Here is a 72089-nt window from a genome sequence, read left to right on the forward strand (position 1 = left end):
GTGCATACACAGCTGCCTGTGTGCACAGACCACAGTGACAGCCTCGTACAGCAGCCGTGCTGAGTCCTGAGCAACTTTTCAAAATAGTGGTAGAGCAGTGTCTTGAGAAAAGAGACCTGGACACATTTACTTAGCCTCTGTGCAAAAGTTGACATTTGCCTCTGAGAGGCAAATCCTGGCTCTGTGAAGCCAGTAAGCACTTCGGTAATAATGGAAATTAGGTCAGGATTTTAATTCAGATTTTACTTCCAAATTTATTTCAAGAAAGATTTGATCTGTGAAAGGTTGAGTTGATAAAAGTGGGCAGGTTTGCAGTTTTCTGTATCCCTGGAACCTGCAGGAAAGCTTTCGTTAAAATCAGTCTGCTTTTATTTTTTTGGTAGCTTGGGTGCTATGTTGTTTTGAAACCACATGAAGCTGAAGATGACACCCATTGTCTTCGGGAGAGTCTCATCATAAGCAAACTTCATAGAGTCTTCTAAAGGTATTTCTACAACTTCAATCAGCTCTCCTTCTTCAGGCTGGCCACCTCCTTCACCAGTTCTCATCTCATCTGTTACTTCTGCATAAAATAATGTCTGCCTAGAACCTGTCACACCAACTCCAGACCTGGAAAAAAAACAGAGAAGGAGTTTTGTTTTAGGTAAGAAGAAGGTAGCCAGGAACTAGCAAAAGAACCCTGGATCCTTAACTTGTGTCACTAAGCAGTATGTCCTGACTCTCTGCTAAAGCAACTTAGAATCTACAAATGCAATTTTGTAAATACAGAAATTGATTGCAGCTTTCATGCAGAAATACAACTGAATACAGTTGCACATGAAATGCGTCTTCAAATATATTCCACAGCTTTGGAAAAGTGTTAGTTTGGAAGGAAATAAAAAACTAGGTTTTGAACTGATGAAGTGTTGTTGGACATCTAGTGAAGCCAACAGAAGTTTTGTCGGCTGGCCTGAACGAGACCTGGACTGTGTGACGACTCTCAAGAGATTTACAGCCCACAGAACGAAGCTTCTCAGAGTATCTCTGTGTTACCATCCTACCTGTGCTTGTTTTTACACAAATAGATTTTTTACAGTTAAGAACATTATGTCCAGTTACACTGGAGTCCTCTACTTGTGGACTTGATTGGTACAGGAAGAGAGAGGCAGCCTGAGAGTCTTTCTCTATCCTTGCTGAACTTTAGCCTTGACCCAAATGGACCATGGTAAGCATGCATGTATCTGAAGTAATCCAGTCTCTCCACTAAATTTGCTGCAATGGATTTAGTTGAGGATATTTTAGATTATGTAGTCTTTCTTCAGCTAGACCACTCACTGTGTATTATACTTCTTATTTCTTAATCCTCTGTTTCCTTAGGACTGCTTCATTTAGGTATTATTAAATAAGGGATAAGTACATAATCCACTCATTTAGTCCTTCCAAGAAAATATTCACATTGTAATCACAACTTCTTCATTTCACATGATTACAAGTAGCTTTTCACATTGAATCTGGATCCAAAGTTCACTGAAACTGTGAATGAGGCATTAGGGCAAGCTGAAAAATTAGCTTCCATGTAATTGCACATACAGGGGATTCTAAGATTCGTAGCAGTGCTGTCATCTCACAGTGAATACCCATACTTACCCAACTATTAGTCAACTAAATCTTTCTCTTAATCCAGCACACATCACGCCCCTCAGCAGGAATAAATAATTTGTCTCTCACTTCTCCAAAAACACTGGCAATTATTTTGATTGGAGAATTAATAGTGATTACTGTAGTTGGTTTCTTACATCAATACATACTCTTTGTGTGTGTGTTAAACATAGAATAGGGAGCCTATCAGTGAATTATTTTCCTAAAATTACTTGTGATACATTCTGTGACTTTGGGCAACTTGTTTCACTTCTCCAGGAGGTGAAACTGAAAATAGAAACTTTACCATCTTGGGCACCTCCAGGACCTCTGAGGGCTCCTATGGGATTTCTTTCATTCTGGGCTCATCACTTCATTTCAGTGTCCACAGTGATTTTTTTGATACATGTTTTAAATGGAACATGGCCTAATAGGATGAAGCAAAAAACCAGTCTGTTTTCCCTCTCCCACTTTCATGGAAATAGGAGACCTCCTTCTTCTGATTCAGTATTTACTTTCCCTAAGGATCTCTTTTCTGAAGCCAGTCTCCTTGGTATTTGTATGCTATTCTGATGACCAACAGAGATGGTTTGCCAATAAAAGAGCCATCCAGGGCTGACAATCATCCACAGACTGTATGTGCCACTGGCACCAGACCAAATGTCTCCTTGGGACTCCCTGTGTTATGCTCCCTTTTCCCTTTCCTAACTGGAAGCTGCTCGGAAGAGTAATACTGTTCACCAGCCGTGCTGCCACTCATAGCACCTCAACTGAAGATCCAGTCAGCAGATAGCACAACACAAATGTGATCTTTGAAAGCAGCAGGAGTTGCACACTGGGCCCACCAGGCCACTTTAATCATTCTGATTTCATTATAAAAGTACTCTAGATTCATCTTTCATCAAGTTGCTATCAGCAACCAGCTCACAGAAGCTGGAATGCCATTTTGTATGCTCACGTGCTGGCTGTTTCTGCTGTGAGGATGATGGCACACTTTACTCGACTGCCTTTGTGCTATACAGTATCTTTTCTTGGTATTATCAGGCAACAGTATATAATGTGAAAATGCATCAATGGAAACGAAATGCTGATCAAGAGCAAACAGATCTATTTCACAATCCATGATGGCTAGCCATTTGAGCTCCAGTCTTTCCGTGAACAGTCTCCCTCAGCTTAGCTACCTTGATACCTGTCACTGACTACTGACCCATGTGCTACCCACTCCTCACTGCAGCTGTGTCCACTGGAAGGAGCCTCACTGAGAGAATCTATTTGTGATGTAATAGTAGATTGCTTGTTTGTGTTTTCATCCCTCTTTTCCTCCAGAAAGGTGTTTTTTTTCTGAAATCAACTGGAGGTCTAGATCTGCTTTTCTGTCCATATAATGATTGCTTGTTCTTCAATTGTTTCTGTGAGAATTGCATTCTGATATCTCTGATGCATGCCAAGTCTGAGCTTCATCTGGGGTGCCCCACCTGGAGAATAAAAATGATCCTAAATTGAGTGTACCCACGCCCACTTGCTATTATGTAAAGGTTATGTACAGAAACACAGAGACTTTATTCAAGAAGCCATCCTGTAAGAGCATTCTGGTTTGATTATTTACAGCACAATCTCCTTTATCACCTGTGACCATTTACTCATGAAATAGCTGCAGCTGTGGAAATCACGGGAGTTAACTTTCTGCACATCTTTCTTTTCTTTAAAGGCAAACTGCTCCTCCAGGTGCTACACTGGGTGATTCGGTTTCTTCCCACTGTAGCTCAAATTGCATGGAGTGATTTTAACGTGCTGTTATTTCATTGCATTTACTCATATGATACTTCTACTACATCAGTGATTCTCTTCTCATGAATACATCAATAGTGGTTCCTACACTGAATACACTTTAAAAGAGGAAAGCATGGGACATCAATGTATTTCGTTTGTTATGTTTCCCAAAGTTATGGCACTTCTGTGCATACAATCTGCCACAGAAACCAACAAAAAATTGTAACAATACATATTCAGAGAAGAACATATCCACATGTTCCTTCTTCCTTATTTGATTACCTAACTTATCTTTGTCTGAAACTTTGCCAGGAGCTAATAAAAACTTCCATATGAGCTATAAATAAAATCAAAGAGTGCTAGTATTAATACTCATCTTATTCTATTCTACTTTCTCTCCCACAAACCACCAAATTTATCATTTATAAGACTACTTCGAATCCCCTCACTATGTATATGGGTGACTTTGGAGACTAGTACATGACACTGTTTTTAAAGATATTAATTGCTTTTGTTTATTTTCTAACTATATGTCCATTTCAATGGTTTTAGAAAGAAACTGAAAGACATATACAGGAATATATTCCAACTCATAAAAAGGGCATATTTCTTATCTTTTTTTAATTGGATATTTCTCCCTCTAAATGCTCTGGCTTATCCTGCCAGTTGATCACTTTTACATGGATCCCCATGGAATGCCCTTTAGTAAATTAAATATTCTCCACATTGCTTACTGATGCCTTTCCCATTTCCAGACTCTTAGATATTAATGTATCCTGCCTGTCCTTATACAACTGTCCAAAAATCAATGCTACTGACATTTTATTTCTCTTAGTACCTTTGATTTTTATAGAAGATAAAAGTTAGCAGCTTTGAAGCTGTTCTGAGCCTCCATCTGGTTGACATAATAAAGTACTTCAACACATACTCTTGGAAAAGATCTATACATTTCAGTGATTTTGGGTACTGGGGCTAGAGGAAGAAAAGAGCAGAAAGGGAGGTGTGTCTGGATGGTAAATAGGCATGTTTTCAGGATGCTTCCAGGTTTATCTGCAGCTTCCTAAGCTTTTGTGCACTTACTTGCACTCTCTGAGTATTATGTTTGAGGAATTTTGATATGCCTTTAATCATGGTAATATTTCTCTTTCTGCTACCTTCGTCCTCTATCCCAAGTCTGTGACATATGCTTTTCCTTGCCCTGGCATTACAAATAAAATGCTTTTGCCATGGTCTGAAATGAGTCACCTATTAACAGATTACAGCTATATTCATTAGCTTTGCATCTGTGGAAATCACAGGGGTCAGCACACCCGGACTGCAAGTGATGAGTTTCACCCTGGGAAAACCACCTTCCCGATAAAGGTATCTCCCCTTGCCACTACCAGAGAGGCTTGGTTTAGGGGAGAGCAAGCAAGGTCTGAACTCACAGCACCAGCCCATGGTGAGGCTTCAGTCTCATTCCAGGGGTTTAGCACCATGTTGCCCAGACCAGGCATGTCATGGCTCATACTGACCCAGACCTACTAAGCCTGGCTTGACCTAGCTGATTGTTCCAGATGTATTTTGATGTGTCTGTATGGTGTGTGACTCATTTACCACTGTGGGACAAATGCAAATGATCTATAAAAAACACAGCTCTGTTTTCCTTGTCTCTTTATCATGAGGATTAGTATCCACTGAGAAGTTTATCGTTGTTTCAATTAACAGCTACACGACTGGCAAATACTCTCTGTGAAATCATTAGGGCTTAAGCTCACAAATCCTGTAACCTTAACAGACAGATTTTTAAAACCAAAACTCTATTAGCACTAAACTTTTAGCACTGCTTCAGAGACACAGAGCAACCTGCATTACCTTTGACAACAGCAAGTCTAAGAATGTAAGCATGTCAAAGCAAGGATACAAAAGGGGTATGGTTTTCTTCACAATCGTAACTTCACTGTAACTTTAACACATCAAAACAAGATTGTATGCCACTACCATATTTCATTTTGAATAAAACACTCAAACACTGTGATTAAATCATGCTATGACTTTCAAAGCTGTGGGCAACACGCTTGTAAGAAAGAGTATGGGAATAGTAGCTATCACAAAGCTTTTGTTTAGTTCTCCCCTTTTAGTAAATGCATGAGCAAATACATAGCACATGAAATAGAGCTCACAAAATGGGCCTTTTCACTTGTCATATCTATGTTCACAAGCATAAAGATACATTACAGACCTATTTTTATCACAAATGGGTAACAGTACCTTACTGCTTTTTTTTTTTTTAAAGTTTAATAGTGTCTAAAAGGCACAAGTGAGACCAAATCCACCTTACATGTTTGCTGATGCTGAGTAATGGTTTCTTCTTCCAAGCAAGACTGTGTGCACACATGTGCAAGTCAGCATGTGTGCACCTTGGTAAACAGGGTTGACATTCAAAGCATCTGTTCAAGGTCAGCTTTGCCTTCTTCTCATGACTGGGCCCATTCACAATTATTGCATTCAGAAATGCTACATATTTAATTTGAAGGAACAAACACGTATGAGAAAGTAAACAATATCTTATCCTCTACTCCTCTGATGTAATGTGGGGAACAAATTGGCTTACTGTGAAGACTTACTAGTTTAACTCAGATTTCTGAGAGATAACAATTAAAAGCTAATAACTTAATTTCTTAATCTTTAACAAGTATAAAACCTATAAACAATCAACATTTACCTGTTCCTACCAAGAGAAAAATAATTTTTTTTTTGTTCTAATCAGACGTAATTAATGTGAAAATTCCTAAACACAATATATCCTTTTATAAGATGTAAGCAGAATGGATGCAGAATTTGGGTACATACTGAATGCATAATTTATGTTTACAAATAAATGTGATAGAAATCTCTGCTACTTATGCTGAAATCAAGATCTATTTAGGCATGCAACATGTAGAATGATGAACAGTGACATGCAGCTCCTTTGTCACTTCTTAGGACCTTTGTACAGTTCTGACATTATAAGCAGCAGGTGCAGGAAAAAAGCAGAGAAGTAATTAACATAAAATTATATCACATTATGCCATCACCCAACAGGTGTACTAGCAGGTGATCTTTCTAATTATAATGCACTCCAACATTTTCAAGGCTGTTATTCTTTCTACATAATAACCTGTGAATACAAACCATTTTTACCCCACTGCACAGAGCCTAATAGCCATAGCACAGTAATTGCAACATCCAATACTAGTTCTGTGAATGCTCTTCTTTGTTATATACTTTTGGAAAGAAAATCAAATGTAGGAAGATTAAAGTAAGTACCTATGTTAATATAGCTAGGCCCTTAAACTAATCCATCTGATTTGTTTTGCAGCAGGGCTGAGAACCTGCAGCTCTTTTTGTATCCAATTCATAGCCAAGAGTTTATTACGGCCTCTGGGAGAAAATAATGATGAAATGAAGGAAAAAGGAAGTTGAACCAGAGCTTCTGGCTCAACTTTATCCTGGTGTGCTCTGAGGTGTTATTTAAGTCCAAACAATTTCATAAACATTCTTTGAGAAGACCAAAAGTTTAATGAACTGAAAGAAAAAATATTTTAAGTTACAATGGCAATAGCAACATCTTTAACAACAATATTGACACTAAAAAGGCATTTCCCTGTCTTGTAAGGAAACAAGCCTCAAGGAAAATATCTGCAAGGACCTCAACTGAAAAACTAACCACAGCTGAATTCCACATGGGAATCAATCTGAAAATTTCTGGGATCTATCATGACAGATAGAAAATTTGTTATATCTGATACAAAAGTCCAAAGTCATTCACTTAGAAAATTTTGCTTTTAGGAAAAAACTTGCAAAATCTGGAAGGATGCTCACAGATTTCTTTTAGAGCTTTCCAAAATGAACAATGAGGCAATGAAGCCTCAGTTTGCAATTATACTACTTTAGTATTAACTTCATTTTATTACTGAACTAAACAGTTCCTTTACACTCGCTGCCTCTACCATCTATGCCATTTTTGACTGAGGCCAGACATACAACTGACAAGAACTCAACACACCGGAAGACATCTAAACATTCAGGAAGCCTCCAAAAGTGGACTAGCTGATGCTAGGATGGAGAGCAAACTTTTGGTAACACCAAATTGAGGTTACTTATTGTACACCAAGCATAAAAGTAAGAATTTGTGCAGCCACAATGAAAAGAAGAAACTCACCACACAGGTGGCAAACAATATAGATGTTTTTCACAACAATTTCTGCCTCTATCTACACAGCACAATGAAGCATTTGCATATAGATTCACCTTCTGAGAGGCATTTTAGTATAATAGGAACAGATATTTCTGCATCTTCAAAGTGTGATTCCTCTGACCTCCTCCATCTCCCCTCTTAATATGTTTTTCTTGTTATCTGCCCCTAGTCCAGTCTCCTTTATCCACCCATGCCATATTGTTCTCCTGCTGCTGGGTTAACTTGTTCTGAAGACTTTCACTCAACTAGTGTGAGTTTCCCAACTCCTGGCTTCTTTCCTGATTTCTCATTGACTTCACAGATATTCTGTGGATCCATCATGGCAATTAAGTCTGAGATCTGCTTAATTCAGTGCCTGACTTCTATCTGATGAGCATCATGTCACAGGAGCTTTGACAGAGCTTAAGAATGGGGTCCAATGGCTTATTTCTATGTGCTTTTGAAATACCTGTAGCAGTATTATAGCTAACCTTTTCTGGTTAGCTGAGAAACACAGAAAAAAAAATCTCCCCAAACCACTGCTGCAGGTCCTGATAATAAATTTTAAAAAAACCACCCCAAACTACTATCTACAGATTGCCTCCAGTCTTTACTGCTCCTACTGTTTGAGGACAGAGCCAAGTTCTTCTTGAACAGTCTAAGTACTTTCCTCACCTCGTTAAAGAGAATCTCCACCACAATGAATGTGCTTTTCCCAAGTCCATTTAGTGCTCAGCCCATGCTTTTTCCCAGCACTGTTCCTTAACCTCTTCTTCCTCTTTTTCTATTTGAGGATTTTCTATTCCATTTTCTGTTCCAAGTTCTCCCTATGCATTGTCCATACCCTCCCCTTCTTAATCCATCGGCCCCAGAACCGTATTGACCTCCTTAGTCAAAACTGTTTCTGCTTTTACATTTGATGCATCTTCTGCTTTCCACATCCTTCTGTCAGGCCTAGCTCAAATCCTGCTTTTATTCCAGTCAGGCAACTTCCTTCTCTTAACCATGACTCCAGAATGAGGTGTTATTGGGAATACAAGACAAACCCTTGCTGTCAGAACAAAGGGTGTGTTAACAGAGAAACCCTTGTTTGCACAAAAGCCTTTTCACTGCATGCCACTCTTGAGTTCTCATCTACACAACTCTAACAGAGTTAGCTCAGTGATTATTAATTATAGTTATCCAGATATTTTAATGTGGCTTTATTTGCAACAAGAAAGGAACAACAACTAATAGATTTGTCAGGAATATATCAAGTGCAGTTAAACAAATATCAGCTGTATTAGGATAACAGGTCTTGTGGACAGGGGCAGCAACACAAAACAACTTGAGTTTATCAAGGCTTTGAACGCTATTGAATGTGACAGTTTCATTAAGAATTAGGACATCATGATATACTTAGAAATTGATGAAACTGTGAAATAGGTGCAAAACTAGTATGAAAATGGCACTCATGGAATGGATATCACGGTCAAAATGGAAATACAAACTAAATAGGATTCCACTGGGGACCATCCTACATTCAGTGTAATTCAGTGTTTTTTTTACAACTTACATGTTGAAATACAGACTGCAGGCAGCAAAGCTGAGAGAGAGTATTTCTAGGAAACTAGAGTTAAATATTAGAATTCAAAACCATCCCAACAGCTTAGAGAAATGGCCTGAAAAAACAGGATGCAATTCAGTAAAGGCAAGTTCAAGTCACTGTGTTCAGGCAGCAATAACAGAACAAAAACAGGCAGGTGAATGACAGTGCAGTACTGCTGCAGAAAATAGTTCTGAGATAAGGGAGGCATTGTGGACCATAAGTCAACAACATAAAGCCCCTGCAAAAGAGGCAATAAACTGCAAATCATCTGTAAGACGAGGGAAATAAAGCTTCTACTCGCTCTCACACTGGTAAAGCCCCTGCTGAAATGCTGTGTTCCACTTCAGGCGTTATTTTTTTAAGAAACAGGAAGACCAGAACATAAGAAGGCAGAGGTCAGCAGAAGGAATGATCAGACAGCACGAAAAGCTTGCTCATAGTACACATGGACACTTCAGAGATCATGCAGAAACCCTCTAAGACATGCAATGAAATGATCAGATGTTAGAGAATGCACAGATAGCAGGATTGTCAGAAATTATTTAAATCTGGCTGAGCCCGATCTTTCAAAGAGGAGCAGTTGCAGATAAGATCCTCCCCAAATTCCTTCCAATCGTGTTCTCTAACCAAACAACTGAAAGAACTGTTAAGATACAAGAACATTTTTTGACCAAAAAACCATATATTTTTTTAGCTCGATGTAAATCATTAATGTTGAGTCAAGCTCAAGTTTGTAGCTACAAACTTTTACAGCTACAGGAATTCTATTCTACTTGTTCTATTTTGTGCTTTTATACAAACACATATGTACATATGCACAAGTATATATACGTGTATGCTCTAGCCTGTCAGTTTCACCTAACCTTATGAAATTCTACAGACAGCTTTTGCTTATAAATCTAGAAGGCACAATTTTTTTTTCAGTAGAACAAACCCTTAATCTAGCTTCAAGGAGTTGTAAAAGACAGCCCCTGTGATTCACTCCCTCCCCTCAACAGAAGCACTGCTCGTTAATCCAGCAGGAAATAACATTTGCCAGGATTGACAGCTGTGGATTTGTATTCAATTTCCAAATTAAAAACCAATGACAGGGCCTAGTTCAATGGAGATGTCAAGCAAAATAAAGTTAAAACCCTGCTGCCTTATCTGTAGAACACAAACATACATGCATTTTAGATAACAGTATTAAAAGCTGGGAAGGAGATATAATGGGATTAAAGATGTGCACAAAATTTTTTTTTCATCCTTTCAACAACTCACATTTTGTGTTGCTCCTCTTACATATTACATATTCTTCTTACTCCTAATATATGTTTCTTAATATCTTAAAATCTGTCTCAATAACTGTTTGAAATCATGCAAAATATATAATGTAAAAGTTTCATAGTCAAATCAGCAAAATCCTCATTATTAACATTATTGTCCATTTCAAAGAAGATTTAATTACAGACCTAATATTATGAAGAGATCCAATGGCACAGGTTCTTGTGCTTCTGCAAAATCATGTTTATGGTAAACCAAAGTACATGTTGGCTAGCTTGTATTGTTAGTTTAAATATTAATAACAAAATGCCTGACTCAGTAAAGATGGGCTATTTTCTAGTTCTGTGACATACTGCTCTGAGAGCCCAATGCTACTTTCCCCAGTTCTAATAGTTTTTGGAAGAAATTACAACAGTATCAGTCTTACTGGGAATTCAATCCCATAATTATGAGTCTATAATATATTTTTTAAGTCTCTGTAAATACTGCTCTCACTGAAAATTAAATCTTTCATATACTTTCACATGTCCATGTTCTCCCAATACACTGCTTAAATAGGGAACGCTAATTTAAATTCAGGTCACTTCAGCAATTTGTGGAGGAAAAAAACAGTGTTTTAAATTACTTACCTGTAAGAAGTGATTCTCCTTAGATCTGTAACGGGAACACGATAGCCACATTCTTCTAAGACTTCTGCACATGCAATTTCTTCTAAAGACAGGTCTGGTTTGTCTACAATGCCAGCACAGAGTTCATAGGTCACTCCCACCACAGCAGGTAAGGGATCCCCTAGATGAGAGAAGCTCTCCTTGCCCTGATTCTGAAAGACTTGAGGATGATGCCTTTCTACTTCACACATGTAAACAGCTAAAAAGACAGAAATGAAACACAGACAAGAAAATAAAAGAAATAATGGTGGTGGAGGAAGAAATGTTACTTTATTCATATTAAATAGAAAACAAGATGGTACACAAACTTTGCCTGAAAATGTATAACCATTGGAGTACTTGAGAGTAGTAAGAAATTCAGATGAGTTATCTGTTAAAATTGAAATTTTAGAGTTTACATCATTTGGAATGAAACCATGCACACCTTAAAATAAAAAAAAAAAAAATCAAATGAGTTCATCAAAGAAATGTAAGCCCCAGAAGCACCATGCAGTTCCATTTGTTGGGCAATGTGAATATCAGGATTTAATTTAAATTAGGCAGTTATCCTGCAGGAAAGGTGGGTTGCACATTATGTACCATGTGCACAATGATGAGTCTTTCAGCCTGTCTACTCAGCTGTTATTTGGAAAGTGTATGAAAAGCATGTATGTTTGTTAAAAAAAAAAAAATCCTCTTTTGAACATATAGTTGCTTGCAGATTCCTATGTGGAGTCTGAAAAAGACTTTTGAATTAATCTACAAACAGCTGCCACTGTAAAGAAGGGCAAATACCAGATTTTAGCCCTTATTTAAGGAAAACCTCTCAACTGATTTCAAAAGAAATTTTGCCTGAGTGAGAACTGCAGGGCTAGATTTTAGCACACAAAGAATCACTATTGACAATTCCACATCCTAGTCCTATCACTACCTGACATCCTAAAAAGTCCCTCCCCAGCTTTCTTGTAGACCCCCTTAAGATACTAGAAGGCCACAATAAGGTCACCTTGGAGCCTTCTCTTCTCCAGACTGAACAGCCCCAACTCGTTCAGTCTGTCCTCATAGGAGAGGTGCTCCAGCCCTCTGATCATCCTTGTGGCCCTTCTCTGGACACATTCCAGCACCTCCAGATCCTTTTTGTAATAGGGGCTCCAGAACTGGATGCAGTACTCCAGGTGGGGTCTCACCAGCACGGAATAGAGGGGGAGAATCACCTCCCTCAATCTGCTGGCTATGCTTCTCTTGATGCAGCCCAGGATCTGGTTGGCTTTCCAGGCTGCAAGCACACACTGGTGGCTCATGTTGAGCTTCTCATCCACCAGCACCCCCAAGTCCCTTTCTTCAGGGCTGGGATTCAGGGCTTCATGAGGGCCTTATAAAACACCCTAAATAAAACTAATATAAAATTTGAAATTATTTTTATTCCATAAAAATATTTTTTAAACTGTAACACAGTTTATGAATAAGTTTATCTTTTATTTCCCATTTTAAATACAAAGAGCTCAAGGGTAATGGACAACTTTTTATTCTTCAAGTTACTGGATTTAGCTTATTATTTCTTAAAACCCTGATACAGAACAAGGCCTCTACAAAAATGTCACATAAAAGTGAAGTGCCACAATGATTTCTCAAGCAATTGGTCTCTGAGGAAGAGTCTACACCCCAGAAAGGTGTGCCTGGGCTCCTTCTGCAATGCTTCTTGTGACACCTCAGAAGTGTAGTAGAGTAAGATCAGCACTTGAAAAGGAATCTTGAAAGGGAGTTAAAACTTTCAAAGCTGTTTGTAGTAGGCACAACTAAGCCTTTGAGATTCAAACAGTTAAGGAATGGAGCCTCCATTTCTTACTTGAAAGACATCACTATATCTCAGTTTTCTTTTTGAAATAGGGCACGAAGGCAGTAAAAAATTTTCTTCTATACAGACATTGAGGCATAGATCCTTGAAGGGCATTCTCAGTCATGATTCCCAAGACTTCTAAAGGCTATTACAATTATCATAAATGACAACTAAGCTCAAAGATCCTACATGAGCTAAATACTCTTAAACTTTTATTCCTTTTTTGTATTGACACACCCATATCAGTAAATACAAAAAGGAACAACACACACATTCCACTAAAGGATGTGGGCATCAAAATGGGATGCAGCTAAGAGTGTGAGGTACAGAAATACAAAACTGTGATTAAAGTAACTGTCATTACAGCAAGCACCTGCCATTCTCCTTCTCCCTCATCACAACTGGGATCCACAGAGATCAAAACCTATATTCCTAGAAGGATTTAATCTGTAGTCCTCTTCAGAGAGAAGTCCTGCAATATGCCAACACTTCAAGCCCAGTAACAGCTTTTCTCTGTAGATAAGGAATAAAAGAAGCTGTATCAGCCACTTCTGAAAGAGAGACCAAATATTAGAATGTTCACCAAGGAGTCAGAGTATAAATTCTGTATCACCAGGCTTGCAAAAGTTCAAACTCAATTTATCTCAGAGATAAGCAATGCCTAAAAAAACAAGCTGCCTGCTAGTATCAGGAAACACAGAGTACCCCATACCTCTCCTGAAGGTGTAAAATTGATTGTACAAGTGATGTACCAGGGGAGATAAAGTACTGGATGGAAAAGCAGCCTGTAGTGTATTGGCTTAGGCACACTCTCTGGAGGGAAACCTATGATTGTCCTCTTCCTTATCACAGGTGGTCAGCTTACTGCAAACATGCTAAGAGTTTAGAGAGCAGAAACTAGAACCAAGAGCTTAGCTCCCAGCACAATCACCCATCCACCAGTCCCAAGTCTGACTGCTCTCTTGTTTTCTGATGGATTATACTCCCTTAGTCAGAAACTGACACTGCATCATCACCAGCCAGTCTCCTCCATCATCAGATGGATATATGATGTGCAGCAGCACATCTATTGCTGTAAGAAATCCCAGAGTGAAAAGTAGAACTGATGTATCTGCCTGCCTTTCTGCAAAGCTGGGACAAGACAGATAGCTAAACCAAACTCATCAAGGGATACCACAGCTGTTAACCAAAGAAGCCTTGTCACATGATTCATACAGGGACACGCTTGATAGCCCTCAAGAGAAGAAAACAGCAGTATGGAATTAGGGGGTAGTGGAGTTTGGCTGACTAGGGAATGTACTAGTTTTCTTTAAACTTCTGATTTCTCTTTGCATCATTTTTGGTATCTTCTTAAACAGAACATGGCTTATGATTCAAATCTTTAATACTATTTATCAAGTCAATGCAAAACCAAACATCACAATGATGAAAGGTCATTATACTTACAGTGAAAAAAGCAGTACTAGTCCTAGCCCTTTCCAGGAATATACTGTCTTATTATATTTGAAAATGTGTGGTCAGTAGGCTACCAAAATCAGCACTGCCTGAGACCTTTCCCAAACAGTCATGGGTGAGGAACTAATATGGAAACTACTATGACATACACGTAATTTTTTTCTCTCTGCTCCTTCCAAATGTGTGACTTTATGATCACTCAAGATGATCTAAGTCCACACTACATTCAAAAATATGGTCCTGTCTGCCTCATCCCAGTTGTATGCTCCTGCCACCCTTCAAGACAGCATGAATTATTTCAAGCCAGTCACATAAACTGCCTAATCCATAATTTTTTTGTTTGCAGCCATGTTAGACCTCTGCTGTGGCTGCATAAGTGTGAGTGCTGCCAAAGGGAATGGGGTGGAACAGGGAGGGATGAATGTCTTTGCAAGCAGCACAGACTTCAGTGAGAAAACCTGATCAGGACACCACACCCTAAGGAAAGGCAAGCACATATGTCACCCAGCACACATGCAGGGGTCATGCCTGAGTGCATGAGTGAGGAGCAGCTGTCTCCTCACAAGTAATGAGCTACCACCTTCTTGGTGTACCTCTGATAGGAGCTAGCAAGGAGAACGTTTCAGCCTTTATTTTTGCTTTGTGGAACAGGCACTAAGGCAGACAACAGTCATGGAATGGAAATACGGTTGTAGCAATATGAGTGATGTCACAGCATGTTTGCAGTCCTGGAACTGCTATGGAGTGCCTGACTGCCCACTGTTCCTAAAGCTTCTAAGCAGCTCCAGCCTCTGGAAGAGTTTAATGCCAAAGCCAGCCCAGTCTTCTGAGGCTGATCTGACACCTTCATATGGATGATGTAACGAACCTGCTGCTGCTCACTACCCATACATGTATGCAAGCATACAAAGGTTTCTGCCTAAGATTGCCTCAAAGAGAGCAACAGCTATATGAGCTGTTTTATTCAGCTGGCAAACAAAAGACATTGAATTATTGATAAACAAATAAACAAATACTTTCTCTTTAAAATAGTGCATATTCATGAGATGCAGTGTCAGTGTAACAGTGCTGCACAACATTGAAGAGCCTGTTAATCACTGACAGTAAGAAACGACAGCGTGACACCACCCTAGAAAGTTTCCTAAAAAGTCTGCAATGAACAGTCTTGAAGTGGTCTCTTAGCAACAGTCAGTGAAATACCTTGTGATTTTCTTTTTAACTAACATGCAGAGAATATGCAATTCATTTTCAACTTCCAGAAAGTAACTATTGCTTTGAATTAAAATAACTGATATAAAAGCTCAGAATAAAAATTAGTATATGAGCCTAAATCCATAACTGGCAAAATGATGCTGTCCACATACTGATAAGAAAATATACAGTCCTGAATTTCCCTCATTTAAAATTCCCAAATATATGATGCACAGTAACACATTTTTTAAAAGAAGGAATAATTATGAAAGAAAAAGAAAGAAAAAAAAGGAAAGGAAAAAAAAAAAGAAATCTTGCTTCTGCACAGAAGCTGCCTACTAAATATTAGATAGATCAAGAAGGATCTTCAAATAAAGGCAATCTATTGTGTGATCATTCTAGAGCTGTTTGTAATTTCAGAGGACAACGACTAGCCCAAAAGCAGAATGTAAGGCTATCCTGATCATTCATTTCATCTGTAATGGAAATTTCCTTGGTTAGAAACACTCACCAACTGAAAAGGTTGGGCTATCGTACAAAGAAACAGAATACAGAACAAAGATTTTTATCACCACAGATACACCAACTTTTATCTGCTAAACTCTTAGAAGCTTGCTTCATTACAGAGCAAAAGTAAGTCTAGAAAAAGAGGATTACCTGGGCGGAACTGCTTCACCACAACAAAGCACTGCCGGGAAGTGTTAAAGATCAGGATTGACACACTGAGGAGTAAGACAGAAAACAAAAGATCAATGCTTTATGATGGACTAGTGCAGAACTAATAAACTTACATCTTGTGAATTTAACTACATAAATACATACAAGATTTATTTCTAAAGCCACAATGCAACAAGATTCTTGTCCAGAATCATCAAGAGGTATAGATACTGGGTTGTGTTTCCAAAGTCCAGAGGAATTTACCCAAACTAAGACACTTGTTTCTCCTGCCATGCAAAGTAAACTGCCAATCAATTCCTTCTTCTCAACGGGAAGAAAAAAAAAAAAAAGGTTCATCTCTAGGAACATCACTACTAGGCAGTAAAATCCTTAAAAATAAACAAACCCCTTATGTCAGTCCCAGACTAGGATAGTCTAAATTTTAGGCATAGTTTAGTCTCATTCAGAGCCAGAGACTTCTGCTATAAGCACAGAGAATCTATCTGTGGGTATTTGCTGAGCTTGGTCCTTTAAAAAGATACCACACAAGCCAAATTTTGTACAAATTTAAACTAGAAGCAGTTTTAATTGCCACCACATCAATGGTTTAAAAGTCACGTTTTAATCTTCCTCCTGTCCCCTTTGGTTGTTTGAAATACATGACACAGGGAAACCTGTCAGACTGAGTATTTGGAAATGCTCTGTTAAGTGTGGAGTACCGATGTTCTCTCCTCATCTAAATTACTCACAGATTTTACTAGTTTACAAAAAAAGAAAAAGCAGACAAAAGTCTCTGCAAAAGCATGTGTGTATTTTGCTCATTACCATGGCAGCATTCTCTCATTTGTTATGCCTCACTGTATGCAACTGGAAAGTTAATTCATTATTCTACGAATTCTACATAGATCAGACCAACAATGGCATATTTGCAGAGTTGAGTCAACCTTTCAACTTTCCTTGTGAAAGAGCTGTATATTTATTTTCAGTATTTGATTTAATAATGAAGTCTCAAGCTGCCAGATATTTGATGATTATTGAAAGTAATGCTGATGTTTATTATAACAATATATAAAAACCAAAACAGAAGGGAGAAGCCCAGATGTTAACATTTATATTCATGGTTGCTATTCTCAAAGACCTGTACTGTATACTGACGGCTTCCTGTCCCAGGAGACATCATTTGCAGGCAATTCTAAAGCAAGTTTTAGCCTTCAGTGAGGCTGGAGGAGAACACTCACTCTGTTTCCTGGCATGGGGGTTCTTTCTGACCTAACAGTAGAGTATCTGGGAGTTGCGGTGTAGATTACTAGAAAAAACGAAGCTAAACCACAGCTTACAACATTTTTAAGTTTATTGAAGTACTATTCGTTGATGTTTTTTCTTTCCCTTTGCATGACAGGCCCTCTCCCCAAAGTGGTACTCCCCAAAGTGTCTGAGGGTAGGGAAAAAAGAATTACTGCTACTGAACCCTTTGGGTTTTGTCCACATGAAGGATGCATGCTGCCTGAAACTGGAGACTGCAACAGTCAAAAGCTGAGGTTTAAGAAAAAAAGTCCCTGAAGCATACAGTTGCCCTTTTCTTTACATCCACTACTCCAGGCCCAGTCTTTCACTTGGCTTGCCTTCTTCAGCATGTCTCATTAAATAACTCATACCAACTAATTAAAAATGCTATTAGACATTATTTTTTTTGGTAAGAGTCAATCACTTGAGATTTTTATGGAACAGATGGGAAAATTAAAAACAATCTGTCAGAATTAGAGAACAAGATCAAATTAAGCTGGAAAGGAGTAGCAGCAAGTTACTACAATTGTCTGCTTCTCACACCATCTTGAGATAAGAGGGTACAGAAATGGCACAAATCTGTAGAACTTTCTATTTAATTACTTCTAATTTTCAGAGAGACTGACAAACAATTTTGAACATAAATTTGCATTTTTAACAAACCACAATACACAAGTTCTAATATTTCTTGTCAGAGTTGGAGAGCCATGGAGAAGATGTTTCAGAATTAGACCTTTTAAGGAGGAGTGTGATGGCATTACTTTTTACTATATTCAACAGTTGTACATCTTTGCTGGCTATTCCTCCAGCAGCTGGACACTCAGGGAATTGCTGATATAAAAGGAGAGATCATTAATGCAAATGCAATGCCACCGAGCCACAGACCTGCACCTGGGACTCAATGAGCACATAGCACAACTGTTGCACAGAGTTACCACATTTGACACTTGCCCATGCCAATGGGCTCCTACCAATGCCCCTACCAATGCCATCTCTGTAAGCAAGAGGTGGCTGAGAAGAAAATTCTTCAAAACATGCTCTGTATGTCATTCTGGAGATGTAATTTGCTTCCGTAAAACACATATCATCTCAGACTAATGCAGGAGACTGGGCTGCTCTGCACTGCATCTCTCAGTGGCTGCTTTAGAGACTACCTCCCACCAGGAAGACCACACAGTAAGACATGACTCACGTTTGTACTGTGTCTTCCAGGGCTGGTGAAGACCACAGCCTTCACCCCAGCATCTTCTTGGCTTCCTCCTGCAGCAGTTCCTGCACACTTTATACAACAAATCACTACTCTAATTACAGGAGCATGTAAACAGGTGCAGTAATGTAGGATATGGTTGTTCCTATAAAAATAGGTACAATTAGGGTAGCCTGAAAACATTTTAAGAAAGATATGTACCAAAAAACGCCAGCATGACGTACCTATGTAGACCAGCTAAACTATACTGAAGTTTTAAAGCATGTCTGTTCTTGGTATCTAACACAGTATTTTCCTAAAAGGATTCCAACTATTCAGTCTAGGACCTCACATGCCATTTAAACATTGAAACTTCAAAGAAAATCTTCACTGAAACAGGTAATGTGAATTTGGCTTTCCCAAAAGGCCTAAGCCAATGTGCAGAAATTACATACAACTAATCCATGGACATCTTCAACACATGAGTCCAGAATTTTAATTCCTCCTCCACCTTTAAGACTCTTACTGGAAGAGAATATATACACCTGAATACAGCCTTTAGAGTTGAAACATGTGTTAGAAGAATTTAGAAAATTACTTTGCTGTGTGCCAGTGGCCTAGAAAACTATTCTCTGATTTTTTTTTTCATTCCTCCAACATAGTACAGCTCTGTATTTATTAAACTCCTGGTAACTGATGCTTTATGACATTCCAATAGAGCAAACATTTATATAAAAATACTGCTACAACTTCACACACTCAAACCTGAGAAATGAAGGTGGCATTTCTAGGAGCAATGTGATAAATGCAGCATTTGACCACAGCAGTTACGAGGCAGAGGACAGATGAAAACTGACATCCTGTTAAAATGTTCAAACACATATGGAAGGACAGAAAGCTAATTCTTCTGAAATACAACCTAGCAATTAAGATCAGCAAATGAGCTTTGCCAAAGCTAGAAGAACATGTCCTCCCAGAGCTCCAATACTTGAAGGAAGGTGGTGGGGATGGGGGTTTGTTGTTCTGGGGATTTTTAGGGGAGGGAGGAAGTAGGGGTTTTAGAGGGGGTTTGTGTTTACCTTTTGTCTAAGGGCATTTTTGCTTTTTGCTGTGCTGAGAAATGTAACTTCACCTTGTAGTCATTACTTTGGTAGTATGTCATTGTAACTTGATTTGTCAGTTGTTGACCCGGGCTAGAGTTATGCCACAGGCAATGGTTAACGCTTATAAGTTACTATTCATAAGACAAATTTTCAAATCCTTTAATATATAAAGATTGACTCAGCCTTTCATTACTCATAGAATGACCTTAATGTGTACTTTACAAATGTGCATTTGCAAAACTAAAAAATGATATTTAAAAAAAAAAATCACAGTATAGTAATAACATAGAAAAGGACAAGATCCCCTTGAGTTTCAGTGAATGAAACAAGACTCTCAAGGCTGGAGATGAGGATTTTTAATTAAAATCTTGTATTAATACTACAGCATACTAAGTAACTGATGAGGTAATACTGCAAAAGAAACTGATTTTTTTCTTTACTTGTTCTAAGAATAATTCAAGATTTCCTTGTGCCCAGCATGGATATGTGTGTATCACACACAAACTGTGATCAAAATTGAGTAATGGCAGATAAAGCAACTAAAAAAACCCTGATGTTAACATTGAAAGCCAGGGCTTCCAAGTAATTAACCTCAGGCACTTCCACCTACTTTTAAAGGCTAAAAACTCAAAATTAATTGAAAGTCTGTAATATTGTGGCACTGCTTAGATACAATAACCTCAGATCCAGAGTGGAGACTTTAGGAAGTAATGATAATTGATTTTTTTAACAACAAATAATCCAAAAGTAAACACCAACCCTCCCACACACAATCAGAGCCTACAGTAATTCAGTTACCATTCTCAAAGAAAGGACAAAAACGAAACACGGAAATGGTACGCAGGAATAAAAGTAATTCACTTAATCAGCCCACTTGACTATCAACAGATATTTGTTATCAAAAATCCCTTCTATAGAATCAGAAGAAAATAATCAAATGTAGTGTGCAACCACAGAAGTATTTAGAGAAATATTAATCTCAGCTGGAGTGTATATGAATATAAAACATACATGCAGTATTTTTGCCTATGTGGCTCACAAAGGAGAAAATGTCTAGGAGCAAAGTTATTAAGAAAATAAATAAATGATTCAGAAATACTACAATTATTTTAGCTCTAAAGGATGAATTTGTTTTTCTTGTTGAAGTTACGTAAATTTGGCTTTCTTTACTCATACAATGTTGACAAATTCACCTTCTATATTGCTTTTTACATCAAGACTACAATTACTTCTAGTCTTTTAAAATTACTATGTTTGAGAAACACCCCAGATCAGGATATGAATGAGTCTCCTTTTCTCATCCAAATCAGAAATAACTGTGATTACAATTTCAAAGTGATAATCAATCTGCCTCCCCCATCCACCCCAAATTGTTTGAGACCTAACAATCAAAAGTAATTCTTTGGGAGGATTCATCCTTCAGGAGGGTCTACTTCATCTTAAATTGCTTCAGAATTATTTTTGGTGACAATGTGAAAGAATAGCCCATGTCACTTTTGTATTCAAATTAACCATCCATTTCACAGCTGGGCATGCCCCTGAAAACTTCTAACAACCTCTAAAGTGCTGTCTTCTTCCTTTTATCAGAGCAGCACCCAGTATCTTAAGCCAGAGAAGTCCCTTCTTTTTCAGAATGAGTATGTAATAAAGCTGTACCCTTTGATTACTCTCCAGTGCAATTGCTTCAGTTTCCCAGAGCTTTAACTATAATGCACATAGTCCTCAGATTAACTGTGTGCTTGCACAATCCTCACTGGTTCATTTAAGTCTTCCTTACTGGTTCATTTAAGTCTTCCTTCAAAGCACATTACATTTTTCAAAGACCTACACCAATCCAATTGGCTGCTTAAAATGAAGCCTATTACAAAAGCAGAGCTATAAGCTCCTGACAAAAACATTCAGCCTTTCATACTAATCACAGATAACATGGATTTGGTAAAAGATAATTAGAGACATCTACAAGACTTCTGTATACTGATGAAATTTGAATGCTTTCTCCAGTACACCTTAAACATTTAAGTAACACCAGAATGAAGTGATGAGACATGTATGCTTATGAAAATAAATGTTACTTTGGAAAAAATCAAAGAGAAGACTGGTTTCAGTAAACAGAACTGCAGCAGGAAGTTGTTCATGACACCATAAAGCGGTAAGCATATGCTTGGTTAATCATCAGACCGGTGGAAGACTGAATTAAGAAGTGCCAACAAATCCATACACATAGAGTTTTAAAGCATAACCTCTATCTACTTGCAAAGCAGCTATTTGTACCCAACCAGAGAATATGATGCAGGACAACTTCTCTGGAATAATCAGTCATCCCAGCACCCTGTTTTCATGTAACAAAGAATTAAATACAAAGTAAATTCAGCTGCAAAACAAATGAGACATCAAAGCACGTTGCTCTCAATAACATTCTTTAAGTGTCATATCTTGGCCTGTATCCCAGGATACCCTGGAAATGACATATTGCATCTCAATGGGATTCTTTCAACAAAATATTTTAATAAATAAATTCAGGTTTTATGCTAACTTATTTGACTAAATAAAGCTTTTTGGGCCTTTTGTGCAACAGATGTCAAAGCCTGATGGGCTTTTGTCCCAATTCCTAATTATTTGTGAAACTGCCATTTAAAAAAGCTATCACATAATAATACCAATCTATAATCCATCTAAGAGGCACAAGAATGATTCCACTCTGGACTGGCAAAATTCTAAGTTTTAAAACAATATCAGGTTTCAAAGCCAGCTCACTAAATAAAAAACTTGAGTGTTCTGCTCTAGCTAAAGCAAGGGACAAACCACCAAACTTTGTTTATTATCTACCAAAAAATAAATATGAAATGAATGACAGTGTTTTGCCAGGTAAAAATGTATAGTCTCACTACCATTATTGAGAAGGATAGCTGAGAAATTGGCAGTTGTGCATATTTTACCTGATTTCCCATTTCCATAATAATGGTTTCAAAAGTTTCCTCTTTTCCAAGAAGTATTTCCAGAGAAGTTTGCAAAAATACAGGTTCTGTGATTTTAGAACACTTCCTAGCTTTCATAAAATTATTTTTACCAATCCCAAATGCAAGCTGTGACCATGCTAATGTCTCTAGACCACATAAAAACTTTTGGCAATCTTCAGACAGAACAAGTTTGTTTCCAAACTTGGAAGCAAAGAGGTGACTTTTCATTACTTCAGTACATACTAGAGAATGAACACATCCACTTATTCTGCATATTATTGCAAATACTAAAAAATGAAATTCCTAAAGTTGTAAAAACAAGATGACTCTAATATGGATACCAGAAACTTGTATTTAGAAATTTGTGACTAATCAGCCAAAATTCTTCCGTACCTGCTTAGTTGTAAGAATTTTTATGACTTCTGTTTTTAAAATTAGACAAACATTTAACTTCCCAATGAAACAATGCCCCCAGTAAAGATTTTATTGTCATTTTATTCTACTTCAGTGATACAGCTGGCAAGAGTTTATATGCTATATGGTACTTCCACATCACATACTTAAAGAAGTGAAATGAGAATCGGAGAATCTGGCTCTTGATTCTGTTTTTTTCTCCAATAATTTTACAGCATAAAAGACTACTTTTGTTTTTTCCTCATTGCTATTGTCTTTTTAGATTGGGCCCCAAGGTAACAACATCTTAAAAGGCAGCAAATATACCTGCATAATTCCTGGCACATACGCAGATGATCTATCAAGTCGTCATTTAGAAAAACTACCAAAAATGAAAACCAAAAAAAACATAAGCATTAGGTGCATTTTATTTGCAAATGTCATATGCAAACAAATGGTGTAATACTTGGGTTGAAGAAAACTAATAGGGTACTACATTTTTTCCTTTCTAATAGAAGGAAAAATATCATTATCCTGAACCATCCCTGACAGACAGATATCAAGCCTAGACCTGAGTGATTACAAAACATGCCTTATCTCCTATTGGTAAAAACAGTTTCTTAGTATTTAATTTAAAAAATACTTTCCACATGAGGCACCACTTTCTGTTCTGTCATTGACTGCTGATGAAATTGCATTATTTCAGCCTGCTGTATAAAATTCCTTTACGTTTTTGTGATAAGTAGTAATTTTTCTCTTTAGTTTTGTTATCCTTCGCATGAACATGCCCAGCTGTCATTACCTTCTCTCAGCTATTATTTCCCTAAACTTTTCATCATTTTTGTTGTTTGTTGAACTACATCCAGTTTATTTTAAACAGTGCATTATCTTTGAAGATAATCAAGAAAATTCCACACTATTTGACACCCTGGAGGAGACAGTACAAAGACAGACTAGGTTTATAGCACAACAGCACATCAATGTACACAAAAGGCACTTGCCACCCAAGATTTATTTTTTTTTAGCCTATAAAGATGTTTAAAAGTTGTATTTTACCCATTTTGGAGTTACTGTGATAATTCTTGCACAAAGGAAGCATCTGAGTTAAATTTCATGGTGTCTTATAATATAATAGGACATAAACCAGAAAAACACATACAGGATTAAGTTTCCATAAAGCCCAAATGATCTGGCATATGAAACAGGAGAAGGAATTTAATCCACTCCTATAATGTACTCAGGGCACATGACTTCCACCCTGTTTCCATAGCTGCCTGCTATAGCCACCAAACCAGAATAGCAACCCTGGCTCCTCCAAGCCACTTGCATGGGTCTAGTGACCCATCACCTGGCCAGCTCTCATAGCCAGGGCCAAGGATGTGGCAGGCTCCTGTGGCAGCTTTTCAGTGGCACCATTTCTTGCTACCCCCTGTGCCACCACACTCCCTGACTTATGGGGCATGCAGGAGCCAGCGCTCAGCCAGGTAACTCTAGAGGTCAGAGTGACTGGCTGAGTATATTCATCTTCCCACTCTGAGTTATGCTCATTTTTAACTTGCCTTGAGAACCTCCTTCTGTTTAACCCCAGCACTGATACCTGTAGAAGACAACATGCTGAGGTGCAGACTGCTTTGATTTCCTTCACCCTACAAAGTCTCTCCTGATAGAAAATGACACTTTTCAGTTGTCTTTGTACTAGACAAAGTGTAAAGCCTCTTTTCTGAGCAAACAAATTAAATTAGGAATTAATTAGTTTTAAATGTGAAATTAAATAATCTCTTTACTTAAAAGAAGCCAGTCGTACAAGGCAGGAATATTATTTTCTCCTCTTTTGGAGAAATGAGAAAACATTTATTCAAGTTTTTTTTCCCACTAAGAATTTTTAAGCCAGGAATTATTAATGAGACACTGTGACACACTTTTGTAGGTAAAAACACAGCATAAAAATGGTACAATGACCATGCAGAGCTATAAGATTTTTAGTCCAAATGTCTTTTCCTTGTCACATGATATTTTCAGAGTTGAGAAGAACTCATATAACAATCTTGTGTGCAATTCAGTCTCCTCAAATTTGTTTTCTTCTAAATGTACTGTGAATTTTCCCATTTTTTAAATAGAAAAGTAGCCATAATTTTGCTTTATACCCATTGGAAAGCTGTCCTTTTACTTGCCAACTAGCAAAACGTATGGTTATGTTTCTGTTAGTCAAAGCATAAAAGTGAGCACATGACTGTACACTGACCTTCATCTGTTCCCAAATTATGCCTTTTAGAAGCCTTGAATCTCTTTAAGAGGAGTTGCTGAAACCTGAAACTAACTTGGTCTATTGCTTTCTAAAGTAGATGAATGTAAAACTTAAGTATTATATTTCAGGCTTCTACTGCACTAAATATATCAAAATTAGGATAAGGGAGAATATAACTGGAACTGAGTTTGTGTTTAGAGAATAATGTTTTGTTACAGGCATCAATGATTACTTTGCAGTACATCTCTATTTCTGACAGAATATCATAAATTTGCAGAAGGAAAATCCCTTCAAGTTATTTTTAATAGCAGTGACCTTCAAAAAAAAAAATTAACTCCTTCCCCTATTGCAAGTCACACAACCACAAACTGCTCTGATAGACCAAAGTCTTAAGAAGAATCCTGAAATACACCTTTTCATTTCTTGCACTCCTCTTGATTTTCATAAGGATGTGTTAACAATAAACCAATACATCAGCTTAGTATTCTGGCAGTGTATGAAATAACTGCAGAAAGTATCTTTTGCTGCATGTCACTGCCTAATGAGCCAGAATTGTGTAACACAAGTATCATATCAATAAATTTGTTCAGTAACTACAATCACGAGGAAGTAACCAAGGATTTTTATTTTTCTTCATTCATTTTTGGTAATCTTTATTTGCTGTTTCTAACGATGTAATAAAACCTTGCAATGAGCTCTGATACTGTTCATCTGTGTGTTTCAAAGAAAGATTAACTTAAACCTAACTGCAGGACAAAAGCAAGAGTAAACATGTTATTTTCAATACAAAAATGGCTTCTAAGCTGACAAATTTCTTGAAAAGTTTACAAATTTGTGACAGTTGTCAGATGGGAACTCTAGCATTCATTAAGTATTTAATATCCTTATAAAATCATAGAAACCTTCAGCTTGTAAGACACTTTTGGAGATCATTTGATCCAATGTCCTGCTCAAAACCAGGTTAACGAAATTTTAAGTTAAGTCTGATTTCTCAGAGCCTTGTCCAGTCAAGCTTTGAATTTCTCCAAGGATGGACAAAGCATTCCAAGACTTAACTACTCTCCATGGGTATGTCTTTGTGTCCTGGGTTGTCTTCTGTTACAATTTAAATCTAATTATGGTATGAAATGCTGCCTCTTTTGTCCATAATGACACTCAGTTGACTTTGACAGCACAGGTTTAGAAAGTTTGCCTTGGTAACATTTTATTGTGTGAACAGGAGTAATTTTGCACAAAACTTTTTTTTTTTTTTTTTTGTTTCCTTTAAGTGGCATGGAGGGATTAAGAGTAAGCAATTATTTGTTCATCATAAATTCCAAATTACTTAAAGCAGATGTGAATCCAGGATTGATACCCTAATTCTGAATGGTCTTGATCTTAAGAAAGCTCAAGAGCCACACGCTGTATACTCAAACCCAGATCTGCAGTAACTAAGAGAAAAAAAAAGTAATAGATAATAAAAATTCGCTCATTTTAGCTTTAGCTAGTGTTATGCCACCTTACATAAGGTTAAATGATCTTGTCCTACAGTAATACATAGTGAGATTTTTTGAGGTGACACACACTTCAATACTACAATCTTCATGGGCTTGTCTTTGTATAGTTTCATCAGCTGTTCACCTGAACAGTTGGAAAGGATAAATTTATACAAAAATAACTTCATCTATCCTGTATCTATTCTGATGCAAATCTATCAATCACGACTCTATTCTGATACAATCCGTTCAATATTGGCTTATGCTGACCTCATTTGAAACAATGGAGAACACTGAGGTCACAAAGAAACCCAGCATACAAGCCCACCCAGAATGAAGTCCTCTACAATCTTCAGCAATTAGACAGTGTTGCTTTTCCACATAACTAGCGTCACAGCTATTTTATTAAAATATTGCATTATAAGGAAATTTGAACCTGACTAAGTCTGTCTATAACAATTGGCTTCACATTCACAAACAGAATTATTTCCTATACAGAAAGTTCACATTATTAGCTTTGGTGACAGAAGTTTCATTGAATTTACTTCAGAAAGTGTCAGGCATTCAACAGTAGTCATTAGTTAGGATGGCAGCTGTTGTACATCTGAAGCTAACAAATGTTATGTGACCAGAGATGACTGGCATGACATGTGGCCATAGCCTTTTTATACAGTTATGTTCTTAACTATTCTAAAAATGTCCACAAAGTCCTTCAGAAATACTGTTCCCAAGAAGTTCATTGAAAATCAATCCTTTAATATTTACCCCCCTCAATTAGTTGCATACATTCACACATTATCACAGAGCAATAAACTACAGTTTAAACAAAAATAGTAATACAAATTATTCATCTGGAAGTCCTGTTCTCAGCATTGCAACTTGAGGCTGGACTCACTTGCTGAAAGTACTGGGCCTGTATTAAATTTCCAGCAATCAATTATCATTTCAGCCTTTATATCTGTGATCATAAATTCAGGCACATGCCCATATGGATAGATAAAGTGTGAAGACAGAACCGTCTTCCAGGCAAATTCCAAAAGCAAGTGTGAAGTTCAGGATTGAAATATCACGCCCTTTTCTGTCCTCATTCTCAAGTAGTACAGGCATTTTTATTCTATCCAATATTTTCCAATTATTCCTGGAACAAAACCTTCATAATAGTTATATTGATAAAAAGTGTGGCTGTCACTTTCTGTCCATCTCAGATACCTACACACAAAAAGATTCACTGTAAGGATTTAGAACATTCCAACAGGGATGAATTTACAAAAATGACATTGATTTTACCTACTCATTTGATTTAGAAGAATAATAATCTCTCTCAGTATGGTTCTGGTTACGAGTCACAACTTCTTTTGACATTAGTGTGTTGCTACATTTTTTACATTAAATGGATTTCTAAAAGCTTTTTCTAGGGAAAAGTTGTTACCTTTGCTTTTTATTTTTAACCTCTAGGACCTGAATTTTAAGTGACTGCACTAAGTATTTTTACTTTGATAAAAGACATATGCATATTTTAGTACTTAACAACCCTGAGACTGGATCTGTTTCATATATAACACATTTGATATAGTTTTGCATGAACTGATCTATGAAGTTTGGAGTTCACTGCTTTTCTTCCCTGATAGGAGAAACACAATTGGAAAGACAGAACAAAGTCGCTAGCCATGCGAAGAGGGGTTTGGTGCACAGAATGCAGAGCCTGAAAGGCTTCAGGCATTTGTAAAGTTACTTGAATTGGGCTTTGCCTTAAACATCCTTTTATAGAAGTGGTGAAGAGCATTAAAATAAGAAAGTTCACAAAATACTAGGATTTACTCAAACATAAAACGGAATCTCTGCTGTATTCCAAGTTATTGCCAGTGGGGGAAACAAACAAACAAACAAAACCCCCAAAAACCAACCAGTAAACAAACAAAAGCCTAAACAGTACAACCATAACTTCAGACTGCTTTTTAACAGTCTTTATATTAGGGCAATGCCTGGGATAGTATATGCACAGGTGAGAGAGTATGGTCACATACTTGGAACTAGGCCATTTAATGGCACAAATAACAACAGGGTAAGTACGTGGGGCAGAGAGTCCTTCCTGCAGGTGACACACTCACATTTTTAATAAATTAAAAAGTCATACAATCCAAACCATCTTTTGTGTAATCATTAAAATGTACAATACATCATGTGGCAAAATCCTCCTATCTAAAAAGCCAAGCACAAACAAAATTAACTGAAAATATAATAAAACATGAGGAGATTTAAGATTTTGCTAATATTGTCTAACACAGTAGAGAACTACCTGCATGTATAACACAACAGGGGAGAATTGAAGAGGAAACTGGGGGAAAAAGAAATGACTCCACATCAGGAAGATTTGACCAGTGGAACAGAATACAGTATGAAACACAACATGAACACAAAAGGAAATAATGTGATTCCACCTGTTACCTGTCATGTGTCCTCATAAAATCCCAGAACTTCTTAGTGCCATTCTGGGGGAAAAGAAAATAAATACATCCATCAGCAAAATTATTTCCAAGTAAAAAATTTCTATAATGAAATTCAACAAAATTTAACAGGCATTTCTTTGAAAACTTGGTATAGGTAGTTTTATTTAAGAGATCATAATTACGGATCTTGAGTCAGTATTATAGATGTTCCAGAACTTTCTAAGGACAGTTCAAAATCTTAGATCTACATTATGCTAACAGCTAACTTAAGACTATGGTAGTCTTTGAACCCAATTTTGGCCACAGTATCAACTTCATATGCCAAATCTAATCATTCGTGTGGTAGGAAGCTATAAGCATCTAAGTTTTAGCTAGCAAACCAAAACCTCCACAGGTCTACGTTCTTGTGTATCCAGAAGTAGTCTTATTACAGCTTGTACTTACCTCCTAACTAAACTCATTTGAGATCCAGGAAAAAAACCACCCTTCCCTCTAACCCCTTACATGGCCCAAAATAGTAATTTTGTCCACAATATGCCTACCAAGAAGAAATCACACTCCGTTCTACACAACAGCTGTTACTCTTCACTGCTGCTGGGGGTGAGGATATTGTCTTAACAGTAGGCTTGAAGTCACAACATTCACCCATGAACTGGGAGACATAAAATCAATTACTTCCTTGGGTTGGCCCGATTTCTGTCCTCTGCTGCCTTTAAAAGAGCAACATCCACTACAGCACAGCTGAAACTGATCCCTGAAAACAAACATTATGCCACAGTTATAGTGAACACATACATACTTGCTTACATTCGTTTTCATCTTCTATTATGACCTATACCAGTAACAGAGACATGTATGTAACTCTTTACCCTGCTTATTAGAACTGTGATGGTATTTCTCATCTGAAATATGACTCCATAGTTTCATTCCCAGGTCACTTTTAAAATTATAAAAGGAATCAGTATCCAACCAGAAGCAATTCCTTTGGTTGACATCTTTATCTCATTAGCAAGGCAAAAACTAGACCTGCTGATAACCTATACACCTAGTTGGTTTTTTTTCCAAAAGCAGCCCATGCTGGCTATTACAAAGTATGGTTAAATGGATGATCAAACCCTGAGCAACTGGTTAATGATTTAAATCAGGTAAATGTGAGCAATGAAAGAAGAATCAAGTTTAGTTGGTGGGCAAAGGTGCCAACCAATATAGACAGGCCCTTCAGCTCTATTACAGATGTCATGGCTACCAAATACACAACAGCTGGTGGGGATTAGATAACAAGCACTCTGGTTCACAGATTAAGCTCCTGAGCTTTATGACTTAACCAAGCTTTTTTGAAAAGTGACTGCTTGCTTCCTAGATGGGTTTTTCTTCATTCCCACAACTCTAATCATAAACAGTTGTTCCTCTAAAGAGAAACTCTAGTCTACTCTTTCATTGGTGTCTGCACATACCTTCTGTTAACACTGACAGGAATCAAATGCATGCTTTAGAAGAAAAACCCTGTCCTTGTTTAAATGAAATATAATTTTGAAAGAGAAATAAACACAGCAAATTCTCAGTGTGAACTGAAGTACCAAGGTGATTGTACATCCAGTTCATTCCACCTGAGGAACAACTTTGAAAGGACTATGATATTACACAGAGTTGCAACACTTGAACTTAACAGCACAGGCTATGTTGTCTGGTAAAATAATCTAAGGCATTAAGATCCATTCAATCCTTTCATAGGTTTATTTCTACCTGGAAGACATGTATTTGTGGGCTTTTCTCTTGCATGTAGATTGCTGTGCAATTTTTCATTTGAGCGATGGGAAACTGTGAACCAAGGATAATGTCTTCTGCATGTATATCATATTGTTTCTCCAGTGTCAACCTCCCCTTGCTCCAAATGGTCAGACCATTTGTCATCCATTCTCCCACTGTAGTGTCCACCTGGCAGAAATGTGGGTGTCCAGCTTATGGAAAAGAAAGAAAGTATCTGAATTAAGGCTGTCTTTGCTTTAATTTAGGCTATTCGTCCTGTGATATTATTTCCTAACATATGATGCCAACAATGATCTTCCCTTACTCCTTCCTCTTGTCACCATTTTCCAAATTATAGAACTTGATTGCTTTAGAACACTCATGAAAGGGTTTTAAGTAGCTGAGGAAAATTACACCCTAGAGAATCATCCTTCTCCAGATGGGATCCATCAGATCTGAATGACCTCTTCTCAAGGATGAGCTCCATTAGCATAACAGAATCTACCTCACAGCCGTGCATATAATTTTTAACAGAAAGTAAAAGAAGTAATTTAGCACACACCCCCCCCAAAAAAAAAAAAAAAAGAAATTAAATCTGTTTTTTCTATTTTCTTAGTGGCTGGGCAGCACATACAGCATTTTATCTAGAATATGACTTGATTAGTTTAAACCCCAAATTCAAATCCAGCCACAGGCTAAATTGAGTCTGTCCATTCAAGATACTGGCTATTATCATACACTCTGCCTGGACAATGTTTGTTAACTATTTTCTGCCTATATTAGAGTGAAAAAAATTATTTCATATGATCAACCTGCACCTGTCCAAATAAATAAATCTATAAACAAATGAAACATTCCAACATGTCATTGTTTACAGTGGCAGAAACTCAAATGAGCCCCATTCATGCCCTATTGTCCAAGTCAAATGTAATTTGAACCCAACTGTATGGAGTTGAGTTTCTATTGTACCAAATGCCTGGTTCTTTCCTAACAGACTAGTAGAAAGGTTGCTAATTATTAATAGCATGTAAACAGTTGCCAATGGTTCTTATGCTGCTTTACATACTTTACAGAACATTAATTCTGAGCAGTTTCTAACAATTATATCAAGTTGTATGCAATATCTCTATCTTATCTTTAAGACAAAAATATTAATTGCTGAAACTGATCAAGATTCATGCTTTTAAAAGCCAAGCAGCTGTGATTTCTTATTAAACTGTTCCATTCCATATACACTGGCCCTTGACAATGCTCTCCTATCACCAGAGTTACAGATAGTTGGAAAGAGTTTAAAGTATTGATGGCCAATACCACTTGCAAAAAAGAAGTATATTAGTGAAATACAACAGCTCTCTGAAACACTTAATGCACTTCCTTTTAATAAACATATAGAGTTGCACTACCGTAGAACAGTCCATCCTCTAATTTCTTTAAGGAACAACCAAAGTATCTCTCAATGAAGTGGGAAAAACTAATATAATTGATTGCTGGTAGATCTAAACACTGACGATGAGAAGGAGAAAGGACTGAATTATCATATTTGGGTAAGATTTAAACAATTATTCTTCACATAGAAAATGTGTCCTGTGCTGTTTTATGAAGACAAATACATCAAAAGTATTTCATGTCAGTTATTATTTGTTCAGAATAGCAGTTCTGATACTGCAACAACCTTGTCTAACATATACTTGATTCGGGAAATCTTTAATCCCAAGGTAACCACACTAGTTCTGTGCTCAGTGATCAGGCTCTGTGATGCTGCAATGCTGAATTAGTGCATATAGTATGTGTAAACTAATAAAGCTGTATTCCAGGAGAGACAGCATGGGACACAACTTCACTTCATAATACACAGAAGACAGATGATTCAAATCAGCATAAACTGTGCAAGAAAGCTGTATCAGGTCAGATGAGATGCTCATCTTGTTTAGCATCCTGTCTCTAACAGTGAAAGGAAAATTTAAGAACAGAGGACACATACAGCAATGCCTCCCCATAATACTCTTTCATGCCTTTGACCAAAAGCAGTTGAGGTATGTCAGAAGATAATCCCTCAAAAAAGCATTCAAATTAAACACAGTCGTACTCCAAATCTTTGCTTTTTGAAGCAAGAAGAAATGACCACTTCTATAATATCTGAATGTGTAATAGTATGCCACAAGACCTGCTCATCTTGTCTGTGAGATTGACTTGATACTTGCATTGACAACTTAGAATTACAACAGTATGCTACCAGCTTGACAGCCTGCACAAGAACTAAAGTGCTTTTGGCTCAACTGATTCCAGGACAACCATGCACTGCAAAACAGCTCTCTGCTAGACAAGTGTTGACAGCGGATGCAAGTTCAGCAGATGTGACACCTACCAGCAGAGAGCTGTTTATGATGCCACCCATATTTGATCTCCACATTCTCCATCCTGCTTCTATCCTTGAAATTGTTTTCCTAAGACTTCCTGCACCTGCTCATTGCCAAAATTACAGGCAGGAGCCTGTTCACACTGTCTGTTACAGATAAGTTGAGCTTGTCTACAGCCTGTGACCAAAATACCATTCTTTTCCCACCTACACTCTCTCTGTCTCTGGCTAAAATGCTTTAAGAATCATTGCAGCACAGGTATTGTTGTCCTCTGCTTTCCTACACTACCTTAGGCAATACAATGGCTGAACAACATGGGCAAAATGCTAATGGCAAAATGGTACCAAAGCAAAGGGTAACTTTTGTTTACTAGAGAAACTTGACTAAGACTTAGCTCAATTACTCTGTTGGGAGTTCAGACAACTAAACAAATAATTTATCTTGGATTTGCACTCATTTAGATGACTTTTTGTAATGAGCTTTGGAGAGACGTGTGATAGAAGCAGAAACTATCATTGCCTAAAATCTGCTTAAAGCTTGCCTTATTTAAGTATTTAAAACTTTGAAAAAGCAAGGTGTTGCCCAATGCTTATCCACAGAAAACTTCTGCTTGCTCTGACAATGCCAAAGTGGCCAAGAACTGTAAAATCAAACAAAAAACAGCTCAGTTCTTACTTCATATTACAGATCTTTGAGGAGACTGGTAACAGGCCACACAGGCAGATTACTTAAAATGCTGGAGACACGTCTCCAAAATAAGCAATCTAACTTCACATATGCCACTAAAAGAGAAAAAAAAAATCTGTCCATGACAATGATTAACTTCTTACTGTTTATATTACAGGAGAGACAACATGACGTTTGGCGACCCATTGTGATAGGCACTAGACATATGTAGTGGGAACAGTTCCTGTTCAATGATCTTACAATTCAGTGAGAGCCCAGACAAAACTTGGTGTAAACAAACAGAAGCAGTTCAGGAAAAATGACAAATGCATTATGGTATAGATAAGCTATGTGCACAAGTTATGAGACAACAGTCACGATCCCCTAGCCTCTACCAGTTGGAATGGGTTTAAAGCAATCCTGCAAGAAGTAAATGCTCCATGTTTGCAAAAAAAAGAAAAAAATCTAACCTGAGGAGTTGAAGCAATTATAACAGAAAAAAAATTCTGTCCTCATTGCTCCATTTACTCTGTTTCCATGCTCCTAAGACACAAAAGCAGTTAATGTCCTTAATGCAAAGGGATTATGACTGTTCTTCATGCAATAAAATAATAACACTATAAGTAAAGAAAAACAGATAAGAGAATTAATTGGCAAATAACGGTCTTAAACCAGAGTTAGCAAAGCCAAACAAGTTTGCAGTCCCTGTTTAATGATTTACATGTAACAAAGCAGTAAAACTCCCTAGAGGAATAATGAGATTTTGCTTTTTTTCTGTTCTCAAAAAAAACAAAACAAAAAAAACAAGGGCAGCAAACACAACCCCCCTCCCCCCCCCTTCAACTTACGTGGGAATGTTTGTATTTTTTTAAAACAATGCCTGTATCTGGAAATTCACTATGCATTCTCTTGTTAGGGTCTCTACTTGTTGCCCAGAATGGCATGGCAAGAGAAGATCAACTTGTCACTTTGTTATATGGGTTTTCATCAGGTTAATCCAGATAAGCATCATGCCTGGAGAATCAAGTAACTGACTCATGAAAACAGAGAAAAATCTTCTCCAACGTAACTAGCTCCTGAAGCCTCCTGCAATCTTTATATTTCCTTAAGTGGTCTTAGCTTAATGCTTTTCAGTCATATTCACCTTTTAATAACCAAAAAAAGCTACTAAGAAGTAAACTTGCAATAAAAGCAACCCAGTAATTCAGGACTTTTCAGCTTATAAAACATATGCTCTTACAATGGGAAAACATGCCCTGAAGATTGACATTAGCTGTTACTTCTCCTTGACTCACAGTTGTTGGGCTAAACAGAGTGGACTGAGCAAGACAAGAGATACTGGATACCAATAGCAAAGTCCTCATCCCTCTGTATATGAATCTTTCCCTTCCCTTCTCTATCTGCTACAGAAGAAGCATTCCTATCAGTGGAGGTTTCCTTGTAACATTTCTCTTTTTTTCATCTTAATGGAATCTGATGTCACAGGTGCAGCAGTTTTCAGTGGAAATTTATAATCTAATATAAACCATTTCTTGCCAGCTGAATTATTATCGCTATAACTCTTTGTTATATAATCAATACATGATGTTTGATGTGTCCACAAAGATATGCCCACAGAAGCTGTACTTTGAGGACAAAATTGGGATTGAATGTGATATCCTTTTCAGTTTCCTGTCATAAAATTAGTGATCAAATTAACTTGCACTGCCTGAATATTTTTCATAGTATTTTCAGCACTATGCCACGTACAAAAGTATGTAAATAAATAAACTATAAGCTTTGACTCCCACAAATCCATAGTTTGGGAGCTTTTTAAAGAAACAAAGCATTAGTAGTCTACATGATACTGTGAAACCTGTACAAAGGAAAAAAAAAAGCTGAGAAAGACAGCTAAAGCAAGTTTGGATTTGTGAAGTTTCCAAATAAAAATAAAATAAAATACCTGTTACATATGCTTTAAAAAATTCAATTAGCTTGATAAATTAGTGAGGTGGATTTCTGTTTACAGAAGCTTGAGAGCTGCCAAGCTCTATCCACAAAAAACCCAAAAAAAAAAAAAAAAAAAAAAAAAAAAAAAAAAAAAAAAAAAAAAACCCCCAAAAAAAAAAAAAAAAAAAAAAAAAAAACCAACAAAAACAAACAACAAAAAACAGTGCAAAAGAACAGTCAAAATTTCAAGGACAACTCACGTTCAACTTTTTCATCTAAAAGAAAACCCCTGTCCTGAACAGCCATATTATGCATATGAAATGTATTTAAAATAATGACCTATCACAATTTTGTCTATTTTAAAGGTTTGATTTGTGGTAATCAGGGAGAAATCTGTCTTCTTTTTATGTAATTACAGACTTCAGAGAAAGTATTACATATATTTCAAAACGAAAGGAGCACTTTCAGCTGGCATAAACCCATACAACTCAATTAAAAAAAAATCAATAAAATAATTCTAATTTCCATTAGTTGAGTGGCTGGCCCTTTTTTTTTTCTTTTGAATGTATACAACAGTATTAGGGCACAGTCTTATGCTTGGATATCATATTACATAACTACTAATTTAAATGCAAATTGTTGGTGTCATAAACTCATGCAGCCCTAGGGTGTAGATCCCTAAGAGTGTATGAAAAAAATCAATCAAACTCTAGGCTGCCCCTTTTGCTACCCCAGCTGCACATCTCTGCTCTACCCCTAACCCATAATTGCCATTTGTATAACTACACAGCAATCTGGGTCTGGGAACTGATCTGATTAAGAATAAAGTGCTCTACAATAAAACCCAATGAAAAAATTGGGGTTTGGTAGTCAACATGAATGTTATGTCATTACACACATACCAAGTTTTTACCAATGGCAATTGAACAGAACAGCCTTGGCCTATTCAAAATTACTTCAAGAAGAGAGAGTTGTGTCTAATACAGAGTGTTCTAGGGAAAGACACATGCACACTATAAAGCCTAAATTACCATTTCAGTCCACACCCACCAATCCACTCCATCAGACTGCACACGCTGAACTAAATGAAGCTTCATCTTCAAAAGCAATTTGCAGAATTACTTGCTGATGTTGAAGAACTACTTCAAAAGAGTTTAAGTGTTATGGAATTTTACTGTTTTTTAAACAAGCTACTGTTTAAGCTCAAGAGGAAGGGGAGGGAGTGTTTGTTTTTTAAACAAAGCTTGTAAGATTTCATTGCTGAACTATCCAGAATGTTTATTTTTAAAGCATAATGGTTACAAATAATGGCATTCTGCAGTTTTTAACTCACCCATACTCAAATGTTTCAGTTCAAAATGACTGGCTTAGTGCCTCTGTGGAATCTGTATCCAAAAATACAGTCTGATTATTTCCAACATTAAAAATTAGCATTCTATCTGAAGCACAAATATTACCGCTGATAATTGGTTTTAATTGACAATATTAAAAAATTCCAAGTAAGAATAAGCTAGCAAAGTTTACAGGGACAAATCATCCTCTACACCAAAGAACAACGTGCCAGCTCCAGTTGACACAGTAGTTCTGGCAGGGCAGGGCAGGGCAGGGCAAAGTTGATGCGACCTCCACTATGCTCATTCTATGTACAAGGATATTGAACAAGAGACAGAGGTGCTCAGCTATAAGTGACAGCAAAGTCTTTGAAGCATGGACTTGACTTCTGATCTGAAATTAGCTGGAAGACAAAAAGGTACTTCTTGAAAAAATCATAATGGATGCCAGTGGAGACCACACCAGGGATACCTCAAGAGACATAAAACCTAAGGTCATAGACTGTAATTTTTACAACCTATATCAATTTTCTCTTCAAAGTGAGGGTTATTCTGGTAGGAGTTTGTAATGAAACTGCAAACAGATGCTTATGGCAATAGAGTTTACTGTTCAAAGGTGCAATTTTTTCACACTTTAGGAGGTAAAATAAACAATGGAGAACGCATTAATTTATTCAACTGTTAGTGCAATACTGGGCCAAGCCACTTTGTTCATTTTATGTACATCAACTGCCAGAACAATTACAACTAAGATACTTGATGTGTAAGTAAACTTTCTCGTATAATCCTCTGGAAGTTTACTTTTCAGGTCACAGTTTGTTTTTGTGTGTGTACTTTTCAACAATAGAGTTGCAGTTTAGCTTGGCATTCAGCTATCAGTAAGATCACTTACCTTTGAAAGAAACTTATAAAAACAATGTGTTTTATAAAACACACATACATCAAGCATATATAAGTACACTAAATTAAGTCAAATCTCCTTTCTAGCCTTGTTTTTCTATTTTTAATACACATCATTATTAAGAACAATTGCATATACATATCAGACATGCTTTACTCCAAGGTGAATATATAGTAGCACATTGAAATCTATACCACAAAGAAGAAAGATACAGTTCTTGCATTAACATGATATGCATTAAGGTCAAATTTATGACCTTTCCTACATCATTTTACTGCCAGGTCAGCATGCAATTCAAGGTTATGAGTTGAGATACAAACAGGGTTTTCCTAGTACTAAATTCACTTCAATTCTTCCTAATAGAACACAGGGTTATTGTACATAAATGACAAAATGTAAAGCAAGTACTCAACTGCTCTACTTGTCTTCTACTTGAATTCCTGTCATGTTATTGAATTTGGCTGCATGTATTTTCCATTTTCACTAAACTGTGCTTTCCCTTTGAAGTCTGTGATGCCCTTTCTTATTTTGCACAGACAAAAGGAACATACACTTTCCATATTTACGAAATTACTAACACTACTTTTGCCATAAAGTTATAGTAAAACATGAAATCTGAAACTTTGACTGGATGTAGTTAAGGAATATATTCCTAATACTTAAATACATTGTAACAGAGATAGTATAACTTACAAACCATGCATTCAACTGATGAGACAGCAAAATACCTTTTTGTACATAAGTATTGTACTTTCAAACAGATGTATTACACATCTCACACACCCATATACATATCCACACTTGCTAAAAACTTGCACAGCAATGTCCATTTTTGTAATCTTTTCCTTATATTTCTCTGTTATTAAAGAAAAATCTCTCACACCAAAATTACTATCAAAGGGACAAAAACCACTGAGATTTCCTGTGCCATACTTTCTGCTTAATCTGACTTAAATCAGCAATTCCATCAAAATAGTATCAACATCCCTGTCACAGCTTTCTGCACAGTGTCCTGTGTGTAAACAGCACAAACATTTCTGTGACCACACACTGAGCCACGCTAAAGATGTCACCTAGTGACTAAACCACCTCAGCACAGAACAGCTTCTGCAGGTCAGTCATGTTGCCAATGCAAAAAAAAAAAGTATGTGCAACACTAATGAAAGGACAACTGTACCTGTAATTTCGTGTAATATTTTTTGTTGTTTTTCATACAAATTACAGGTCCAGTAAACATTAATGGAAATGGAAACAAAATTTCCTGAACAACCTAAGAGGGTGTGAAACAGTTCCAGGAGACACATTTGCTGGCTCCAGCTGAAAGAGTCTTAACCAGAGAGATGCTGAGAACTGCTAGATGTTTTGTGTTTAATTTATTTTTCTAGAGTTTTTCTAATTTATATGAACTGTTGCATACTTATTGAGTTAGAAAGAAATAAACAAACATGGCCTTTGTAGTTCATTAATAAATTAATCTGTGGAACAAGAGACATAGGTTCATATGCTTCAACTGATAATCACTCACAAACAACTCCAAAGGACAAGATTTAAGAAAGCACTTTGTAGCATTCAATAACCTTGACTTTTAGGGCATCCACTGGAAGGATGGAAGATCTGAATGTAGCCTTTACTCTGAACCACTTCATTTCAGGCCAAGACCAGAACTCTCAAATAGTGTCCAAACACTTTTATTAGAATAATGTTATGTTCTGTGATGGGATTTGAACTGCAGTATTTGTCTGTTCTGCTACCTGATGGAGCCTTAGTGAAATCCAGCGAGACTGATCCCTGAAAATTCCTTTGGAAAATGGCACTTACATTTCTAAGTTACTTACAAAGACATTTCCCAAACTGCTAAATTTTGTTGAGACACAGCTAATTATAAAACAAATAAACTTCTTCTTTGTTTGGTTGGTTTTTTGTTTGTTTGCTTGTTTTTTTTAAAGGACTAAAGGAAATCAGTTTGACTCTTTTCTGGTCCATGCGCAGGTACTTCTTCTGACCACAGAGTTACCAAGATAAAAGGCCTGACTCTGAGATTTCAGATGTTTAATGACAGGCAGGAGAAATAATTCTGCACTCATACCATACTGAGATCAATTATGTCTGCAGTAGCTGTTTCACAATAGACATTCAATATAAAGTACCCATTGTGAGTCAGAGACCCCACAGTACATGAGAAATCTCATTTGATATTCTTGAACTGCTTCCTGTACTCATCCTATGTGCTCATTAGTCAAAGTATCCTTTCAACTCCTTAGGAAGATGACTGTCCAAATAATACACTGTGGACAAACACTGCTTTGGTCCAAGTCACATTCCCACAACTCCTGATTCCCCAATATAGCACCCCAAAGAATCTGGGGCTACTGAAGACAACCTTATGTAAAATCTCACCTCACTGGCTTTGCCAGGATTTAGGGCAAAGGGATTCTGCAGGCAATCACGGAGAGAACCAACCTAACATATAGTAAGTAAAGGGGAAAATTAATCTTAAAATCATCGGTCCCAAGGCAACCACTATGCCTACAAGCATATTTTTTTCTTTGCTAGCCTAGGTCATGACCTTCATCCAAAGAGGAAGGAAAGAAACTGTCCTTTCATCATTAATTTCACTATGCTATTCAGGAAAACAACACTGACAACACTATAAAACCACAGTTTAAGTTGCCACTGGTATTTCAGCCAAATACTAATCACCACCATCAATTGTCTAATACTTCTCATTACCTCTTTAGTCATTCTAACAAATTCCATTGCAACTTATAGAGTCTGATAAAAATCTTCTGTGCTTGACAAAGCGCCAGCAGAAAAAAAAAGACAACCAACAACCAAACAAAAAACCCAAACCCAACAACAACAATAAGAAAAAAAATGCCCACAACTATCCATTTGCTATCACAGTAGTGGACCAATTGATTTTTAGATAGATAATATAGCTGCCTTCAAAACTATGCAGTTGATAAACATTGTTCTAACTTCAGAAACAAAAACTACCAACTATGTCACCTGAACTAGAACACTGGTAAGAAAAAGCCTGTGTATAGACTGTTGTGTCATTAAAATTGGATTAAGAGAAAAAAAAATAACACAGAAAACAATCCATCACAAAGTTACTTGGGTTTGCAAATGCACCTGTAAAGCAATAGTACGGTTCACATGATTTTTAAAAATAATAAACAAATCCATTCATTTATTTATAGATTATGAAGGACAAAATATTTTTGATGCAGAAATCAAACCAACATAGGCACAATGATTCTATGAATACTAGTAATGAACTGTGTGTCACACACCAGCCTGGTACACACCAACAACCAACCAGCGTTAACAAACTGACCGAGATTAACAAGCAGCACTTGGGAGATCCCAAGTTTCAACAAAGTTGGGAACAAAGCCAGGTGCAGCACCACCTGGTGCTGCTTTCTCCATGGTGAAGAAAGAGCAGGGACAGACGGCTCTTACACACCCAGTCTCACAGGAACTCAAGGTTACCTCTTTATGCAAGCGTTTTCATAGACATGGTCCTGGGATTTTTAGCATGTCTCTTTAGCAGTACTGAATGCTGTAAGCATGTTAAAACTATTTATTGTCATTTCTGTTGGCTTCTTTAACAGAATACTATGACTCCTTTAGCTCTAAGACTTTATTCGGAGCATGCGATAGCACGAACCCAGCATATACAGAAGAGCCTAAAATCAGATCAGCAGGGCAGATCGGAGAATGAAGAATTAACTTCCACAAGAACTACAGTCAATTACACACCTTTCCTTGCAAGAGCAAGACATATTTTTCTGACCAAAAAAGTATACAAAACATAGAACTGCAGAAAGCAGTTTCTTTTCTCTTTCATCCTCTTCCCCAAGGCACAACTGTTAGGTGTGGTTTGTCGTCCCACTTAGTGCAGTACTAGAAGGCATGCCACTGCTCTATCACAAGGGCTGCAGAAGAATGTATAGACAGAGAGGAGGGAAGACACAATGCCAAGTGGCATATATCTGTTTTTTTTGAGAAATACTTCAAAAGCAAATATTCCAACAGTTTTTCCATTTAGTAAGATAGTTTCTCTGACTAGCTTTTTTTCAGCCCCTGGGTATGATTAAATCTTCTCTCCCATCCTCCCCAACATAATTCTTACACTTAAATCTTGACATTTATATTATTACTTTTACAAATTAATCTTTCTCTATGGAGTGTACCATAATGCTCTAAGGAGGCTTGTATATTCCCATGAGTCTTGTGAGAATCTTGCCAAGAGGTTTTAACTCCTAGAGAGATCAAAGAGAAAGTAACAAGATAAAAAGAAATAGGGTTCTCCAGACTGACAGGTCAACCATCTCTCCTCAAGAAGAAAAAAGGATGGTTTACAGAAACAACCAGGGAGACAATCAGCATTCAGATTTGATGGAACTATCTGGTAAAGTAATGTAGTAGTCATTTCTGTATCTAACGATTACTAACTCCTTGAATAGGAGGCCAATGAACTTATTCTTTAATTTATCTGAGTAACACAAGTCAGAAGTGCTACAGATCAAATTTTAGGACTGCAGCACTGTGAAATGTCACGCTAAAAAGCAACACAAGCCTTGCAAAGCAAGCCACAAACTGCCTATGTACAGTATTTTAATGTGCCAGAAATGTTACAATACTGGAAGCAGAGTGCAAACTGCAGGCATACATATGAAATTCTGAGACAGATTTGCCGAAAGACTCGATAGTCAAATCTTCTTCTAATCCTGCTGCTTCAGAGTGACCAAAAAATAACAAAGGTATGTCTTAAAACCAAAACAAAACCGAATGAAGCCAATGGGGATATTTTTTTTTCAGAATTTCAAGATAAAAATATACACAAGAGCTACCCAGGTTTGCAACCTAAACAAACTGTTCAATTATTTATGAAGTTACAATATACAAATGTATCCATTTCTCCCATTTTTTCCCCCATCTTGACTTCCAGCTCAGTTTGTCACAATATGTTGGTTTTGGTCACAGAGCACCGAATAGCTGTGATAACAAATAATCTGTTTTTAAGTAGAAACAAACAAACTAACACCCAAACAAACAAAAACCAACCAACCAACCAAAAAAACCCACCCACCCCAACTACAACAAAACCCCCACAAAAAGTTAGCTAAACTGCTTTAGGCTTCGCCTAAACTAGAATTAAGCAGAAAAACGCTTATGAGAGGAGCAAAAATATCACTGTGTTCAGCATGGCTGGAATTTCAACTTTCTAAAAATTCATGGTAAGGATCTCAGTATCTGGTCTTTTATAGACCCATTTGTAGTCTGGAATTCTTAAATGCAGCCAAACAAAATGCTACATCCATTCCAAGCTCACAAATAACTATTACATTTAACTAAAACACCAGCTAAAATGACATATATCATTGATATTTATCCTTAAAATAAGAACACCAAGTTATCAAATCCTGTGTAACTGACTGCAGAGTCAATATTCCTACTACTTCTCATTTAAATGATCTTGGACATCATTAAAATCTTACAGAATCACTCAAGTGATGTTTTGCTGTTTGATGAAAATCCAGTAATAACAGTCATCACCTATTAAAACAGGTTTTTCAGAAATACAATTTTCTTCATTAAGAGTCAGATCTACAATCAGAATCATGGAGTTTTTTACTCCAGAAAGCACTCACAAACTAAGATTGCAATTACAACATTTAATATCTCTGAAATCTTAAAGTGGATAATAAATAATGCACAGTGTGCTTTATCATCTTGCTGAGGAATTCTTCTAGGCTTTTAAAACAACTGTTTGTACTTGCTTGCTAAATATGCACCTTGACCATATGTAGCATGACACATCAGAACAGGTATAAAAGAATGAAGCTCAAAATCTCAGTTGAAAAGTTTTCTATGCACACTTTTGGTTTTTTTAAATAGATCTACCACAACTTTAAAAAACCCACACTATTTACTGCATGAGAGAATTGTGAAAGGAAAAGAAGGTATGGAAAGGAGAGGAAAGTGAGAAGATCAGGTTCCAGAAGAAACACTCACACAATAACTACATAATATGCAAATGCACTTCGCACACGCTGAACCACAGAACACGTATTATACGCTGCAACACGAGTAACTATCAAAAATACATTACATTCTGAAGCACTAGGCAGTTAAAAATACAAGAAAGCAAAATCCCCAAATACAAGGGAAAGAAAACAACAACAACAAAAAGACAGCAAACACCATCTACATTTTTATGGTTGTGCAATTTTCCCTCTGTACATTAGGAAAAAAACCCCTCACAAACGTGCACACACAGAGAGGGTCACAAAAGCTATGAAAGAGATTCTTAACACAGGGCTCCTGAGCAGATGACAAGCCATTAAACTTTCACCTTCAGGAGTTACGATGATCTGATGTCTCTTTTATGATATCTCCCAATTTTTTAATTAAAATCTACAGTGTGTTTAACAAGCAATTCTTCCATTAAACTTTGATGTGTTTTACTTATAAAGCAATGAAAGTTTTCACTTCAGTCTCCTTAAAGTTCCAGAGAAACCATTTTCCACTCACTTGCTTTGAAAGCCATTAAAACAACTCGATGAAGAACAGCAGCAGGGGGCTAATAGAAGCCAAGGCTTAGTAACAATCTTTAGATTTTTCTCCTAAGACTTTCTCACAAACGCTCCTCACAAAGATCCTCAGGGCTTTTCATCCTCTCCTTTCTCCACACCCCCAAAAAATCAGTTCAAAGTGACAGATGAAGCTAGCTCAAGGTTTTGTTATTTCCTGAATTTCACTTTTACCTTTCAATTTTGATAGACTGAAATCCAATTCCCATATTGGTGGTGATCTCCTGGTATCTTCCCATTGCAAAAAAATACACTCAAGATTCAAGAAGTAACTTGGGAACATCTTCTAACCTGTTATCTATGCTGAGGAGAGTTCTGATACAGAGAAACGTGCCTGTTACTTACAAGTCATATGCAACTGACATTTGAATAATTTAAATAGTGTTTGATTAGTGACTTATATACAGTCCTATGTTTTAATGCAATGTTTCTGAAACCTTCATAATGACAGTTACCCTGTAACAGTTTAACTCTTGGGATATAAACTAAGGAACTATGCAGGTCAACTGCAAATAACGTTCAGCCACTAAAAATGGGAACTGCCTGTAATAAATGTCAAAGTTCTTCAGCTGTAGTTTTATGCAAATGCAGAAATCAGTTTTATGGAAAACAGAACTATTAGTACAGTTTTTATACTTATCAGAATCAGTACAGCATACTTTTTACCTATGTTTTTGCTGTGCTTACCACCATTTTATTTCTTTTTTACTATGACCACATGATGTACATGATGTTCATGTGGCTAAAACAGCACGTGTAGCATTGCTGCCACATGAACAGCTACTTCAAAGAAGCAGGGCTATGGGACATACCTATTCTGCCCAGATTCTAGTTACAATCCCTTATTCTTTTAAAATCTAGAGCTACAGTTACACTACACAAGGCTAGAAACAAACAGGGACTAAAGGAGGTCAGATACGTCTCCTCATCTTGAGGACAGGGGCAGCACATACAAGACAGTAGAGGTCAGGAAAGACAGATGGTGGGCATTCCCATTACAGCTAAGTCACCTCTTGTCCTCATGCCACTGAGCTTTTTGTTTTCCAGTTGGTGATTCTTGTAGTTTGTGTTTCTACCTTATTTTAGCAAGCTTGTATTTGTAAAAAAACCTGGGAGAATATATTGTGGAAAAAACTTAGTGACGTCTAAGAATAAATCATGAATATTTCTTCTGAGCAATGCCAAGGATCACACTTTCTGCACCTCCCCCTTCTGCTAAAGTAATACACTACTAAAACGGTACTGTGAGATCTGTTTAATGTAATTTTATTTTAAAATTAGGGAAAAAAAACCTCACAGAAAAAATTCTAAGTCACTGAACTTACATATAGTCCTACCAGTAAACAGACAAAAAGTTTCTGTTGGCTTTCTGAAATAATTCTCTCATAAATATTGGAAAAGGATCCATCACGAATACAAACTAAAGAAGTTTCTGAAGTACAGAAACAATATCCTAAAGAAGAGATCAGTTACGTATTATTTTCTACAAGCATACAACCACTTTACAGAACTGAAAAAACGTAAGGCTGGAAAGACCTCACAAGATCAGTCAGAACAACTCTGGCAGGATCAAACATATGTTATGAGTGCTACATAATACATGCCAGAAACAGATCATGCATCTGAGCACTATCCAGTCACAGCTTCCATTCAGGCTGTTTCATCCTTCAAAGTATTCTACTACTCATGCAATTTTTGGTTTAACAAATACTTGCTATACTGTGTATGTAACAGCATTGTAAGGTTGTTACTCTAGAAGTACATGACCCAGAGATTGTCATGAATACTACTGTGGAATAACCATGTAATTAGAATTACCATTAGCATTACTTATTTCTGCATTAGTTTTCAAGTACTAATGGTTACTTCTCCAGGAGGGTAGATTTTTCTTTTCCATACTTTCTCTTTTCAGAGAGAGAACATCTCTCACCTTTAGGAGTTTAGCCTCATTTCCCTATAATGTATTCATCACTGCTCAGCACATCTGTCCCAGCAAATCCCATTTCCTGTTCTATTCATGAGGCTCAGCAACCTGGAGCTTTAGTGATTGCCGCCACACTTTTCCCATGGCCTTCTCACCTCTCCCCCCCCACGCACCCCGCTCCCATTGTTTATCATCTGTTCTCCCCTGCTGCAAACTGCTGTCAGATGTTCACTTATCCCTAATCTTACTCACTGCCTTTGATATTCTTTCTAATCCAACAACCTGTCAACTGGGGCATCAGCCCATGTCCAGACCAGCTGCTCTGTCACAGGCCTTAAGATTCCCTCTTAGCTCCAAGAGGTATTTAAAGGATTTTGACACAGCAACCACAACGTGAAACAAATAATTAATGTCGTTTTGATCAGTGATCGGGGCTTTAGTGTGACATGAGCTGACCACTAAGAAAAACTGAGCTTTACTTTGTTTAAACTTTGCTGTTACTGTATTAACAAGATTTCAATCAATGTTTGAAGGACAGTACCAAAAAGCTACATTCTTTAACTTGTTTTAGTTTAAAATTATGAAGAATAATTAATCTGAATGAATCAGAGGGACAGTTAACTTTATATGCCTGCTGTGTAAAACACTCTTATTTATGCAACATCAACTTGAACAGAGTTTTCAAAGCACGGGAGGTGACATTTTATGCGTTACAGCTGAAATTACAAATGTATTTTAAATATGGCAGTAGTTGAGGCAAAAATGTTATCTAAAATACACTTGCATTTTCAGGAATATAATAAAGTATTGTTTAATCTCATATAGACAATCAAAACCAGACATTTTAAAGTATACTCCCAGTTACAGAAAATGTCTAATTTCCACTTAAAATGTTAAGAGTGTTCATCTGCTTCAAAACATATCAAAACCACATAATGTTGTAGCTGAAACTGTGATTCAGACGACAATTTTTTTCATACTTGGGAAACAAAATTTCTGTTATTTTAAGTAGACACATGTATTTTGATCCAAACTGAAAAACAAAGCAGTTAGTTGTTGAAGCACTATTTTATTTCTCAGATCTAACACCAATTGCAACAAAAGTGACAAACATGACAAAAAAACTACTTTAAGCCCCATAGTAGATGTATTTTACACCCCAAACCCCCTGTAATAAAATCTCAGTAATGGATTTTATAACATGGTTCATTCACTCATAACTAAACCATCACTTTTCTTCTCGGGGCTTGTCTATACCAGGACATGAAGAAAATTAATCTTAAATAAATACCTTGATGAACTTGAATTCTGCTACTTAAACTCCATTAAACCTCTGTGTGGACACAATCATTCGGTTTAATTTACTGCTCCCTTAGGGTATGCACTGAAAGCTAACATGGATTAAGGTAGGGTATGAATTCAAAGTGCAATCGTACTTTGAAAATGGTTTAACATAAACAGAACCAGACTCTTTGTTGTAGAATGAGACTTGGAGCTAATCAGGAAAGTCCTGTGTAGACAAGCCCTTGCAGATGAGTCTACTGGAGTGGTACTGTCAAAACCAATGGTTTTCAACCTCTTCATTTTCAGACCTGGAAACATCTTCTAGTGAAGCTGCAGGCCCTGGTAGCACATTAAAATCTGGTAATTATTCTGCTTTTCTTAATTGACTCACATGGATGGCCTACAAGTATTCCAATGATCCTCAGTGCACTGTGTATCAGAACTTGGAAAATACTGCTTTAAGCTAACTTAACTAGCTCCTAATAATACTCAGTCTTAACTTGACAGCTAGTGCACAGTAACCCAAGTAGTCTAGCTACTGATGATACTAAACAAGAGTTGAATGTTCATTTATGCCTTGCACAGACATTCCAACCCTTTGCAAGGATGCTGCAAAAGATGCTTGACAGAGCCCATTCATTCCAGTAAGTGACAAGCCCTATGAGAAGAGGCTGAGGGAGCTGCGGTTGTTTAGCCTGGAGAAGGGGAGGCTCAGGGGAGACCTTACTGCCGTCTACAACTGCCTTAAGGGAGGCTGTAGCCAGGTGAGGGTTGGTCTCTTCTCCCAGGCAACCAGTGACAGAACGAGAGGACACAGTCTCAAGCTGTGCCAGGGGAGGTTTGCGCTGGATGTTAGGAAGAAATTCTTCACACAAAGTGATTTGCCATTGGAATAAGCTGCCCAGGGAGGTGGTGGAGTCACCATCCCTGGAAGTGTTTAAAATAAAACTGGATGAGGCACTTAGTGCCATCGTTTAGTTGATTAGGTAATAGGTTGGACTAGATGATCTTGAAGGTCTTTTCCAACCTGGTTAATTCTGTGATTCTGTGACAATATGATTGAACTAAAATTACAAACTTTTGACAATGCCAACTTCTTTCCATGTATTTATTTCAAGGAATGCTACATTCACTGGTCAAAGCATGCTGGATATAGAAATTAAGACTAATACAAAGTAATATTCACTGAAACAAACCCAAGTACTAGTGTTCTTTATAACTACTACTCTTAATAACTGATCTTTTCATTTCCCCCTTTAATAATTCGTGTCTCATACAAAATTATCTTATACAAATTTCCAGAGTTGAATTCAAGGTGTATGGCAGAGGCAGAAGCAGGTATGTCTAAGTTTCTTACTTTCTTTTCTTAAACCTGAGTTCTAATTGCAAAGATAATTTTTTTTTTCTCTCAAAGAAAATTATGTTCTCTTGGTACTTAACTCATTAGGAATGCTGTCATTGCAAAACTTCAGGTTTCTTCTTTTTCACCCATAAAAAAGAATTATACTACACTAAACCACAATTCCTGGTTAACACAGCAGCAGTCAGATCAGTCAGATCAAAAATCTGTCTCGTCCAGGATCCTACCTCTGATAGAAGCCTAAGGAATATAGTGTTCAAGTACTCCCAAGCCTTCTGTAATGTGCAGCTTAGGGACTTCCTGAGCTAGAAGCAGTATTTTTGCAGTTAAGAATGCAAATACTCTATACTGACATAATATACTTCACACACTGAAGAAAATGAGACAAATTTTGCAGTAAAGATGGCATCTCCTTTTATGGCACTACTGCTTTGAAAAAATGAACTGCAAATACACGTATTATTTGGTAGCATATTTCCTACTACTGGAGCCTTTTGAAGATTCAACAGAAGAATTACTTGTTTGAACAGGCAACTTAAAAATCTGTTTACTCCCTCAACAGCACCATTTTTAACTGTCAAAACAGAAAAGAATGTTTTATGTTTATAAAAAAGCAGACGGAAGTTCCAGAGAGTATTTCAGGCAGCTGGGCACATTCATGTTGCTATTACCACATTAAAAAAATTCTGAATGTAAAACCAGCTTGTTAATATTACTGTAACATTGCACTACTTTGCTTTTTTTTTTCATCTTCAGATATTTTATGACATTAATGACACTGGCCTCACTTCATTTTGCATGTATACACATTTTAATCTTCATGACACTTCCAGTTAAATTGTAAGGCACAGAAACAGAGTAGTTACGGACACAAAGAAAGAAATGCCAGATCTAAGATTAGGAATTCTTTTCTCCTGAAGTGTATTTTCTACCCATTACAAAGTTTGTGATGTGTTAAAATCTACAAGTCTTGAAAATTACTTAAGAGTTACTGTAAAACTCAAAGATTGAATTCCCTTAACAGTGAATGAAAACATCATGCATTAAAATGAAACTGAAGGTAACATTTTTCATGTTTAACTTCCAAAAGAGTGATTTTAAACATTCGATCAATAGAGGAAATGTGATGTGCAGGCACTGGACTACTCTGAAGCATGAAAGGAATGTGAAGCTCACAAAACAGCAAATAGTTCCAATTTGCCACTACTGACTGTATGGTTCAGTCAATATGCAGAGTTTTTGACGTTTATCCCACATCACTGAAGCAGATGCCCATCTACCATCTCACAAATTCAAAATACAAACTCATTTATATTCAGATTGGGAAAATTACTGACAGTTGATACTAGACTAGTAGCAGACTTCTAAAATTTCCGGGACAGAATGCACATCTATGTTTATACAATGCGAGGAAACAGTGGCAAGAGCTCCCTTGCCAGAATCTTTAAAAACAAAGCTACAGGAGTCTGGGCTAGATCCACCAAGGCTTTGATCCATGAGCTTTGGGCAGATGTTTCTGTTACAGCTCAAGGTATTATTGCCCCAGTCAGATGCTTCCCCCCAGCTGATACTTTGCCTCCCCTTGAAGGATACTTTCCCCAGCACAGAGGTCACCAAAACAATATTCAAGGGCAACTCACACAGTTCTATGCAAACCTCAGTGATTTAGCTTAAAGAGCTCATGGAGGTGGGTTTAAACTGCAATAGCAGAGTAAAAGCAGAGGCAAAACTACTTTCCTTTCTGCTGATTCTCAGAGGATAGTAACTGGTAGCAAACAATTGCATGCCGTAACTTCTTAAATTACAACCGATTACAAGATTCACCAGAGCTGACTATCAAAGACCTGTGTTAGGGTTCAAATCCAAATGCAGAACTACGGAAATCCTTGCTCAGGTGTTAATTAAGAAGACTGTGTTGAACCCAAATTCACATTTAGATACTTAATGAGGCCCCAAATTCCAACACCTCTGCTCAAGTGTTAGTACTCATGGTCTACTTCGTCAGAATTCCTAAACTTTTTTTTTTCTGTCTAATACATAGGCCAGTGCCTCGCTGACACACACAAAAGAGAGTTGAAGATTTACACACAAATGTGTTTCTCAGCAGTGAGCACACTCTCCTGTGATGTGGGAAGCAATATTAATTGAAGCAAGATCTTGCAGCCTGACTCCACCACATCCCAGGGAAATGCCCTAGCCCTTGGGCGTTGAGTTAATCTCTCATTAGCCATCCCTCTGGTCCCTTGAATAAATTATTTATGAAAAGCAGAAAAAGTTCAATAGGAAAAAGTGAAAACTGATTTACCATGGCGTTCCTGGTAAAGAAGCCAATTCTTCAAGAGGTGATATATGCTTTAAAAAAAAAAAGCCACTTTAGACAACAAATCAATTTGCACTTTGGGGGCAGTACACATTAAAGCTAGCCAGATGCTACCCTGTATTTGAGATAAATTCTTTTCTTTCAGAACCACACAGAACAAAAATACATAAACAGGGTTCTTACTGACAAAATTAAGAGGATATTCATCAAACTATGTGAGGTACTTTGTTCATCTCTTATCCTCAGGCCACCCTACTTAAAATAACATGGCTTAATTAACTAAGGGCCCCATCTTGAGGAAAGGGTTGACAGCTGAAAATCCCAAGAGGAAAGTAAGGTCCATTTTGACAAGCTGGCAGATGCCTATTTTGAAGAATATAGTTTTAAACAGTATCTTCCTTTACACATGGGCTCTAATCAAATCTGCCTACAGTTTGCTGAATTCCATGACTCCTTAACTGCATGTCCATTTCGACCTTTGCACTATACAGAGTAAGTAATTTTTAAAAGTGGCTGGTACAGTGATTTGTCTGCAGAGCCTGGCCAGTCCCTGCAGCTTGGATGCCTCACAGCTGCACGTTGCCTCAACTCATGTGGTTCAAAACGTAGAATTATTTCAGAAGGGCGTATCACCTACTTTCACGCTCTGTAAGAAACATTAAGAATTCATCATTTGCATTAAAATATAAGTAGGCACAGGAAAAGGAAGATGGACTTTCCTCACAGGAAAAGTTCTCATGACCCTTTATTTGAAAAGCATATCCCCCATGGGCATAAATTGTTATGACAAGCCTCACTACAGGTAAATAGAATCATAGAATTGTTAGGGTTGGAAAGGATCTCAAGGATCATCTAGTTCCAACCCCCCTGCCATACGCTGGGACACCTCACACTAGATCAGGCTGCTCAGAGCCACATGCAGCCTTGCCTTAAAAACCTCCAGGGATGGGGACTTCTACCACCTCCCTGGGCAACTTGTTCCAGTGTCTTACCACCCTCATGGTGAAAAACTTCCTCCTAACATACAATCTGAATCTACCCACTTCTAGTTTTGCTCCATTCCCCCTAGTCCTAAAAAGTCCCTCCCCAGCTTTCTTGTAGGCCCCTTAAGGTACTGGAAGGCCATAATAAGGTCTCCTTGGAGCCTTCTCTTCTCCAGACTGAACAGCCCCAACTCTTTCAGTCTGTCTTCATAGGAGAGGTGCTCCAGCCCTCTGATCATCCTAGTGGCCCTTCTCTGGACACATTCCAGCACCTTCACATCCTTCTTCTAATAGGGGCTCCAGAATTGGATGCAGTACTCCAGGTGGGGTCTCACCAGCACAGAGTAGAGGGGGAGAATCACCTGTCTCGATCTGCTGGCTATGCTTCTCTTGATGCAGCCCAGGATCTGGTTGGCTTTCCAGGCTGCAAGCACACACTGGTGGCTCATGTTGAGCATCTCATCCACCAGCACCCCCAAGTCCCTTTTTTCAGGGCTGCTCTCAAGCCAGTCCATGCCCAGCCTATATTGTTGCTCGGGATTGCCCCAACCCAGATGCAGGACATTGCATTTGGTCTTGTTGAACCTCATAAGGTTGTCATGGGCCCACCTCTCCAGCCTGTCTCTCTGAATGGCAGGCCAGCATTTTTGTCATCTTTTGGAAGCGTATTCCTATATGTAACCAAATAGAACATGTTAAATCCAAATGATGACTCCAGCTTTTACTACTCAGGGAAGTGTAGGACTCAACACCAAAGCTAGTAAGACACTGCTGCAGTTTTCCTTAACATGATCACAGCCACCTGACTTTATCCTAAATATATACAACTATGTCCCTTAGTGTTCCCACTCCCTGTCTGAACTCAGAGAAAATACTCAGCTGGTCAAAACACTCGTTCAAGATTTGTGTCTGTAATTTTGAACTCGTTATGTGCCAACAGGTAGGTGACCATCTGAGTCTTCAGCTCTACTCTTGATCAGATGTTACCACAGTGTTCTTCACAAATGTAACTGGTGTGAGATTACAACAGTATTTACTCAGCATTTCTTTTAGATTTCACCCTCAATGGATCTTTTTCTGATCCCTTGCAGCGTTCTGATGATTTGTAAACCTGCTAGAATAATAGTTCACAACTCAGTGGGGTGTGGGTTGAATGGACAAAATCAGACTAGATAAACTGATACAAATCACTTATATCTAAATTTAACTGCTGAAGATTAACTGTTTTAGCTATAATGATGTGATTAGAATTGCTTCCACATAAACAGTGTAATTTTTAGATGAAATGTCTTAGACTCAATGTATTAATCACAGAATCATAGAATCACCCAGCTGGGAAAGATTTTAAGATCATCAAGTCCGACCATAACCTAACACCTCCCTGTACACAACTGTTTGATCATGTCCCTGACCACTTCATCCAAACATCTTTAAAACACCCCCAGGGATGGTGACTCCACCACTCTTACCCAAGCATGTAGCATCTGTACAAGCATGTAGCATCTGGGGGTTTAGTGACTGAAGTGAAGGACACAGCACTTGGCCTTATTGAATGCCACACAGCTGGCCTCAGCCCAACAATCCAGCCTATCCAAATCCCTCTGCAGAGCTTTCCTCACCTACTACCCAGCTTGGTGTAGTCTGCAAACTTAGGGTACACTCGATCAACTCGTCGAGGTCATGGATAAAGATGTTAAAAAGAAATGGCCCAAATACTGAACCCTTGGGAAAACCACTTGTGACTGGCTGCCAACTAGAGTTAACTATGCTCACCACCACTCCTTGGACCTGGCCATCCAGCCAGTTTTTGACCCAGTGACGATGGGTTCATGTACATGTTCATGATGAAATGTCTAGGAATCAATGCTGTAATGTTAAGTGTTCATGAGTGCTTAGAAACAATATTAAAATCACATGCGGTATATGAGAGTTTTTTCAATTTCCTGTTTGCAGAGAAAAGCAGTAGCTGTAAAAAAACAAACTAATAAAATAAAGAACCTGTCATTGTATATGCATCTTTGGACAGAGAAGCTATGTTGAAATACCAATGCCTATTTTAGGAACGTTTCTGTTGGAAAACAGATTTCAAAATCACCATCTTCAAGGCTTAAATCATCCTTCATCGATATTACATAAACACAAAAATATGCCTCAGTCAATCTTCTTCAGACTGCAGTGAATTACAGGGGACGTTACAGCTTCACAAAAAGTACCTGCAAGACTGCCTCAAGCATTCCAGTTACAGCATGATGCCACATATTGCAGAAAGTAAGCATTTACATCAGTCTTGGGTTTTGCAGCGTAACAAATGCCATGGTTTCAATTTTTCTCATTTAGATTATTCTGTTATTCACAAAGACTTTTTTATTACATTGGGGTTAAGTTCAGGAAGCACATGCAGGGAATTGGTGGAAAGGAGAAACTAATTTTAGTTTAAGATATAGCATCAGTTAGGAACTCAGTTGAAAAGTTTTGTTCTTTCCATCTGGTGAATAAAAAAAACATTGGACAAGGGAAATTGCTACTCAGCATAAACCCTTTACAATTAAGGGCTAGATTTTGAAATAATTCTCAGGTTTAGATGAGTTGTGGAATTTTCAAAGATTCTTAAGCAGATTAGACTCCTAACTTGCCTGTATTTTAGACTCAACTGCTTACATATTTAAACAGTTTTTCAGCAGGTCTAAATGCCTCTGAAATAATTAGTCAAATGACTAAAAACATTTAGTATTTCCTCTGATTTGTAAGTCAGTTTTTAAATGAAAAAAATGTGTTTTTAATAAACATAGGGCCTGTCTCTCAGGTTGAGTGTATTCATTGAGCTTCTCCAGTAGGCTGGGCCCAAGCCAGCTTCTGTGTATTTTCAGGCTGATTTTAAGACAGTGCTGTGGCCAAGAAAAACAGTCTCTGCCCTCAACCAGCCCCAAAATGCTCATCCCTAACCACCACATTACCACCTCCTGTCTGCCAGCATAATCACTTGCCTTGAATTAGGTATCTGGTTTAGGTTAAAACTAACTTCTTTTTTTGGTCATATTAGGTTTCACCTGGGCTAGATAACTGACCCAGCTTACTGTGCTGCTGCACAAAATTCTTGTGCAAGGATAAGTAGCAAGATGTGCAGAAAAGGCAAGTCTACTTCTTTCGGGGGCAATACTAGTTGCTGTACAAATCACAGCACTTGACCAAACACATACTTATTTCTTCTTTACAATATTCATCACATTTAAGGCACTTGTTTTCAATTAAATGTAATTTTGTAATAGTGTGTTGTACATTTTAATTAAATCCCATTTTTCATGTAAATAGAGCATGACTCACAAATGAAAATAAGAAGTAAGGCTTGTCACTTATAAACTAAGCCAGCAAAAATCCAGAACATGAAAGAATATTCTTCAGGCTTTCTTCTGATACCTAAAAGGAAAAAATTCATTCATTGTTAAGCTTTCAGCTGTTGATAAATGAGAACGTTTTACTCATCCCAGCCAATGAGAAGAGAGCTATCTTTAACAAAATAATTTATAAAATTTATTTGTAACAGTTTTTTCAAAAGTCAGTTTGCTTTGAGGCATGCTATTTGAATCCTTGCTTTTTGTTTTCCATATTTATCTCACTGATGGACTTAAACACATCTCCTTCAGATGCATTCCCTCTTCTGCTTTTTCAACTGCTGTGTTTAGAAGCAAAGCAAAGGAGTACAAGAAGGTGCAGTCTGCAGAAAGCATTTCTAAGGCTGTCCAAATTCTTCTGCTATTCCACTTCCATCCATCTACCTGGGCACAAGCTCACACTAGACTGGCCAGGACTATATAATCTGCTAAAGCAACTAGCTTTGTGCAAGATCTTGCTCACAGAAAAGGCACATACAGCACTTTAACCTGTGAGAAGTGACTTTCCTTTTGCACCTTGCATTCTTGCTACTGTTAGAGGTGTCAGTTCTCAGGGATTCTGTGAAATGTGACTCAAGTTGATGTAAATATGGTAAGGAATGCGATTTCCTTTCCCACTTCCCACAGGCCAGGGCTGAGGCTGGCCTGACAGAGGAGCAGTGTAACTTACTGATGTAACTAACAACCTGCTCCGTCGAGGGCTGGCCAGTAACAGGTTCGATCTGCACCTACCAACACCAAAGCAAGAGGCTGCCTAAAAACACAGTACGGTAGCGGGCATCTCGAGGTAAGAAGAAGCTGGAGGCACACCCCAAGGCAGTATCCACGACTGTCACCCGTCTTTAGGGAGACCTCCGCTGTCCACCTAGACCCCCGCAGGCCAGGTAAGGAAACGGCGGGAGGGCAATGGGAGTGCAGCCGCCTGAGGACCGGTTCCGGGTGGAAGAGCGCCATGATGCTGAAGCGCACACTTCACCGGCGACACCGCCACTGTCCAAAATGGCGGAGACGGGGGTGACAGGGCACCAAAAGCGGCCGCCGGCCCGCCAGTCCTTCTTCGGGACGACGGCGTAAAGAAGGGGAGGGACGTAACGGCTCTGCCGTGAAGGAAGGAGCTGGGTGGGTGCCAAGAGGCGAGTCGCTGGCGCCACTCACCTGCCGGTAACAGAGCCGGAAAGGCCGCAGGTAGAGGGAGGAGGTGCAGGGTTTGAGCTCCAGCTCTTCGATGGCCTCCATCCCTGCCGTGGGTATCGGCCGCAGGAGGAGGAGGATGAAAGGGAGAGGAGTGCGCAGCCGCTGGCGGCTGGGCCGAAGGGCGGCGGGCAGGGCCCGGCCAAACCGGGCAAGGGGGCGGTGCGGCTCTGGTACGCGCAGAGCCCGGGGCAATGCTCGCGGCGGGGCGGGCGGCTGCTCACTGCAATGCAGGGCCGCGTTACGGAGCCCGGGAACTCTCCCGTGCAGGCAGGCTCTGGAGGCAGGGGTGACAGACACCCTTCTTTCCTCTGTGAAGAGCCGAAATACTGGGTTTCACCCCGAAAAAGGGGCGCGGCAGCAGCACACAAGAGCTTTGTCACCTGAACTGCTCCAAACTACCAGCCATCACTTATTTCCACTTTCCACCCAAATTTCTGGGGTACTCCTTCACTAACCAGGCCTTTCCTCTGAAGACCATAAACCTACAGGCTGAATTTCGACATGTCGTTTTGATCCTGGTTGTACATGAGGTTCTGCAGGTCAGGACCTTAGTGTTAAAATACAACTTCTTATGTCTGCCTGTGTAGCATTTGGACATCAAAATGGGAATTGCATGGGTGCTGTGGAAAGTGCAAGTACAAATACAGATTAATTGTTAACTTGCGGTACATTATTTGGTGCTTCCCTCTTAGGATCAGTTTCACAGAACTGAAGAACTTTAAGATTGTTGAGTCCAACCATTATATATCTACCGTCTGGTACGAAACAACGATGCTAGCACTACGTCTAAGCATCTTTAAACGACTCCAGAGATGGGGATTCTACCACCTCCATGAGGAGCCTATTCAGTATTTGAAAACCCTTTCAGTAATGGCCACGCACTAAGCCCCTGGGAGAAGAATAAACGCAGCTTTTTCAGCAACAAAGTTTCAAAATTATTACTGTTTTCTCTTTTACTTAATTTTTTAAAAATTGCGTTAGATTTAAATGTATCCTGATTTTCATAGGATTTTGATCATTATTATGTAATATTACGTTAGATTCCTCTTGAATTTTTAATGTTCTTGATTATGATTTTTTTAGATTCATGAGCAACGAAGCTCATAATTTGTGGTGCTCAGTATCTCTCTGACTTGTGTTCATTTTCTGTGCAGATGTTCCAGTGTACTGCTATTTTAGTTGCCATAAAAATTGAGTTATTTTGTCAGTGTATTGGCTGCACTGAGAATAATCTGAAATTTCTTGTATCTCTTTTTGTTTTCTCTACTAATCGTCCACTGTATCATTAAGAAAGTTTATTATCTCTTTATGTGGTAGTAAGAATCTTAGGAGTCTGGCTAAAGAAACACATCTAGCACTTAAAAAATTCACTAAGAAGTAAATGAGGCAGCACTTACGTTGCAGAATGCTTACCATCAGTTCTGATAATGTGACAAAATTGGTTGGACTTAAAAGTGTGAGCAAAGCTATTATAATAAACAGGCAACTAAATGCATTTTATTAGCTGACTTTAAAAATATTTGCTTAACTTTATTTGCATCACTGGATATGTCCCTACATTTCAGTTTTTTAAATGATCTTAAGGTCATTCAGAGCTCCTGGGAACTTACACTATATTTTGTATTGAATTATTTCAATCTTCCAAGTCCAATTTAAGTATAAACATAGTTTCCATGTACAGCAAGTTTATAGTATCTCTGTTTGCTTATGTTAAAAATTATTGGGTACCCAGCTTGGTTCAGCCAGTCAGATTGCCCTCTTCAATAAACATTCTGACACCACTTTAAGGTTTTGAGTGTGTGTGTGTTTTGGGTAACATGTCATAGCATGTGACTGATTGCTTGTTCCATTCTTAGTCTTAGGTGGGATGCTTATGGGGTTGTGATGCGTTACAGACCTATTTTGCTAATGTACCTGGGACAGCTGAGTGCTGTGTCACAGAAAAATGCATTTTAGGGTGCTCTAGTGTAATCATTGCGTTGAAAGTTGTAGACTTCTTTACTGGATAAATACCTTTGTGAATATGCTGAACTAAGGATTTAACAGGCTGAGACTGAGGAGCTGCCTTAGTGTTACTGTTTTACAGGTGAAATCTGAGTGAGAAACAGAAAAAATAAATCCTGCATAGTGGGACTAGTGTTGAGCAGCTGCACGTGGATTTCGTTACGGCTCTTCATTAAGCTCTTGATACCCTGTGAAGCAACTGACTTTGCCTTTGCTAGCTCAGGAACACTCTCGGGAGGGAAATGCTTTTCAGCTCCCACTTGTACCAATGGATGATAATAAATGAGAGTAATTTACTTTTTGATGGGTGAGATGTACTCCTTTTCTGCTCCCTTGCACTGCTTTTACAGCTTGCCTGTGCTGATTAGTGCAATGGCTCTGACCTGGCTCTGCATGTGCTGGCTTCACAGTAAGAAGTACGAGACGATACAATGCAGAGGTACTGCTCAGCATCTCAGCTCAGGGATCAGAAGAGCCATTTTGATGCACAAAGTCCTACCAGGGCAGATGTGCCCACCATGTATTCATCACTTCCACTGGAACAACCTGATTGAGAGGACATTGAGGAATCGGGTGTATACTCAGTGCTGCCCTGTATGGATTTGTATCCTCTGATAATCATCAGCTAGCAGGTCTCTGAACTGCTCCCTTATGTGTTACTTGACATCCCTAACATCCCTCATAATTCCAAGTTGCTCAAGTACTGTGTTCATGTCTGTAACTTCAGTGAGATGATTTTGATATTTAAACTTAAGCTAACTGCTTGCAAAATCTTTTAGTTTCGATTAGCACTACTCCATAAAATACCATTTACATTTCCATGATTATGTCCCTAGATTATTATAGTTACCAAACTTCCTACATCCCAAACTTCATACATCCTGGATTGTTCTCTGCCATTAACTGTCTGGAGCACTATCCACATATACCAATACACTCCTAATGGAAATAGCTGCCAATTATATACTTCTGTGAACCAACTATCACACCAGGGAGGTGTGAGAATGACACGTTGCCTTTCACTACATTAAATAAATTCTTTTATCTGCCTTAGAAGGGGGGGTTTCAGCATTATATATTATTTTATTGCCATTTAAAATAACAGACAAAAGGTTGTTAATGTTGTCTTGAGTGGTTTCTTCATGCATTCTTTATAGTTTCCAGGAGCCGCTGGTCTCCTGTTGTAAAATAGTAAAATTTAGATGTTTTGCCTGCACAGGCTCTAATGGGTCTGAGAACGATTTGTGTAACAGTGTGATAAACAGCCTAATAAAGCAAAAAGCATGAGTAAAAGCTTGTTTCTTTCTAGAAAGGAAGATCATCAAAGTAGTCATCAGGCAGAGAGGAAGTAAGGGAAGCGTCCTGTCTGGAGATGGAATCTGAAGAGAAGATTCACTGGGATTTCTCATGAAAAATGAAATGTTAACATCAATACTAAAAAGAAATTCTTTCTGCAGGGTAAGGTCCTTTGTTTAACAGATTTCTCTTTCATTCAAAGCAGTGTTTGCTCTCTGTTACTTTGTGAGTAACATTTATTGCCAGCAAAATAGCCAAACATTTTTGTTGTTGTTATTGTTCTTTTAAAAAATACTCCTGGGCTTGAAGTTTCCGACAGCATAGTCCTTTGCTTCCTGTCAAGTGCAGGCAGATGCACTGTCCTTGGGCATGTACTGTGCAGAAAGTGAGGTTGAATCCTTATTAGCAGTTTGGTTTATTGCTGTTTGCTTTGGAACACAACGGGAAATGGTTCCCATGCAAGTCTGGTGCTGCTGCCCTGCTCCTGAGCTGAGCACACCCTCTTGCCTCCTCCACCTGTGCACCCAACTGTGGGTGTGCAGGGAGTCAGGACAGGCCTCTGCCACCTGTCCTGGCCCATCTGTTCAGGCAGCAGCCTCACTGTTTACCGTGGGTGGGCACCCAGGAATGTCCCTTGCAGTACTTCCCTCTTCCTGCTGGAGCTTAGCACACTGTCTAATCTTCTGGGTTCATTCATGCACAGTTAGGCAGCACATTCTCTATAGTGATTTTCTGTATGTACTTCAGTCAGTCCTTACCAGGCTCACTTTGCTCTTTTGATATGCCATTGCTCATGAACACAAATCCTCAAGTCCTGAGCCTTACTTATCTCCTTAATACATTGCAGAGTATCATTAATTACTTCCATTTCTTATGATATTTCTGAATACTGCAATTACTAAGATACTGTGGGTATGAAAGCTTCAGCAGCTTAGAGGCACATCGACTTGGGATTTTCAGCTTCCATTTTTATAAGACTATTTCTGACTTTCCTAACTGCAGAAAAAAATGCCAGGAAATGTAGGATAGAGCAAACCAAATGTTAAACATAGCTCCTGTGCTAAGGTGATGCCATATCTATAGTAGAAAGTCTTTGATGTTGGGGTGACAGATAATCTGAATCCCCAGCTCTGGCCAAAAGCAAGCCATCAGAGGCTGCTGATGCCAATGAGTGCTGGCTGACTCAGGATCCAGCTGCTTCCCCAATTCAACCGTATCAAGCAGCAGACAGCTGGGACCCCTGCAGAGCCATTTTCTTCTGCCTGGGAACTTCTGCCAGAACTTCCTTCTACTCCTCAGCTCCCTCGGCCATGTGCTGTTTTTTAAGGTCACATAAAGGTATAAAGAAAGCCTTTGCTCTGTGAGATAGATGAAAATGTCAAAAATCCAGTATGTTTTGTAATCTCATGTTAGGAATCCTTCCAGTTGGCAGCAAGAAAGCTTGTCCTCTTCATGTGGGCCAACCTTGCATTGCCACAGACATGTTAGTTTTGAGTGTCTTTCTGGGGATCAGATGCAGGTTCTTTCCGTAATGAAGTGGCTGTTGTGAAGTTTGCCTTCTAAAGTTTACCCCTTAGGCTCCTGCGGAAAAGCAAGCCTGAAGCTGCCAATATCTAGTTTCTAATTATTATTCAGTTCTGGGGCATAACCACCTTGGTTACAATCATGAAAGTCAAGAATCATGCTTATGCAATTCTTCTGGCATTGTAAATAGAGACCTAGAGAAATTTGTTTTTATTTTAGTAGTAACATTTCTGAAAGACAATCTTTTTCTTTGTTTTTTTTTTTTTTAATAACTTACCTTTCTATTACAAAATATGAAATTAGAGGTCCACAGCGAAGTACCTAACATTATATTCCAGCAATTTTATTCAGCAACAGTTGGTTCAGAGGTGCTTTAATCACATGAATAGCCTCAGTCTGAAGAACTCAGGGTAATTATTCATGTATGGGTTTGCAGAATTTGGTTCACAAGGACTGACAACATGAGCAAGATGAGAATGGTGTGTGGTACTGCTGATGTGCACCACTGCAACTTAGAATAATTTCAGTTTGTTTCCTTCAGTTGTTGCCACTAGCTCCTCCTTGTTTTCAGAAAACCACGGCATGTCTCTTAATGAGAAAGGACCACAGTGGCAGTCACCTGTCTAGTAGAATACTGTAATTCCAGAAGAGCTGGAATTTGTCCTTGTGCCTGGTGAAATGAAAGGCTAATACAGAGTTATTTTCCCAGTGTATATCATTATTAAAATCCTTGAACTAAATATGGTAAGAAGAAACATAATTGAAATATATCCAGTATAAACATAGATATGGATATCATGACACGTAAAATTGATCTTTCTAAAAATAGTGGAAGAAAAGAGCTCTTCAACATAAATATATAACTAATATGTCAATTAGTTCATAAGATGTTCATAATATGACAAGTTGCAATATGGTATAAAGTGAAGAGAGGAAGATGACAAGATGGAAAGTAAATTGATTTCTAGTTTTTCATCTGGGGGAAGAACAAACACAGTCTGGGAAAAAAAAAGAAGAAACAATATGCATGCAGAATTTAGATGCTTTTAAATTAATTTAATTACTATCCAACAAATGTTGCCTACAGCTAAAAGAGTGAAAATGATTAGAGGGAAGACTTTGATTTTTCAATAAGCTTCTCTTTAATGAGGGAAAAAAGAAAATGATAACACCTTGTTATTTCTGTTACAGTACCATGTACAATTACAAAATGGATCTCATTATGCTATAAAATATTTAAATACAGGTAGAAAAATGGTGTCTTTTCCCAAAGAGCTGCAAACTAATTCATAGAAAGAAACAAACAAGACTAATGTACAGCCATAAGTAACAGCTGAAGGAGAGTAAAGGAATAAGAATAATCTGCTTTTGTTTGCCCCATCTGTATGCTGGAAGGAGAAAAGTATTTTCATTTCTCAGGGAATTTTGGTGTTCCAATAGTTTGAAATTGTCTGTAAAAGCTACTGGAACACAATCAGTTGGATATTTGAATGTTGGCCATGGCTCTAGCCATGACCCTGGTATCTCTGAACTCTCCAGTCGCCATGACACTGTGCTATGCCTGGTAGCCTGTCCTGGATTGCAGGCATTATGATCCCAAAGGTCTTCAACCTTCAGGCAGTTTGCCTTGCAAGATTTGTTGAATCTGTGGGAGCTGGAAGCCCTGGTCCTCAGGAGACTACCTACCAGCTGGGCTGCTCAGAAGCCAGGGGCTGGCATATTTCCAGTGGAAGCTTGCCTGTTTTCCAAAGGAATTTAATTGAAAAGTTGTCCGTATGAAGTGTTTCTGTTCAGTAAATTGAGACTTCCAAAGAAAAGTTTGGTTTTTTTTTTCCCACCAGATGCAGGGAACAGGTACCTGGCTTTTATTCTGACATACTCAAATATAAATGCATATATATATGATTTATGGGATGGGAAGGTAAGGGAACACAACTGGGCATTTTCCTGCTTCTTCTTTGTTCGACATTCTGTATTGTTTTCATATTTATTTGTATTGCAGCCGTTCTTAGGAATCCAGAACTAGATTGTGCTCATTGGTATCAAAACACAGAACAAACCAGCCTAAATATTTTTGTGAGATTCTTGTGGTTAGAAGCAAGTTGGAGGAGAGTTCTGAGGAAGGACAGTGTAAATTCTTCATAAGGGGGTGTAACTTTTCATCAAAGAGCATGTGTGACTGAAGGGCAGGGCTGGGAGTGCTTTAGCAGCATGGGATGTGGGCTGGAAATACAGGACAGCAGGATTTCAGTATAGAAGAGCTGAAGTCAGGAAGCAATATAAGGATTGGACTCATTGAGTTGTAATTTAGCAAGTAACTTGCAAGCAGCTAAGTTGATCTGTTGTTGAGAGCTCACTGGAAATTTAGAATTTGAGTCTTCAAGAGACTGGGTCTCCATAAGAGTCACAGTTCTGAAAAATAAAATCTTACACGTTTTACATTGTACTCTAAAGAAACTGTTGACATTGACATTTCATAACTTTTGAATGCTTGAATTTGAAGCCTTGACAACTTTTTTTTTAATTTTATAAATATTCTGCATGGTTAGACATTTTCAATTCTTTTGTTATAGTTCAGCAAAAGAACCCACAATAACCACACAAAAACCAGCTCTTGCCCCCTTTTTGTATTTGTGAACTGCCTTGCTGGATTTATTATTTTGTGCTGTGTTCTTGGAGGCTGCAGAGAAGGTTTCCAGAGCATTTCATTTGGAAATGTGGGCATTAATATGCTCACAGTAAAACTGAGCCCAGGGGTATCTAACCCTAATCTCTGCTGATCTCCTGAAGCAGCATTATTTTCACCTTACTTTTTCAGCACTTCATGTCTTAATGCCTCTTCCTTGCCTACAACCACTTTAATAGAAAGCCTGAAGAATGGAAGAGGCAGATGTATTTAATCTTGATAGGTGTCAAGACCAGAGGAAAGACACCATTTGGCTACCTGTTTGCATGTAAGGATGTTGCGCCTTAGCTGAACAAGATGAACAAGGCATGGGGCATTAGGATCTGAAGTTGGTTTGTGCGGTGCAAGGGATATTATTGCTTTTAAATTGCTAGGGAGCTATACACTGCATTGCTTTTTTTGTTGATACAAGATCTGAGATTCTCATAATGAAGCAGACTGTATGAAGAAAATACCCTCCTGAAGGAATGAAGATCAGAAATTATATATCGTTTTCACCATAGTGCTCAATAATAACCACTGTAGATTTTTAGTTGGTGTTTTGAAGACATGCAATCCATGAAAGATTGTCATGACTTAAAGCCAGTCTTTAGAAGAAACAATAGAACAGACTCACAAACAGGCGGTTCTCATCACTGAATGCATGATGCTGTATGCATGCAGTTCAGCTTTCTGACTAACTCCCTGTTCCTGCAGAGAATGCAGTTCTCTCTGGACACAGATGTAGATGCATTTGCTGGAGGATGTAACTACTTCCTTTACTGAGACGTCCTGCTTGGTACTTGTACAAATATCTCTAGGCAATCGGGTAAGCCAATAGCACATCATTTGATATAGCTAAGGACAGCATTGCTGGTTTGTGTACATAAGAAAGGAGAATGTGTTTAGAGTGAACATGGATGCTCAGCTCTTCATTCATGTGTGACCAAATTCTAATCTCTTTCAGTCTTCCATAAATCCAAAATAGCCAACCGAAGTTGGTGCAGTTCCTGGGGATTTGTGCTACTGTAAATGAGAACAGAATAGAGATTTTTTTTCTCCTGCTCTCTCATAATGAGAAGAAAAGCTGGAATGTCAGCCTGGCTATACTTCATTGCTTTTCTCACATCATAAAGTGGACATTACTTAAACCTTCTTGATTTTTTCTTTTAATATTTGGAATATAAGAGAAGGAGAGCCTTGGTAGTTTCTTATTTTACAGGAACATAAACATTAAAAGTAATTTTTCTTTTACACATGAGTTAGGAAGCATAATTTACTTGAAAGGACCCTATTATATACTCAGTACTGTATTTGTTTATCTAATTGAATAGAAGAGCATTTACTGCTGTTTCAAAGTTAAGCCAATAAACATTTGTCTTGTATTGCAGCAGTGATGTTTGACAGTTGGATTGGGCAACACCCATTTTAACTTGGGTTTCTTTTATAGTATTGACGAAGCAAGACTCCGAGTACGATTTCGCTCCCTAGCTTACACTGTTGCCACAGGTCAGATATTTGGCAAAAGATGCTGAAAGCCTCTCTTACAAGCTGCCTTTGTGACTTACATTGTCCCTGTTTCCAATACCACCAAGGTCGCCTCACAACTTTACATTTTGCTTCTGATGCATTCTGTGTCCAACAAGGCCTGGAGAAATGAGCAGCAGGTTTTAAATGGGCCTGCATATGTAATTCCTCTTAAGATGAAAACAGCGTAAACCAAACTAACCCTTTTCCCCTTATGTGCCATGCTCACACCAAAACATCTGTCCATCCACCCTGCCTATATCAAATCCAGAAACACTGTGTTTGCAGGAGTTCTTAAACAGCCTTTATTTTCACTGTCAGTTAGATGATGCTGTTGGCAGTCTTAAACATGTATTTTACTTAAGATGGCTGTATTTTAATTTTTTCACTCTATAAATGTCATTCTGGATTGTGCTGCCTGTATCAAATAGTTCCTGGAACATCTCTCCTCATCAGTTCCTTTTGGGAGCAGGATCATCGCACTCACTCTGAAGCTGTGCCAGTGCCTGCAGTGCATGGGGACTACAGATGAGATCTTTGTTACAGAAGGCATGAGATCAATTCACCATTCCAGGCCATGAAGTAAGTGCATTCCTGACTGAATGTTGCATCGTTTTTACTTTCGCAAGACAGCATTGCACTTTGTCTCCTCACTGAAAGAGCTATGTTCATTAGATACAGGAAGTCCTGCTAAACATCCATAGCGCTACACTAACAGCTGCTGGTAGATCTTTGAATGCCCAATGATCAGGGGAGAGTACGCAAGAGATTTGGTGATTCTTTGCTATGATTGTTTTCTTCAGCATGCTTTAGAATCTAAATTTCTGTTAAAAAAAACCAGGCAGTTAATCCTTGAGGATGGGAGGAAAACTTTTGAAACATGCACCAGATGGAAATCAGTGCAGTAGTGTCTGTAAGCAGATTTGCTGAGAAGGCTGATACTGTTTGGATTAAAGAGAAAAGAGCTGTGGAGCAGACATGCAACTTAGATGTCATCAATATAGTGCAGGGAATCTGCAAGTCTGCAGTGAGCCCTGTGTCATTTTACATTGTTGATAGGTTTGGTTTTACTGGTAGCTCAGAAGAAACCCAGTTTTCTCTCCTGTTGATTTGTGCTCCCTCAGTTTTGTTTAGACAACTTGCATTACTTCCTTTGGCAGTGCTCATCAGTAGCTGACTCAGTAACAGAGCTGACCGGAAAAAAAGATTTCCGATCTATAGAAATAAATTTCTATTTCTTGTTTTTTGCACTTCCCTAACAGAGACAACAGGCTGGTGAATTAAAACTGTTTTAAAAGCTTGGGTGGAAGAAAAACATTTTCTCACAAAAAACAAACAAACAAAAAAAAAAAGAGGAAAAAACAAGACTAGTGAATGATGAAATGTTTGACTTGAACTGTTTTGATTTAAATAAAATTTGTTGGAGTTCATAAGCTTAGTGGATGTTTTATGTGTGGTGATGTCTTCAGGAACCTGTCCTTCTGGGTGCTATTGGTTTAATTCTTTGCCCTGTCTTGGGATCTCTGACACCTCTCCAGAATAATCTGCTGTTCATATTACTGGGAGTACTGCATGTCCAGCTCCAGTCCAGTTTACAGAACAAACTCTCTGCTGACATAGTGTTTCTGGTTTTGGTAGAGCAAAATTAATTATACATCCTCTTGGATGTCACCCCTGAAATGATAAAAACAAAAAACCCAAGGTGATTTACAGTATTTGGAAAGAAAAGTACATCTTCAATTACATCTTATACCTTTGAATCTAGATGGATTCCTAGTGTCAACAGTGAACAGGAAACATGGTTTCAGGGAGATGGATATTCATAGGCCAAAAGCAATTCAGGCCCCATCACTCCTGGTCCCTCCAAGAGAAGAAAATGCCTATAACCATAAGTCTGCTCAGAAATGAGAACTCTGATAGATACAGAGCTGGTAGCAACTGATGGCTAAAACAGGTAGGCAACTGACAAAGCAGAGGTAAACCAGAGGGAAGGTCAAAGAAATGCCCATCTGATGGGTGTGGATGTTTGCATGCAGCACCTTGCAACACACCTAGATGCCTGGCAGCTCTACACTGTTGACGTTCTTAATAATGCACATGCAAGATCATACATGGTACCATTTGCTTTAATAGTAGTAATTACTGGGGCAGTAGCATAAACAAGGATTTTATGAAAATGAGGACTGATCCATTCATGGATGGCTCTGGGACAAAAATTGAATCATGCTCCCTCAAGGTGTACAGTGTCCAGTATATGTTTTGCTATATATTACTGCAAGGTCCTTACAACAGAGCATTTATGTTTGGACATTAGCTACACTGCACAGGGAGCCTGGGCCTCCAAAGCAGCTCCGTGCTATCAGTAATATCTGCTGTATTCTCTAGTGCAGGCAGGCAGGAGAGCAGGTCCCAGCTTCTGCTCACAAAGAACAACCAACCAACCAACCAAAAAAACCCTAAAACAAACAAACAAACAAACAAACAAACAATCCACACCCAAACAACAGTATTTTTTTGTACCTCATCCTTGCCTAATTCACCCTGGCAGAGACATGCTGTATGGCATTGCAACAGGAAGAATTAGTAGTAGGAAGCTACAGTGAGACAAGTTTAAACGACAAATAAGATGTTTCCAACAGCAAGGATCACGCACTGCTGTAGCACAAGTTCCAAGGGAAATCATCTCATGGTGCCTGACAAGACAGTAGTTTTTCGGTAGTTTGTAGACAAATTGACAGATTCCACCAAGTTGTAGATGTTCTGGGCTGTGTGACACAAGGCAAGCAGGAATTTATTTAGGGCAAAGTGTATGGCAGAGAACATGTTGATTCCAGTCCTCCACTACCTCTCTCTCCTCTTTTCTGTTGTCCCACCTGTATTCCCAGCAGAAACTCTCATGAGGACAACCTGCAGTGCTGGCATCTTTTGTGCCTGCAGCTCAGTGATAACAAAGCTTCTTCCTTGATATTCAAGGTGATATAGGGAAAAGAGGACTTAAGTTTCATGTTTCTGCCTCTTCACCCTTCCTTTTACCCTTTCCTCTCTTGATTTTGGGGATTTAAGTGAAATGGGGGGAAAGTGTAGGAAATGTGGTTTTAAAGGAGATGAAGCCTAGAACAGAATAGAAGATTTCAGGTTGTTACTGCTACCTGGTCAGAGATAATAAAATCTCTACTGTTTTCAGATGTTACATCCAGACAGGACAAGATACTTGAAGCCCTCAAGCGTTGTTAGTATTTGCTTTGGCTAACAACATGAAAAATGTAGGATGCAAGCCCCAAAGTCTTGGAAATTGGCCATGGTATAGTGATAATTCAAAATAAATAAGAATTTCAGTTTCCCTGCACTATGAGTTTTGAAGGCTTTTATGTTTTTCTGCACAAACTTGGAGGCTTGAAATTAATTATTTAGATGAAAGATGAATCCTTCTTATGATTATGATCTCTTGTCTTCATATATTTTAGACAGCCAGTACTGAAGGATAAAGAAACTTATCAGAAGACCTTAACTTATCAGATATCCTTAAAACTGGCAATGCTGGGTGCAACCCTACCGGAGCATGAGACTGTTGTGAGACTGAAGATAAGTCCCAGGTTTAGTTACAGAAGTAATTTTAACAGGTGCCCAAACGTGTTTAGTAAAACCTGGTTTCCACCTTTGCAACTGCAGTTTTAGTCATTGCAGTATATTTTGCAGTTCCCACTCAAGCCAAACTATATGACAGGAATAGCAATGTGGTTGAAACAGTGAGTCAAGTCAAACACCACTGTGATTGATCTCATGTTTCTTGGATAGCAAACAGAACTGGAAAGTGTTAAATCTCCTCCAGCAATGCTGTAATGGGAGACCTTTGGTTATCTTCACCTCCTAAGTCACACAGCAAGTAAAGAAGTAGATCCTCCAAATTAGGTCATCTATTTGCTCCATTCTGAAAGATTTTTATTAAAATGAAAAGTGTTGTCTGTTTCTCCTCCCAGACAGAAAACTAACATTGGCATCTAGTTTGGTGGAAGACAAAGACTTGGTGCTGGGCAACTTGATTAAAATGTATTCCCTGTAATGAACAGTGCCTCCCTTATCCTGCCATTGTGTTCAGAGAGAAAAAAAAAAAAGAAAAGGAGGGCCTGCCCTTTCCCATTGTATAGTCACTTTTTCCAAGTTCAGCCAAAATGGGGTTTATAAAAAGCTAAAAAAAAAAAAAAAAAGATGAACTTTTTCTTTCAGTAAACCACTGAGGCAGCTTTGAACTGAAAGCAATCTTGGGCATCTTGTGTATAGGAACAGCTGCTGAATTTAGTGCTCTATCAAACATACCAGAGGAGGACACTGATAAAAATGGTCCTGGGATAAATGTTATCTGAGCTTTGCTGAATGGTTTGCTACTAAAACTGATGCTGAATTTTACTTCAAACACTGGGGAAGGTAATAGAGGAAGAAATTATTTGCAGCAGAAGACATATGTTTGTACAGCTATATTTTTATCACTGCCACCACTGATACCAAGATCTAAATTTATCTACTGGTGTACATTAAACCAGCAATCCCCTATTGTATTAACAGACATTAGTACCTGTAATGGCCCAATTCAGTCAGCTTTAATGAGAGAATTGCAGAGTCTCTGCATCATGCTTGCCATTACCCAGACAGTTGCTTGTGGGCATTCACCTGCGTGCAAACTGAGCAAGAAAAATGAAAATTTGGCATTGTATGCTTGCATTATGGAAACATTAAAAAGAAGCTGTAGTCGATAGACAGATACAGGTACCCTCAAAAAAACCTCAACAAAGCAACAAAGAAAACCTGAGTCTTTGGCTAAGCCGTGTCCTCAGCTCTGTCATGTGGCACTTTTATTGGTTCCAAAGACTTGAGGTGGATTTTCCATGGTGTCTTTATATGCTGAGTTATGCTGTACTGGTTCCACCACCACCAGACTCAATAAACAAGGATATGCCCAGGGAAAAACAGATATGGTTAAAAAGATCTGTATTGCCAGCCAAAATCTAGTTAGGTTAGTGTAGGCTTCTAGCAGCCAAACTAAAACAGTTGTGCAGGGCCAAGAATTTAGAGATAGAGAGGGCTGGAGGAATTCTAAATATGCTACAGAAGTGGAAGCAACAGGACTTGGCAAAATCCTTGATCTACTTAGAGAAACAATGCGTCTTGCTAGCCAAACAGCAGGGTGGTGTCAGAGAGTGAGATGGCAAAACCCTTGGGCAGAGACAACAGAGGATATCCAGGAAGGAGCGTTTGAGACTTGGGTCTGGATGGAGATTAAAAGTCAGTTCTAATGAAATATCTATTTATTCCAATTTTTGGTTCAGTCTAAATATGAATTCCTGACCTAAAATTCTTCTTTAGCATGATCAAGGGATCTGTACTGACCAAATAATCCAACAAAAAGAGAGATCCAACAAAAACACAGCAGTCTTGATCTATAGACAGATAAATATGATGTATATACCTACATCTGTACTTACATCTGTGTTAAATGGAGATGATTTTGACATAATAGTTTAAATAATAGAGGCAAATATTTCATACTGGAATAGTATGAAATGCTTGCCATGAAGAACCTAATTTCCATGTGGCTTAGTTCTGTATTGATGCATTTATCTTTTTTTTACATTTTCTTGGTTTTCTTCCTTATTTTAGGTATAGTTGCATTCCCCATAGCTACTTCAGTAATAGAAAGAAATTTATCTGTGGAACCTGCATCAGAGAAGCTTACTATGTAAACGCTTGTGCCTGAGAATTACCAAAGTGATGTGGATATT

General features: G+C 38.1%; 1 protein-coding gene across 1 annotated transcript; it reads right to left on the bottom strand.

The window, feature by feature from the left end:
* Nucleotides 1–368: 368 nt before the first annotated feature.
* Nucleotides 369–57341, bottom strand: NUDT14 (nudix hydrolase 14). Its single transcript, XM_054400756.1, has 5 exons — nucleotides 57261–57341; nucleotides 29312–29355; nucleotides 16224–16288; nucleotides 11066–11303; nucleotides 369–609 (listed from the first exon to the last, which is right to left on the bottom strand). Exons 1-5 carry the CDS (start codon nucleotides 57339–57341, stop codon nucleotides 369–371), a joined length of 669 nt encoding a protein of 222 aa, XP_054256731.1.
* Between the last annotated feature and the right edge of the window lie 14748 nt (nucleotides 57342–72089).

Source organism: Indicator indicator, chromosome 4, assembly GCF_027791375.1.
Source record: "Indicator indicator isolate 239-I01 chromosome 4, UM_Iind_1.1, whole genome shotgun sequence".
Lineage (NCBI taxonomy): Eukaryota > Metazoa > Chordata > Aves > Piciformes > Indicatoridae > Indicator > Indicator indicator.

What these genes read in the sequence shown, in the direction of transcription:
- NUDT14 (XM_054400756.1), bottom strand. Translation starts at nt 57,341, where the DNA reads ATGGAGGCCATCGAAGAGCTGGAGCTCAAACCCTGCACCTCCTCCCTC. An exon ending in TTTATGAGGACACATGACAG is followed by an intron (nt 16,289 to 29,311) that starts GTAACAGGTGGA and finishes CTTACTCCTCAG; the next exon opens with TGTGTCAATCCTGATCTTTA. An exon ending in AGGAGAATCACTTCTTACAG is followed by an intron (nt 610 to 11,065) that starts GTAAGTAATTTA and finishes TTTTTTTTCCAG; the next exon opens with GTCTGGAGTTGGTGTGACAG.